The sequence below is a fragment of the Vipera ursinii genome, assembly GCF_947247035.1.
Source record: "Vipera ursinii genome assembly, chromosome: 4".
Taxonomy (NCBI): Eukaryota; Metazoa; Chordata; class Lepidosauria; order Squamata; family Viperidae; genus Vipera; species Vipera ursinii.
The window spans coordinates 120057968-120128829 of record NC_139514.1 but is presented as its reverse complement, the minus strand read 5'-3'; the positions used below and the strand labels follow the sequence as shown (position 1 = coordinate 120128829).

The 70862-nt window shown below is 44.4% G+C and overlaps 4 protein-coding genes across 8 annotated transcripts in view; 1 reads left to right on the top strand and 3 right to left on the bottom strand.

The window, feature by feature from the left end:
• Positions 1-2477, bottom strand: part of RBP3 (retinol binding protein 3) — a gene marked incomplete at both ends in the record, with an annotated part of 7117 nt that extends 4640 nt beyond the window's left edge. The window contains one exon of the mRNA XM_083361313.1: positions 1-2477. This exon is cut by the window's left edge and continues 538 nt beyond it. Coding sequence (XP_083217439.1) covers positions 1-2477 — 2477 coding nt within the window.
• Positions 2478-15743: 13266 nt separating this feature from the next.
• Positions 15744-18885, bottom strand: GDF2 (growth differentiation factor 2; the record flags this gene model as incomplete). Its single annotated transcript, XM_083361312.1, has 2 exons — positions 15744-16817; positions 18546-18885. The coding sequence occupies 2 exons, from the start codon at positions 18883-18885 to the stop codon at positions 15898-15900; spliced, it is 1260 nt and encodes a 419-aa protein (XP_083217438.1). The 3' UTR covers positions 15744-15897.
• Positions 18886-26078: 7193 nt separating this feature from the next.
• On the bottom strand, positions 26079-42658 carry PTPN20 (protein tyrosine phosphatase non-receptor type 20; the record flags this gene model as incomplete). Its single annotated transcript, XM_083361311.1, has 9 exons — positions 26079-27844; positions 29730-29792; positions 31007-31222; positions 31952-32280; positions 33409-33499; positions 34029-34177; positions 35319-35425; positions 36878-36925; positions 42552-42658. 9 exons carry the CDS (start codon positions 42656-42658, stop codon positions 27773-27775), a joined length of 1182 nt encoding a protein of 393 aa, XP_083217437.1. The 3' UTR covers positions 26079-27772.
• A 5258-nt stretch (positions 42659-47916) lies between these two features.
• MAPK8 (mitogen-activated protein kinase 8) lies at positions 47917-69361 on the top strand. Of its 5 annotated transcripts, none has more exons than XM_083362737.1 (12): positions 47917-48006; positions 48657-48818; positions 51085-51214; positions 52284-52342; positions 52451-52589; positions 54691-54856; positions 58186-58257; positions 59921-60103; positions 65683-65807; positions 66196-66259; positions 67245-67322; positions 68038-69361. In XM_083362737.1, the coding sequence occupies exons 2-12, from the start codon at positions 48697-48699 to the stop codon at positions 68181-68183; spliced, it is 1284 nt and encodes a 427-aa protein (XP_083218863.1). In that variant the 5' UTR covers positions 47917-48006; positions 48657-48696; the 3' UTR covers positions 68184-69361. The 5 variants fall into 5 exon arrangements, with proteins under 5 accessions (XP_083218863.1, XP_083218866.1, XP_083218865.1 ...); XM_083362740.1 differs by having other exon boundaries at positions 68033-69361; XM_083362739.1 differs by lacking the exon at positions 58186-58257 and adding an exon at positions 57761-57832.
• Positions 69362-70862: the final 1501 nt, after the last annotated feature.

Genomic DNA, 70862 nt, shown 5'->3' with positions numbered 1-70862 from the left:
TATATATCCTTCGCTGAGCCATATCGTTTGCCAGAGAGATGTGGCAAGGTCCACACTTCCGTGCTTTGAGTGGTGCTGCGGTCAAAGAGTGTGTAAAGGTGCTGCTGGGGCTCACTGTCAAAGAAATAGGAACAAAAGATGGGCACTGCAGTGGAATAACTGCCTGTGTTGTAGCGCATGTCAACAATCATAGCATCTGTGGTCACAAGCTTGTCCCAAATATGCAACAGTTGGGGTCCAATGGCCTTCACCGTCTCTGCTTCAGCCATCAAGTCAAAGCGCAAATACCCTACGTTGCCAGGCAAAATGTCTACCTTGAACAGATCCTCAATTATGTAGCGGATCTCCTCAGGGGTCAGAGTCTTATTGGGAAGCTGTTCTTGTAAGAAAGATTCCACATGGTTGTAAGATATATGCAACTGGTGATCCCCAGAAGCTTCTTGAAGGTCATTGGTCAACTGCAAGGCAAGCATTTCAAAATCCACTGCTGTGCGATAGCCTCCTTGAGCCAGCTTGGAGTTTAATATGCCTCTTGCCCGCGTGGCCACCTCTGGTATGGCGTAATGAGCTTCAAGCAACAGCCCAAGCTCCACAATCAGAGCTCCCATCTCTCTGTGGAATGCCAACACTTCTCGGGCTTTCTCCAGAGCTTCATCGGCCAGCACGATGGCATCAGGCACCACTTCGCCATCCAGCCAATATTCACCATGGTGATCAATGAAGGTGACAAATGGCACATTGATAAAGAGGCTGCAGCCGTCCTCTTCTTTTAACCTGAGTATGCAGAAGGGGTGCGAGTGGGCCAGGCTGCCGGCAGTAATTTCACCAATCAGAGTAGCCCGGCCCAGGGATTGCATCAGGTAGGCAAACTCCTCTGCCGTTGTAGCTGTGAGATAGCTGGTGAGTAAATAGATGCCACGCTGGGTCCCATAGGGCTTGCCTAGCAATTCAACTCTACTGTTGTAAATGTGGGTCTGGTTTGTGAGTCTGTTATAGGTGGTAAACAAATGCACAGGACCAGCAGAGGGATTTTGGAAGTAAGATAATAGTACTGGTACAGCATCTGAAAATGGACCACCGTGGTTGTAGCGCAGGTCAATGATCAAATAATCTGTTGCCTGCAAAGGTTCCCAGACTTGACTGATGATGTAGGGCTCCAGCTTGATCAGCACTCCAGCATCGGGAAATTGATCAAAACGCAGGTAACCTACATTTTCAGATAGCACCGACACTTGAAAAACAGCAGCCAGGATTTGTTTGAGTTGTTCGCCATCCGGCAGCTCTGTGTTCATGTCCATGGGCTCTTCAGCTTCCATAACTGTAGCTTCACCAGTTGTGGTAGTCCACAAGAAAAGTCGTGGGTCTTTGGATATGCTTTGCAATTCTGTATTTAGTTTGAAAGCGAGATCTGTTTCTGACAGGATGGCTGAATAATCAAATGCAGAGAGTTGCTGAAGTAAAGCTGGAACCTGTTCAACTATTGAGTAATTGTTCTGCAAGATGTGCATCAAGTGACTGATGCTGTCAGGAATCGCTTTGCGAAAGGACAGAATCGCCAGAGCATCACCCAGGGCTCGCTCCGCTGGAACGGCGATGCTTGGCATCACCCCACTTAGTTCCCAGCTCTGGCCACCGCCACTTAAGGGGCTCACGGAACATGACACAGGAACAGTCATGTAGAACTGGGAAGCCCCAATCTGCAATTTCCGGAGGTCCAAGGAGCCTCCTGCTGTCCTTTCACCCACTATGATGGCTCTGTGCATTTGCTGGAGGATATAAGCCACATCTTCGGCCACCCCAGAGGTATGTTTACTGGTCAGCAAAATGATTTCCTTGTTCTTACCGTATCTCATGCCCAGCACTTTCGGAAAGGTCCAGATTTCCACAGTGCTATTAGAAGGCCGGTTGTAGACAGTGTCCACGTGCAGCAGTTTGTCCTCATCATACAAATAGGAGATAACAAATGGAAGGCCCGATATCTTCCCTCCAGTGGTGTAACGCAGATCTAAGACCAGAGCTGATGTCTCCATCAAGGGCTTCCACATCTTTTCTACCAGGAAAGCACCAATTTGCTGCACAATGTTCTCCCCGATGATGTAATCTATTCTTAAGTAGCCTACATTGTCACCCAGCACTTCAGATTTGACTGTGTGCTGGATAACCTCTAAAAGTGCTTCTAATGGTAGAGAAGCATCCACTTCTTTCTCAGGGACTGAAGCAGCCAAAGCCTCGTAAGATACTACCAGCCGTGGATCATTCAAAGTTCCTTGAAGTCCAGCTGTCAGAGCTGTTGCCAAGATTTTAGGATCTGAGATATCCAAAGTCTCCCCACTCTTGATGGCTTGTTCAATGGCTTCCTGCATCCCCACCAGATTTTCTGGAAAACAATAATTATCCAACAGAATCTTGGCCATATCCAGTACAAGGATGGAATGTGAGACACTCTCAACATGGATGCTACCAAATATAAGTGCCATTCCAAACAATACATTTCTTCTTATTATTTTCATGCTGTTAGAAAAGTGCAGATGAATTCAAAATGATTTACAGACTGTGAGAAATGCAGGTTCTTCCTACTTGGTCTCAGAAGTGAATATTAAATCAGAGAGACAGAATATGCATTTTAGCTGACACTAATCTTTAAATCTAGTTCTAAGTCTTTAATCTTATTAAATTGGAGGACATGTATCAGGGTGCAGCTTTGTTCTGTAGTACAGCAATCACCTTATGAAACCACTGCAACAGCCTTCTGTAAAGAAATTGTGATTTGGCCACTTATTATGTTTTCATAATGCTGCAGTTCACTAATTTCTGAATCAGATGTTGTCTACTAGAATCTGGATCAGACTGTACTTGATTTTAAATAACTCGAGTAACTGGATACAGTAAACAAAAAATAAATACAATTAGGTTGTTGGAACGTTTCAGTAAGCTGTTGAAATCTGACTTCTATATTAAAATGAATGTGTTGTTAGCAGTTTAAAATAATTAACAATGTTTATGTTCCACTGACATAAAAGAGCCCTTGTAGTGCCTTGTTTAGTAATGCTGGTAGCCGCAACAACAAAAAGAATGTTCAGACCGATATTGTCTAAAATGAAAACATTCTGTATAGGACATTCATCTTTGTCACTGAAATTCTCTTCATTTGTGACAATTGTAAACCATCTTAACACATCTTTATAAGAGTGGAGGTTCGTTCTGTGAGTTTATGAGTTGGTTTTCAAATGTTTCATTACCAGACTAGGTAACATCTTCAGCAGAATTTAGGGAATGTCAGTATGGGTTTTCTTCTGCTTATAAGGGGTTATAAATATAAGAAAAAAGGTTCTTGTATTAAAATGTGAAGATGGCTCTGTGTGTAGAACAAGACAGGAAATGTTAGAAATAATTGGAAAATTCTATTCAGAGCTATACAAAGATCAAAATTACTCAAAAGAGGAAATGCCAGATATCCTAGTGGATATCAAGTGCCATAAAATCAGTGAAAAATGAAAAATCTTCAGTGTTACGTTTGAAATGCTGAAAGCTGGTGGTCACACTTTACACAAGATACTGGCAAAACTATACTCAAGATGCCTCAGAGAAGAAAAAATATCCAAATGCTTGGGAAAATGCTGAAGTGATTCTAATATACAAGAAAGAGGCCCAAGATGATTTAAAGAATTATTGCCCAATAAGACTTCTTTTAGTCATGTACAAGGTTTTCATCAAGATAATAGCAAAAAGAATATTGAGAACATTAAATGATGTATTGCCATAGGAGTGGGCAGGGATCAGAAGTGGCTGCAGCACAATAGATCACATACAGGTTAGTCAGCAACTCATTGAAAGGCACAAGTACAACATGTCTCTGTGCATGGCTTTCATTGGCTATAAAAAGCATTTGATTCAGTATTCCAGCAAGCAATATATTAATGCATTGCTCAGCCAGGGCATGGACACTGGTTACATAAACCTATTAAAATCAATATATGAAAAAAATTGGTGACAATTTGCCTTAATGACCTTAAAGTGGAAATCAACATAGAACGAGGTGTACAAGAAGGTGATACAATATCACCTATCCTTTTCTCAGCCTGCCTTGAGTATTTTGCAAACTAGACCGGGCAAAATATTGGAATAAAAATCAATGGCACCTATTTAAATCACAAGATTTGCAGATGATGTCGTTCTCTTCTCACAAGACCCAGAAGAGTTACAAAGACACATACCAAAGCTGCACAAAGCAGAAGAAACTTTGGCTTAAAAATAAACCTGAAAAAGAGCCAGGTTATGTTTCATAAATTCACCAAAGAAAGAAAAAAAATATATCTGGAGAAAAACTAGATGTAGTAGACCACTACATACACCTTAGCCCACGGATCTCAGTGGAAGATGATAGAATAAAGGAAATTGAATGGTGTGTTAAATGTGGTTGGCAGGCATTCGGCAAGCTAAGTGTAATTTTCAAGAACAACCTCCCCCCATGCCTGAAAAGTTTTTGATCAACGAATGCTGCCTGCTCTAACATATGCCAATGAACCATGGACGTGACCCTCACAAGCGGTACAAAAGTTACAGGTGGCGCAAAGAGCCATGGAAAGATACATGCTCGGCATTACAAGACAAGACAGAAAGATGGACGAGAGAACAAACTAAAGTATACAATGCCATCCAAGAGAGTAAAAGAACTGAAATGGTGGCATAGGAAGAAGAACCGAGGGCAGGTGGACCAAGGTGGTTCTGGAACGGAACCCAGTTGATCAAAAGCCTCCACGAAAGAGACCTAAAACAAGATGGAGCGATGACAGCAGCGAAACATGGTGGGCCCAACTGGCAAAAGGAAGCTCAGGACCATATTGGTTGGAAACATGCAGAAGAGGCCTTCATCCTGCAAAGGATAGACAATGGTGATGATAATGATAAAGTAGCAGAGCCTTGGTGGAGCAGTGGGCTAATGCCTCCTTAAGTAACACCAGCTGCCTGCAATTAGTGCAGGTTCGAGTCCCACCAGGCTCAAGGTTGACTCAGCCTTCCATCCTTCCGAGGTAGGTAAAATGAGGACCCAGATTGTTGGGGGCAATAAGCTTACTTTGTAATAATGCCGCTGGGGGGGGGACGAAAGCCCTGATAAGCAGGCATATACATAGAATGAAGGCTATTGCTAAGCACATTGATTTGTGCTTCTTAGATTGTAAGCTGCCCTGAGTCTTCGGAGAAGGACGGGATATAAATGGGACTAAAAAAAAAAGGAAAAACAACAACACCGACACACCCTAAACTCCGCTGAAGATGTTGCTCAGCCTGGTAACAAAACGATCGGAAGGACAAGCTCAGAAAACAAACCTCCACCTTCATCCTCCACCTGAGCTAAAGATATTCTCCGCTATCACAAAAATCTTTATAATTTCTTTCCATGTCTTATTATAGTTATTTTGAAATAACATACAATTTGTATTTGTCATAAAGATACCCAGATATTTTACTTTCAATCTTAAAACCCAGTTTATCCATCGATTCTGTTTGGTCTTCTGTTTTCTTTTTTTTTTAGAAGCCAATAAACAAACAAATAAATGAAAAGTTTGGTGAGATAAATGTCAGAAGAGCAGAGCTCAGGGCTTTGGTGATAAAAAAAACCCGTCCTGCTCTAAAGGCACAGAAGCCCTCACGGTGCTTAATCCTGGGGCGAAGAAAGACTCTGGGTGGGGCCTCTTCTTGGCCCAAGTGGTTTGCAATGGACCAGCCCTTCTTCACCTGCGCTTGTTCCGGGGACGTCATTCCCTCTCAGGCCAAAGCAGCACTAAAAAAAGACTAAGAAATAGCATTTTATGATTTAGCTGAAACCTCTTGTTATTCTCACTGCTCCTGGCTGTACTCTGCACTATCCCCAGAATGCTGCTAAATGCTGAGGTGACTTTGATCTTCGTAACTGTAATCAGTTAGGATTTACTTGTAATACCACCCCTGAACATATGGCTGCTGTTTCAAGAGAAATAGATCTTGACAGAATGAAACCATTGGAATTATTTCATTTGTCTTGGACTCTTTTCCTAGTGATAGAAAGAGGTAGAAAGAAGGAATCACAACCATTCTGGCTGGAGGGCCGTAGGTGGGTGTGGGAACGTGATTTGCTTTTAGGGAGATGTAACAGCACGAGAAGTCCTTTGCCTGTAACGCAAGAGAAAGAAATCCTAATTGACTCATCCCTCCATCTGCTGATTTCATGGCCCCAGTTAATCATGAAACGCTTACCCTAAGTACGGGAGCCAGTGGGAGCCCGCCTGAGCGGTTCCACCTAGGGAAAAAAGCAGCCCTGCCTCCTGGGGCTGCTGAATTGAGTCGGTGGGCACCACTGGGAGTTGGTGAAGGGAAAGCAAAATCCCCTTGCCTCGGGTTAGAGATGAGGATTGGGCAGAAAGTGTGCGGAGGGAAGGGCAATTGCGTTTCGAAAAATAAACAACCCCTGATCCATGCCTGCCCTTTGTGGAGGAACGCAGTTTCTGTGAGATGGTTTCACGAGGTCGATGGATCGTTAAGGTGCTTCCAAGTGAAAAGGCATCACACAGAGATGCAATCATATGAAGTTTATTCAATGATAGATTAAAGAGAAAGAATTACTTGGCATGAAGGCATTCATGCCTGCATGTGAGAGAGAACAAAAGAAAAGAAAGCAAGCTAGCGTAGCATAACTGGAACAGAACAAGAACTAGAAGCTAGGAGAAAGAGCAGCCCCTCGTGCAGAGGTATTTATGGGGGGTCTTGGTCCCTCCCTGACCATAAAACTCTCTCGCCAATGGGGCTGTAGGGGTCTGAGACCCTCGGCTCATCAGTGGAAGCAAAGAAGCCTCTTTGCCTCCATCTGATGACCCTTTTGGGTAACTGCCATGGCTGGCACTAAACATCTAACAGTTTCCCCTTTGGGGAATCCTGGGGGTCTTTTGTGGATCCCATTGTGAAGAAATTCCCGAGCGAGAAGGGGCCTCCTCTTCTCTTCGTGGCTCCTCCGGCCCCACCAGGATTCCGCTGGGTTGCTCAGCCTCCTGCCGAACATACGCCTTTCCTTGTCACTGAAGAACTGTATTCATTTTTTTATTTTACTTTTTTATAATTACCAACATATATTTGTATGTGTGTGTATATGTGGGTGTGTCTATCTAGTTATTTATGGACATAATAAAGATTGATTGATTGAGGAGTGCTGATTTTTAAATACAAATTTTCCATGATTATTCTCAACTATTTTAAGAGTAAGTTTAAAATTTACTTCTAAAATAAAAAATAGGTTGACTAATCGATCCTTTTTTCAGAATAAGAAGTGACGATTCAGGAAAGAAAAGTTATAGAACTACAGCTGGTCAAAAATGTAGCTATAATGGTTACTTTTCAACAAAAACAAACAAAAAGAGTTGAGAGAAGTGCACAACTCCACATTTGGGAAAGATCATGTGGGGAGTCAGCCCCTCCCCAAGAAGGAAATATTTGGGGGGATATTAAAAAGGCAGAATATTATATTTACCCAAAAGCAAGCAAGCCCAAGTCTCTCTGCCACAAGCAGAAGCCAGGTCTGTAGAAATGCAGATCTGATAATCCTTTCAGAAAGACTGGAGCCAGGAAGCTTGGAGCTGATGGGATTAGAAAGACAAAGATCCCTAGAACTAACAACACCTCACCCAAAAAAATCCAACACAGGACATAGCCATCAGCCCCAGCCCCAGGGAAGCAGGACATGACCTTTAGGACATAATAGGTTTAACCCACCACCTGTCAGAATCCATTTATATCCCATTCATAAAACTCTATCTGTATGTTCTAAAATCCCTCACTGGATTCTGCCATTCCCACGGAGGAGAAGAAAAGATGTTAATTGGCTATCCTTATCCATTTGTTGCAAGGGTGTTTATTTCAGCCTGCCTGGAGGCTGTCATTAGACCAGGGGAAGAACCTTTGCACTGAGAAGAACAAAGAAAGGGAGGGGGGGAGAGATCTGGTTTGTATCTCTGATTAGAATCTGAAAGGGAGGAAGGAAACCTTTATTGATCCGGGACTGACCAAATGGACTGAGGGGAAGGGGTTTCACTCGGGGACACTTTAAAAGTACCAACCTGTAACACAGTTTTCAGATCCTGTCTAGATTTCCCACTAGCCATCATGTTTTAGTAAAAGTTCCTTTTGGACAATTCTGTCTCCAAGAGTTTTTCTTTCCTAAGACGTGGATGGGGGTGGATCCTGACATTAGACAGGATCTGCAGTAAGAGTCAACCTGGAAGGAAAACCCTTACCGGGGGACTTTGCAAAAAATACAATGTCTAACGACAAAGCAAGGCAGGAGGAAAACCCCATGGAAAGGGAGTTTTCTCCCCAACCGAAACCGCACCAACGGTCGGAAGCTGAAGCATCAGATTCCTCCGGGGAAGAGGTGGCAAAGACGCATGACCGCAAACCGCAGTGGTTGATGGGCATTGGAAGGAAAAGTGAGTGGGAAAAGGCATTGAGGAAAGTGACCCTGAGGCAGGGCGGCCACCAACCTGAATGGAGGCAAGAGATGGAGAGCTCCCTGCGTGTCAGTGAAGAGGAGTGGGTCCTAGAGAGAGCTATTGACCTGATGAAGAAAACCCTTAGCTCACTAAGAGAGGAGAAAGCTGAGTACCGCAGCCGCAGCAACACCTGGGACCGCAACTGGAGAGACAGTGGGGAGGATCCGGTACCTGCAACACCGGGGCCATCCACTGGAACAGGAGTTGCTGCCTCAGAAATACCCCCCCCAGAACCACAGATGGGGATCAGGATGAGGTGCAATACCACCCGCAGTACAGACAACAATCCATTCAAAGACTTCCACCCCTGGAAGCAAAATTCAGGGGGGAGCCACCACGCTTAGGGTTTTTCCTAACCCAAGTCCTCAGCTATATGGAAGAATATGGATGGGACATCCCCAGTGACAAAGCCCACATCCGTATTGTACAATCCGCCCTGGACGGACCGGCTGCAGACTGGGTGGTGAACCTGCATGACTCAAATGCCCCAGAACTTAACGACTTCAACCGATTCATGTCATCCTTGAGGAGGCGGTTCAAGGATCCTTTGGCTGATCGTAAAGCCCGGGAGAGAATCAAAACAGTCAGGCAGGGCAGACGGCCGGTGGCTGAATATACCCAAGAATTCCGAGCCATTGCCAGCAAGCTGAACTGGCCAGAAGATATCCTCCTTAGCCATTTCAAAGATGGGCTAAACTACGACCTGTATGATGCTTGCCTGCCTCGAGGAGACCCACACCATCTCGATGACTGGTATGTCCTGGCAGAGGAGGCGGAGATAGACCTACTGAAGAGGCACCATTGGGGGAAACCATGGGCCCACCCACCAACCGAGCAAACACGTGAGGGAGAAAAACCACCGTCCACAGCTAAAAAATTAACAGGCTGTTTCAAATGCGGGAGAGAGGGTCACTGCGCCGCAGAATGCCGCTCAAAAGCCCCCCAGAATAAATCAGAGGCATCACCCTCCAAGAAACTAGGGAAGACCCAAGGCAACCCAAAAGAATCTTCCATGAAGGGGACAGAGGCTGTAGAGTCCACAACCCCTGCCAAGAACTGGGATTGGATTCTGGCCTACACCGCAGGGGTGGTGGACACCTCGGAAGACAGCTCAGAGGGAGAACTTTTGGTAAGTGGATCTGTTCCACCGATCCTTAAGACAGTGACTATATTAGCTTCCTCTATGCCTGAAGCCGTCAAAGTAAAAGCCCTAATAGACTCTGGTTGCACCTGCTGCCTCATCAGCCCGACGCTGGTGGGGAGATTGAGCATCCCAGTGAGGAGACTAAAACAACCAATCTCCTTTGGCCAGTTAGATGGGTCAATAGCAGGGGGGGCAGCTACCCTAGCCACTTTACCAATTCACCTATCCCTGGGGTCTCATGAGGAAGACATAATGTTTGTAGTGGCCCCAGGCATGGAATGCCCAATGATTTTAGGACTGGAATGGCTGAAGATATGGAACCCCCGGATAAATTGGAGGACAGCAGAACTCAACTTCCCAGAGGGGAAGCCTAGGAGCTTAAACCCCCAAAGCACCCCCTCAACCCAAAGAGAGGATTCAGCATCGGTGGGGGAAGAGAAGGGGTTACCAGAAATACCGGAGGAATACAGGGACCTTGCTGAAGTTTTCTGTGAGGAACGGGCAGATGAGCTTCCCCACCACCACCCCACAGACTGTGCTATAGAATTCAAACCCGGGGCAAAACTCCCAAAGCCCAGGATGTATGCCATGAGCCCAAAGGAAACGGCAGAGATGGAAAGATTCATAAAGAAAAACTTAGAAAGAGGATTTATGGAGCTTGCCAAACCCAAAGTGGCCGCCCCAGTCCTGCTCAGGGAGAAGAAGAACGGTTCTTTTCACTTGTGTGTGGATTATAGAAATTTGAACACAATTAGTGAATGTAATCTGTACCCCCTACCCCTAATGAAGGATATGCTATCCCACCTATCGAAAGGAAGGATTTTTACTAAACTAGACCTGAGGGAAGCATATTACTGCATTAGGATTAAGGAAGGAGATGAATGGAAGACTACATTCAATTGCCCAATGGGTTGCTACCAGTTCATAGTACTGCCATTTGGACTGCAAGGGGCCCCCACAGTATTTATGTAATTAATTAATGACGTGTTAAGATAGCACCTATATAAGGGGGTCCTGGTTTACCTAGATGATATCCTTATCTTCACTGAGACCAAAGAGGAACATATCAACCTAGTCAGAGCAGTCTTGAAAAAGTTGCGGGCTGCCCACCTATATGCTAAACTATCGAAATGTGAATTCCACCAGGAAAGAATAGACAATCTGGGGTATCGCATATCCCCAGAGGGCATCGAAATGGACCCTGGGAAAGTCAGGTCAGTATTAGAATGGGCACCCCCCCCCCCGCACACAGAAGCAATTGCAAAGTTTCCTGGGATTTGCAAATTTCTATCGCCAATTCATCCCTTCATTTGTCCAAATAGCCCTACCCCTCACAAACTTGTTGAAAATGAAGGGGGTGTGTGCTGCCACCATGTGGCTGTTCTTGGGAAATTATAATATGCTAATTGGGTCTGCCAGTACCTTCCCCTTTGTGATATATTTCCTATCCTGCTCATGATGCTGTACTAGGATCCACCCCTTCTGAGTTGGACTTCCTCCTTCTCTTTGTTCCCTTGTGTTCCATCCTCCATTGTAACATCTGAACACAAGCCATGCGGAGAGTAATCCTGTTACTGTCTTTTGACTATTCTGGATCGAAACACGCTGTGATCGTGATTTCATTCCTTGTTAAGACACTTGCGCTGTCTGTTTAAGCGAATTTAGTCACATTTAATGGCCCTTTCCAGATAGTGAACTCGTAAAGTACCTGGTTCATCTGAAATACCTTTATTTTGCATGTAGAAGAATATTACAGCAGAGAAGGTGTGGTCAGGTGAAGTCTGGACGGTACTTTAAGGTCAAAAGACAGTAACAGGCCAAGAGGCTGCAAGGGAAATCACCAGGACTGTTAAAACTGGTGGCGAACCCCTCAGCCCCATGGAAAGAAATAGCCATGGATTTTATAGTGGAACTACCAGAATGCAACGGGAACATGGTAGTCTGGACTGTCACAAATCTGTTCTCTAAACAAGTGCATTTCATACCTTGCCCAAAGATCCCTACCGCAAAAGTTCTAGCAAAACTTTTTGTACAGCATATTTACAGATTGCATGGGGCACCACAATGCATCGTATCTGATAGAGGGGTGCAATTTACGTCAGCATTTTGGAAAGAATTTTTATCCCTTTTAGGAACCACCCAAGGACTGACATCTAGTCATCACCCTCAATCGAACTGTCAATGTGAAAAGGCTAACTCAGTGCTTGAGCAATATTTAAGATGCTTTATTAATTTCCAGCAAACAAACTGGACGGACCTACTGCCTTTCGCAGAAGTGGCATATAATAATGCAGTCCACTCCAGCACAGGTTACACTCCTTTTCAAGTAGTTACCGGTCAAAGTTTCAACCCCATGCCAGAACTAACCCCAACCGAACCGGTAATTCCCGAACTGAAAGAGTGCTCAATTACAAAACATCTGGCCAATCATTAGGAAAGCTTTAGATGAAGTTAGACAAGCCTACAAGACACAGGCGGACAAAAAAAAGAGTAGATCCCATACCATTCAGGGTGGGAGAGATGGTATATTTATCCACAAAATACCTTAAATCACTACAACCCTGTAAAAAACTTGGACCAAAATATATTGGACCTTTTCCCATTAAAAGAATCATAAACCCAGTAACAGTTGAATTAGGACTACCTAAAAATCTTAGACAGATACACCTAATTTTCCACTGCAGTTTACTAAAAAGAGAACAACAGTCACCCCTACAAACAAAACCCACACCCCCACCTCCCATCATGGTGGAAGGAGAACAACACTTTGAGGTGAAGGAAATCCTAGATTTCAGGAAACACCATGGAGCAATTCAGTATCTAGTAGCTTGGAAACACCTCCCCTCCTCAGAAAATGAGTGGGTCAGTAAACACCATGTTAAAGCACCAAAGTTGCTTAAGAGGTTTCATACAGAATATCCGAACAAACCAGGCTAACATTTATGTTTTATTTCCTCTACAGATGGACCTATCTTTTTTTAAGGGGAGCAGATTGTCAGAATCCATTTATATCCCATTCATAAAACTCTATCTGTATTTTCTAAAATATTACATCCCTCACTGGATTCTGCCATTCCCACGGAGGAGAAGAAAAGATGTTAATTGGCCATCCCTATCCATTTGTTGCAAGGGTGTTCATTTCAGCCTGCCTGGAGGCTGTCATTAGACCAGGGGAAAAACCTTCAAACTGAGAAGAACAAAGAAAGAGAGGCGGGGAGAGATCTGGTTTGTATCTCCGATTAGAATCTGAAAGGGAAGAAGGAAACCTTAATTGATCCGGGACTGACCAAATGGACTGAGGGGAGGGGTTTTTACTCGGGGACACTTTAAAAGTACCAACCTGTAACACAGTTTTCAGATCCTGTCTAGATTTCCCACTAGCCATCATGTTTTAGTAAAAGTTCCTTTTGGACAATTCTGTCTCCAAGAGTTTTTCTTTCCTAAGATGTGGATGGGGGTGGATCCTGACACCACCACCAGAATACCAAAATGACACATTCAAAAGCTCAGGTCAAAGTTCATGCCACAAGAACAACTCCAAACACAAAAGCCCAAGAAGATATAAAAACCCACCACTCCCAGCTCCATGTGGTCAGCCACCCCAGAAACATGCTGCTGCCACTGAAGTTTCTGGCAACTAAATAAACAATAACCTTCTTTCTAAAGCAGTCTCCATTTTGTTTATTCCTGCCTTGGACTGGATCCTGATGAAGATTTTTCTTGGAACAATCATATTAATGTAATTTTAATGTACTATTTTGGATTCTTCTCAGTGATGTGGACAAGATGTATGAAGGGAACATCACTCTTTCCCCACTACATAAAAGAATGCTAGAGACTTCAAGCTGAAAAATGACAGGCTTACACTGGTGGAAAAGGTGGGGACACTCTCAATTCCAGATTTATGCTCAATTCCAGCACACTCCAGAAGTTATTGATTATTTGGACCCATTTTAATAGGGCTCCTGTATTGGCTGATATGTGACATTTTAAAGTATTGAACTTCTTTTACATTTATTTTACATTTTCTTGACTGTAAGAAGCCCAAAGTGTCATGGGGGATGGAAGGCAGGGCATCAAATGAAATTGAAATTAATAAATAAAAGAAGGACTTGAGCTTGCTCAGCTCTCCTGTTTCCGTCTATTGACACATTCACTCCCTTTCAGTGAGCGGGTAAAAAGGGAGAGTAAATGGGCCAGGAGGCTCCTTGGGCTCTCTGAGCTTAGCTTTTTTCCTTGCTATTTGCCAACCAGGGAACATCATCAGCATTGCTATTGTCACTAGCCCTCATGATGTTGCCAATGAAACGTCAATGGCAAGGAAACCAGCTGAGCTCTGAGAGCACCAAGGACCCCTCATGTCAGCCCTGAGCTGCAAATATTCTCCCTTTATTGGTAAACGGGCCTCTCGTGAGGGCCTCTCAAGGCAGTTTAACTGATGAGCCACAGGTTTATCTATGGAAAGGCTCAAAATATTCAGAAGGTCAAGGCTTTGTGGAGAATAGAGATAAAGGATTCTGTCCCTCTGCGAAAGTCATGTAGTTCTGTATATGATCACTCAAGTAGGTAGGTAAAAATAGAGGCCAGATGGACATGAGGAGATACTGGCTGCTTAGCCAAAGGGAAGCACCAGAAAGAAAGAGCTGAGATGGAGATCCCTTCCAGGATTACCTGACCTGCAAAAATCCAAGTGACTACTAGATAGCAGCAAAGAAATGCCGGATGCAAATAACTTGGCTGTCACACGGTGATGTCAGGTGTTTTGCAGCCCATCACGGTGGTGTGTCTTCTAGCAGCATGTTTGGGCCAACCTAGATTGGTAATGCTGATAACGTTGGGGCTCTCAAATATCTGTTCTTTAAATCCCACCTCTTAAGCTTTCCATGGCCTGGCTGTGTGTGTGAGAGGGATTCAGTGGATGGAATTGCCGCTTTCCGTACTCGTCTGGGCAGAGCAGAAGACCCTGATGGCCAGGGAGATCTTATACTTTTTTCAGATGGGACTTTAGATGATTAATAAAGGCCTTTTCTCCCCAACAAAGTTTATACGACTTCTCTTTCATTTCTGGAGACCACAAAAACTGTTCTGTGGAGCAAATCGCTCAGTTAACATGCATATTTGGTGCTGGTCCTTTAATGCTTCTTTTAGAAGTGCTCATATTTGAGGCAAATGTGACAAGTTACACTCATAAAGCTTCCATTTCTTTTGTTTATTTCTCTCCTTATGACAATGGACTAGCCCTTTCTCTAAAATAGTTATTTAGTGTTATTTTATTCATTTCTTTTGAGTTGTTTTAGGGACTCTGGGTGTTGGGTCCCTTCTTACCCAGCCCTGGCATCTTTGGGGCCTGGTTACTCCTATTCTTTGTACCTTTTTGACCCAACCAAAATTCATAGTTGAAAAATATGACATTTTACAGTGCTGAATCTCACAATCTAGAGAAGGTTTATTCCATGAAACAACAACTTGTCTGGAGTCCTATCCTAACTTCCTTCTTTTCTACCTACTTCTGGTGTCCTCTCTATGGCAGGTGGGTGAGGGTGGGGAATGTCACGGATGCCAGTCCTTCCAAAACTATGGTGAGTTTTAGAATAGAGATAACAAATTGGAGTCAATTTGGGATAAAGGAAGTGCCCAGAGTGCATTTCATGTATCAAAGTTGTTTCCATACTGCATATTGTACTTTAGTAATCTTTATTGTAGTCAGATTTCAATATTATTTTAAAACAATATTGTTTTTTCACTACTTGGAAAATAATTACACTATAGAAAAGTATTTCATAATGCTTTCCTTCTAAATAATTTCTCTATGATGGAAATGTGAAAAAAACACCCACCCTTTGGGGGTTGGAGAAAAAAACCTACAGTTCTGTAAACATACGTGATATTGGCACAATAGTCAAAAGATCTCCTGCAACCACGCATGCGGTCATCAGTGGTTCATCTCCTGGAAATAGCTCCTGCAGTCAATAAGACCCCACAAATATTTACAGTACAGTTGATGGACACAGATAGAGGGTTTTTTTAATGATATTTTCCTAAAAAATACAGTAAGTATATAAAGGAAATATTGCAGGGGGAGAAAGAGCTATGTAGGTAAGATAGATTCGGTCTAGAAATTAATGATGCCATTCTTAGTCACTGATTTACAACAAGTGCCATTCTATGAGAAATTCAGGGAGAAAGGGCTGCACTCACAACTTTATGTTTAAATTATGAATGCGAGGTCCTCTCGTACTACCGGCAGCCACATTCGGCTACTTTCATCCCTTCGTATTCGTATTTCAGGGTGGGGGTTCCGGCCTCATCTTTATAAAGCATGGAGATTGCCTCCAGCTTCGTGGGAACACAACAGGCCTTGACAGCTTTCTTGGGGTTTTTGTAATGGACCAAGGTCTGGACAATTGCATGCTTGGTTGGGGTGACATTGTCAGTCAGAGGATAGAAGCAGCCCCCTTTACACTGAAAAGCCTCGTAATCTGGAGGAGCAATGATCCAGTTCCAGCCAATTTCTTTAAAATTCACATGGAGGGTTGTTTTCCGGCAATGGTTTTGCTCAGTACTTCGCTTGCTTCTTGAGAGGGAGTGGTGGGTCCCGTGGACAGGCCAAAAATTCCGCCTGTGGGCAGCGTGGTCCTTCGCTAAACTCTTCAGCACATCCTCCTGTTCATGTGCCACCATTTCCTGGAGCTCTGCGTGGTTTGCTTTGACCCTCTTGCCGTGATCATTAGAAAACACTATCAGGGAGGGCAGATGGTTTGAGTCAGGAGCCACACTGATGTTCAGATGCCCACAGTTGAAATCACTCGGATCATAGCTCTTCATGGCGGTTTCCAGCTGGTTGACAGTCCTGGTCTTTTCTGCCTTGACCCACTTTTTCACAGTGCTGGACACATCAAATGTCACCCAGCCACATCCCTGGATTTCTCTGGAGGCGAGGAAGTTCTTTACACTCTCTGCTTCCTCCCAGTTATCTCCTTCATGGAAGTCATAAATTACTACTTTCCCATAAACATGAGGAAAGCACTCGGCCTCTTTCTGACATGCCATGTGGATCCTCAGCTCAGCTTTAGTGACTTCTTCATGCCCTGGGATGGAAACGTTGAAGAGCAAGAGGTATTTCTGATTTATTTCCAGTGAAGAGAGAGAAGAAATATCTGATGGAGAAAATGATAAACACTGTTATAATGATAATTGACTTTCTGTAGCACAGAAAGGAATGTGAACCTGAATATTAGGAAATATGTCCAATGCTGAAACTTCAACATTTCATTACCAATATTACTAAAATGCTAATATGAAACAAAGTAAAGCAATTAAATTATGCCTATGCAAGTGAATGGTAAATATATATATATATGCACACATTTATAGACACATATATAGACACACACATACAGTATGGTAAATTGATCGTATCGGCTATGCTTTAACTCATTATTATTATTTATTTATTTTATTAATTTTATTTGTATACTGCCCTTCTCCCGAAGGACTCATAATAGAGCTAGTTTAACTATTATGGAAAAGCATATTCAGACAGATTCAACACCATCTGGATGGGCTCAGACTTGGCTTTCCTTGGTTCTAAGACAACACTGAACATTTCACTAGACTTGCTCTGTCTAAAAAGAGATTTGCACTGTTTTGGTTAAATGATTAGTATCAACTGGGAAAGTTATCAGCCTAAAAATCTGCTGTAGGCAAAAGGAACAGATTAAAGAGGGTAGACTTTTTATTTAAAAAAAATCCTCTTAAAGGCTTCTTAGAAACTTTAGAACCTTATATGGGCTCCAGATCTATGTTTATCAAAAGAGATTGGAGGCATTAGCTGGTTTCTTTGCCTAAATGTGTGAGTGTTGAGTTTTGTATTTTTGTTGATGATGTGTTCGATATTTGATCTGTGACTTTTAGTTGGTGGGTCACAAGGAGGGGGCAATTATCTAAGGGGGAATGGGAGATTTGCCAACTTTTTCATCTTCCATATAATCTTACTTATATGTTTATTATATTTTTAAACCCCCTGTAACACTTGGATGGCTCTGTGTTAACTGATCGGTTAATTAACTGCCTTTCAGAAGAGTTCCATGTTGACCAACCTTTGGTGATGAGCAGGGTTGGGACTTCTTCCACGAAGCCAAACAAATTAGGAAGTAAGCACATAATTAATGGCGCTTTCTTCTCTGTTGGGGAGATGGGCTCTCAAACCCTGCTTGCCTTTGTCCTAGGTTTTAGGTCAATTGACCTGTTTCTGAATCTCCTCTGAAACAGCAGTTACAACCAAATAGTACCATCCTAACATTTGTTCTAGCTTTTTTTTTATAGAAATTTAGTACTTAAAGTCCTCTTCCATCTGGAGCAAAGCTGAAAACCTTTTACTCCACCTAGCAACATTGAAAAGGAGGCGGCTGATTTACGTATAGTTGAACCAGACTAAAGAGAAAGATCCTGAAGCATCGGGTCATGATCAAAGCTGGACAATTTTGGCTCAGGAGAACATGGAGTTCAGGAGGAAATGAAATGGCATGAGTTTTCTTTTGATTTCGGGACCTCCAAAACACACACACACACACACTGACAAATGTTCATGGTTCCTGAGATTTTTAGAATACCCAGAGATTATTCAGAGTTGCACTGTATGCTTTAGCAGATACCTGCACCTTAAAGGAACTATAGAAGTACTAACATTGGTCTGAGAAACTGATGCAAATTACATTGATAATTTATTTGTGCTTTCAATTTTCTTTTTTAAAATGTCCTTCTTTATATCTTACATTATAAAACAAAACAAGTGGAGAATATAAAAAAACCTTGTTCCAATGGAATTTGGGATCCCAATTGTCACCTTAAAGAACTCTAGCTTACCCATTGAAAACTACTCATACCTTCAGGTCTGAAGCTGCGCACAACGTTGGCAATGGGACTGGAGGACTTGTCCTGGCTGTATCTGTTATATAAATCAATCATGAACTGGGGTGGTTCCTCTTTGAGCTTTTCTTGTGAAGGTATTGCCGATAAGTTCAAGTTCCTTAAAAAATCAGCTTTCAGGTTCTCCAGAAAAGCCTCAAAGTCGAAATGGGCCTCTCCCTCCATATTTCCAAGTTCACCAGAAGATTTGTGAGAATTCTCCTTTGTGAGTAAGCTGGGTTGGTTTCCCATGAGGCTTCCACTTTGCAGGACAACGAGGATGGTGTACAGAAGAGTCCAGGCACCAAAATATAACATGTTGTTAAGTTTCCAGGGCTGGGGGAAAACAAATGATCCAGAACAGCAAAGTTTTGTCTGATGAAGTCTAAAGAACATGCAGTGAATTAAAAAAAAGTCCTGTCACTTTCTAAAGCTGTGTTTCTGCTGTGTGTGGTGTTTTTTCCCCCCAGCCCCTTGTGAATCCTCAGATTGGTTGTGCACTTGCCCTTATCTCAGCCATTGATGTTCCAGTTGAGCCTCTTATCTATTGAGGCTCTCCACTAATGAAGATTCTATAAACATCAGGCAAGCACAGATGGCTTGTGGCATCCAGGAAAGAATCTATGTTTGTTTTGGGGTCATCATTGCCTAATTATGTTCCTTTATCGTTTCCTTGCCAGCAACAATACATATTTTAAGATTCTTCAGGGCAGGCATATGGTAGACTGTTTCCTGAGTTCCCACACCAGGCAAAACCAGGATGAGAATGGACAAGAACTCATTTTGATTAGCCTTCATGTACACGTCACCCAGGTTGAAGGTTTCTGTGTTTGCTGTTACAAGATGCAACAATCTCGTCATTATGCAAATATCTGAATTTTTTCCCATTATGTTCCCACTGCAATTGCTTTTACACCAAAGGCTCTCTGCTGCCTTTTCAGCCTTCCTTCCATAATCAGAACTGTGAGCGCCCAGACAGTTAACCCAGTGACAGCCTCCCATACCCCAACAATCTGAGCTGAAATATGGACGGCCTTTCAAATATCTCCTCCTTCTCCCATTTTGCACCATGCGCATGGGCCCCTTTGCACAATCACAGGCAACGTTGCATGCATTTCCTTGGCGTGGGGCCCCAGGACACACAAATGCTTTGAGGAAGGATGCTGTTCTTGTGGGTTCTCCAAAACAAAAAGGTCTTCTGGGTCATTTACATCTGTGCTCAAGAACGCTTGAATCTTTTCTGAGGCAGGTCTTCTATGTGTAGTGGATTTTTCAGTGTCTGACAAACCATGGAAAACCGGTATGTTAAAAAGAAAAAAAAACATTTTGGGCAAAATCAGGATAGAGACAAATAGCAGCAACTTTTGTCCACTGTCCTTTGCCTTGCTCTCAAGTTTACTTGTGGGGAGGGCCTGTGCTGGCCCTTCCTTGGCTGGGCCCCTGTGTTCCTCTGACCCTGCCACGAGCAGCAGGAGGAGAGACCTCCCAGTGGCCCTCAATATCCCACCTGGGTGGGTGAGTTCCAGAGGAACTGTCAGCACTCAGTGTTAACTTTAACAAAAGACAAAAGAGATGACGGGAGACAGGAAACTGGTTGATTGGGATGCTCGAGGTATGTGAGAAATATTGATTTTTATTTAACAGGGGTAAGGTCCATTAGACAGAGGAGGGCAATCCATGCCTGCAGATGTTGTTCCTTCCTTTGATTTGTTTTCTGGGATGAACAGAGAAGGTGATCAGACCAGACCCAAAAGTGTAATTTACAAAACTATAAATTACAGTTATTTTGGTTTTAACAAATAGCAACATATTGCTTTCCCCCAATAATTCAAGGATTATTAATTGCCTACCACCTAAAATTAAACCCAGCACACACTGCCATATGTTTCATTTTGTAAAGCAATACACTTGGTGAGATGGGCGCCATAGAAGTCTGATAATAAATAAATAAAAATAGACAATTTATTATAAGAATTACATTAAATGTTTGAACGGGTTGCCATTTCTTTTCCAAAAGGTCTTCACTCGTTTGACCTTTGAACATCCCTAGAAGAACAACTTGTTCTCTGACCTTTGCAAATTCTTGTGCGAGGGGCTCCTTTAGACCGCCTGTCGACCTCTGGGCCTGATTTTTGGTGTTGTTGTTGTTAGTTGCGAAGTCGTGTCCGACCCATCGCGACCCTATGGACACCGTTCCTCCAGGCCTTCCTGTCCTCTACCATCTTCTGGAGTCCATTTAAGCTCACGCCTACTGCTTCAGTGACTCCATCCGCCCACCTCCTTCTCTGTCGTCCCCTTCTTCTATTGCCCTCAATCTTTCCCAGCATTAGGCTCTTCTCCAGTGAGTCCTTCCTTCTCATTAGGTGGCCAAAGTATTTGAGTTTTAGCTTCAGGATCTGGCCTTCTAAAGAGCAGTCAGGGTTGATCTCCTCTAGGACTGAGAGCCAAATCTTCCCTCTACCTGCTTCGAGCAGCCAGTGGGAAAGAACACGAGGACGAAAGGAGACGAGGCGACGGGCAGACTGTGAGGCTTCCGTTCCACTAGTCTTTGATGACAGTCAGGGCTGATTTATCAACGCAGCTCAAGCAGGACAGCCCTGGTGCCTACCACGCTCATCTATTAATGAGTGAAAGTTAATCTGTGAGAACATTAATGAATACAAATTGCTCCCAAAGGCTGATGAGGCATTAGATTCCCTCTCAGCAATCCTGGTTCCTATTATCTTCCAAACAGAGATTCCTGTCAGGGCACTCAAGGATGGTCAGAGATGATGAAGACAAATGATCAGCTTTGGAGGAACATGCTTCCCTCAGTTAGCCTCCGAGGGACCTTAGTGTGGAGGATGGTTTCATCAGAGCCCCAGCTTCAGAAACTGTTGCAGCTGCTTGCAACAAATTATTTAAATTATCTAGTTATAAGGGAGATTTTTGCAGGAACCAGCCCTGTGTGTGAATTTATATTACGAACTCACAAATATTGCATTCTTTATGAGACCTCAAGAAAGCTAATTATGATTTTTGGGAGGGGAGGGGAGGGGAGGGGGGGCTGCCATAGCTTACAGTGCCTGAAATTTGTTCCATGAGGAGATACAACCACCCCAGCCCTGAGAGAAGGAGGGGGCTTCTCCCCTTTTCAGACAGAAGGAGAAGGGCCGCCTCAGCACACAACTGCACAGCCCTCCAAAGAGGGGAGGCTCACCCAAACACAGGCCTTCCTCTGGGGCTGGGGAATTTCAGAGGGAGGTGAGGTTACAGGTAGTCCTCCACTTACAGAAGTTCATTTAGTGACCGTTGAAGTTACAACGGCAGTGGGAAAAATGACTTATGACCGCTTTTCACACTTACGACCATTGCAGCATCCACATGGTCATGTGATCAAAATTTTGATGCTTGGCAACTGATTCATATTTATGACCGTTACATGTCCTGGGGTCATTTGTAACCTTCTGACAAGTAAAGTCAGATTCACAGAACAATTGTGTTACTAAATTAACAACTGCAGTGATTCATACAACTGTGGCAAAAAAAGGTGTAAAATGGAGCTAAACTCACTTAACAAATGTCTCACTTAACAACATAAATTTTGGGCTCAATTGTGGTCATAAGTCAAGAATTACCTGTAAAACATAAGCTATAATCGACATATTGATTCGTCAAAATGGTCCAATCCAGGCGCTCGATGGTCCCAGAATTTCCTCCCTCATCTCCGGGCCGTTCCGTTTAAGCCCCACCCGTTTTACCGAAGCCAGAGATGGCCTGGACGGGCGGCCTCATCCCTCGCTCTTCCTTCATCGTGGCTCAGGGAGCGGCTCGTTTCACCAGAGAATGGAGAACAGCCAAGTGCAGGAGGAGGTGCACCCCGTGTGAGGGAAGCCTGAATGGTTGGAGGCTCTCCGTTCCTCTAAACCTTCTTCCCCCTCTGCCGGGCTCATGGCTACAGAAGATGATTAAGGCCTCCACAGGCAATCAAACAAGGCAATTAAACCACAGAAAAGCGCTTTGTGGTTCTGGACAGCCACTGCAATTGTACGCTAGCCTGACATCTTCTATTTATGTGGAAATGGCAGCCTATTCAGCTGCATTTGAATAGCTGACGGTCTGGATCTATTTCAGTCGGTGCTTTACTTGGATTTTGGACTGCTTTAATCATTCGGGCAGGTGATTTATTCTGGCAAATAGATGGTGAGGAATCTGATCCTGTTCGACCTCCCAGATTCTTATTGGTTTCAGCCTCATGGACCTCGGCATCTTTCGGGACCACTTGTCAGTGATGGGCCAGGGGTCATAGCTGTGTGGCGGTTCTGCTGCTTCCTTCAGGGGGCACATAAAAGATGGTGCCGGAAGACTTCAAACAATGTAGGTGGTTGGCCCATTGTCAATTTCTCCTTTCTGATACTAGAATTGGATTTGCACAAACAGGATTTCAAGATCTCTGATAAGTAAACTGATTTTTTTAAAAAAGCTATTAAGAATGCTTGGAATAGTAACAGACTAGTCTTCTTTCAAGTTGTTTGTTCCTGTCATCTTTTGATGTCTTGCAAATTCGTATCTTTGTCCCCAAAGGCATTTCACCTCTACCAGAAACTGTAGGACGAAGTCATTCAGAATAGACCTCTGAGAACAAGCTCTGTCCAGCCCTACTACCTAACTCCACAGAAGCAGTTGAATGGGCTAGATGGGTGGGGACAAGCTGACATTAAATCCAAACAAGGTGGAGATTCTACTGGTGAATAGCAAAAGGACTTGGAGACTGAGATGAATCCAATTCTCTTCTGTTTCTCTGTAGGACTCCACTTTCCCCAAAATGCCTTTTCTTTTGTTGTTTAAAATGCTCAGATCATATTCTGACAGCATCTCTGTGCAACTATTGCCCAATGTCACAGTTCATAGCTACCACAGATAAAAAGGGCCCGCATGGGCCTGGCTTTCCTAGTCAACATGAGAAGGTCAAATGCTGTGACATGACCAGCCTCATCTTTCTCACTCCGTGGAGAATCAAGGAGTGGAGCTGCAGGAAACCGGTGGACGAGAGGAAGGCTATCCTGCAGCTCTGGTGCTGGTGCAAGGGGAGTCTGACGGGGTCCTCTCAGAGGGGCCCTGCCTCCTCTTCCACCGACTTCAAGCAGCAGAGCTGGACAGGTCCTCTCCTTGACGGCTGCTGATGCAGGCAATGTTGGCAGTGACAGTGCAATGATCTGAGTGAGGAAGGTAGCTTCCTACTCTGCATGTTAACGCATTTCTGAATGAAATGACTTGACATTCAGTGAAAAGCTATGAAAAGTCATGTATTAGTCAAAATGACAGAATCAGGACTTATTCAACAGAGCCCTTGTTTTCCACAGCTCCTTCCAGTCCCTCATCCTAGAGTTTATGCTGAAATGAGCACAGCTGACTGGGTGAGAAGAAATTTAATATTGTCTGGCAAGAACTGTCTCCCCAGGTGCTGTGACAGGGAAAGGCACGGAGTGCTCCCTGGGCCCAGCATCGCTTTGCGTTAACATCAAGAAGTGACAAATGGAAGAAAGCAAAGAACAGATGGTCGCATGTTTCTGCACTGCCATGGCATTGGCAGCAGCAGCAGCAGCGTAGGCCAACTTTAGCAGCAACTTGTCTGTTTAATCAGTGACATCACCAAAGTAAAGAAATCCCAGGTAATGCAGATGTCACCGGGTCATGACCTGACTTAGGTACGACGTGCACAGCCCCTCCCCTCGTGATGCTGAGGTCACCAGCATCGTCTCCAGGCTGAGTTCAAGGCAAACGGTTTTTAACTTAAGTTCTAGGTCTAACTTAAAGCTATTCAATTATTTCTTATCTTCAGATGCTCAACTGCATGATTGTAAAGGCGATTCCAACTCACACCACTTATTTATGTATTTATCAAATTTACTTGCTGCGCATCTTGCAGTTCAGGTGACTGAGCAGTTTCCTGTGTATGTTTAGAACTGAATGGTGTTGGTGGCCACAACCCAAGTGCAGAAGTATTCCCACATTCCAGAATGCTGGAGAATTTTTGTCACATACTTGACATGCTTCAAGATAGTGGAGTGAGTGCAGCCCTGTTGACAAGTGGGGGTTCCTGATCCCAGACAAGACTGAAATTGCATTAAGAGGAATGCGCTTCCCTGCTGCAGACTGCCAGAGAGACTCTGTTCCTGTTTTGTGAGGGGCACATTAAAAGCGTTAAGATCCTTTTTGGCATTTGAGCAGAGGGGAGGGCGTGTGAGAGTATGAATCTTGTGATTTCAGTATAAGAAGATGGGTAGTTAAGAAATGTGAAGTAATCTATCAATATCAATCGATCAATCAGATTAGTTCTATGTGCAAGCCATTTAATATCTCTGTAGAGTTTCTGTTTGGACACACAGCAGAAGTCCTAAACAGATTTTCACTGATAGTTATTTCAAAGTAAAATCTTTTGAAGCACTAAGAAAAATCTAAACATTGTCTCTGATAATTATCCTTTTTGAAATGAAATGCCATGTAAGCTGCAGGACTGCTTTTGTCCCTTTTCTAATAGTACCTGCTTTCACACAAGCACGGGGGAAGGGATGTGCTTTCCTCGAGGTACCTGGTGGCTCTCTGGGCAGAGGCTGGTGATGCGGGCTGAATCTGCCAGAGGAGATAAATGTACTGAACAAAATATTGTTGGAGCTGCTCCTGTTTGCTTCCGCATATGCACAGAGGGGAAACCAGATGGTTGATGCTGGTTGTGTCTATTATTTGATGGGTTAACACCCGGGTCCCCCATCGTTGCAACCCACTTTTCCCTAGTGGATCATGCTGTACCCCCACCCCCCCACCCCTCTGGTGCTGAATTGCTTCTGAATCACAGATAAAGGACCCTGATTCTTGATATGCAGCAATTGAGAACTGGGGGTTGCCAAAGACTTTCTGTGCCCCCTCATATTAAAATGGGTGAACAGGAAGGATTTCTTTTTCCTTCTGAACAAAAAGTGCCCACGCCCCATCAGTGATGCTCAGGGAAAAGTTAGCACTCAGCTGTAGGTCAGCCACAGATAAAATGGTACACAAGGAAATAGTGACACCTGCTGGTTTGTAATGTTGCAGAGAACTTGAGAACGTGTACTTTGCTTCCACCAACAAAAATGATTCATTGCTATCTAATTGGGTGAGGAGAGCCAGTTTGGTGTAGTGATTTAGGCACTGGGCTAGAAAGCGGGAGATGGTGAGTTCTAATCCCGCCTTGGGCACAAAGCCAGTTGGGTGACTTTGGGCCAATCACTCACTCTCAGCCCTAGGAAGGTGGCAATGGCAAAACCACTTCTGGAAAATCTTGCCAAGAAAACTGCAGGGGCTTTTCCAGGCACTCTCTGAGGATTGGATGATTGAACAGAATAGAAAGAATATTTAAATGTGGTACTGTTCAAAAAGGATTAAGGTTAGGGGAACCTTTTTCGTGAGTATTTGTTTAACAACCACTTCATTCAACAACTAAGATTCCAGCCCCAATCATGGTCATTAAGCAAGGACTACCTGCAAATGGCTGCAAGGGTTTTTTTAATTTAATTTTGAGCTCAAGACAAAGCTTTAATAATTTAACAATAAGGCTTCAATTGTGGGGTTTATTGTATTTGCTGACTGCCCAAAGGCAGTAATTAAAATGTATTCATTCATTATACAATTTTAAGTATTATATTCAATTCCAATATAGCACAAGAAGTTGAAATTCTGTGAACCAAGAAAAAACAAATATATGTTGCATGGAAAAAAACATAAAACATACATACACAGTACAGAAGGAAAACACAGCACAACTGAACAATAACTTTTTAAAGGTTACAGCATGAACTCGTTACAATAATCACCTAAAGAAAAATCGTGCTTTATTTCCTACCAATGAAAATATGGATCCTTTCATAGTTGTACTGGTGGACGTGATCCTGAGACCAACTGAGTAATGTGATAACTCTTTCAGTGCTTCCATTTGTGGTGTTCACATCACGCAAGAGCGTCATAAAAAAGAAAAAAAAGGTTTATGATTGCCTTTTACAGTGGCATCTAAACATGTCAGAATTGTAAATTATTCAGCCAAAGTAGGTACAGTATTTTTATCTAAGCAATTTATTGCTTCTGAAAATGCTACCATCGCTGCAATGGGTATTAACAATCCTGATTTTTCTTCTCGTGTATGATAGTTCCCATGTATGATAATATCACAAGACTTTGTCGTGCGGGTGAACAAAAGCAGACTCAGAATGGTACCTAAGCAGTAATAATTGCATGTGTATATAAGGTTATATTTTGCTGCTCAAAGATTTAAAGCCATATGGGTTACTCAGATGTCCTATTAATTTATAAAGAGTAGCATAAAATATTTTTACTTGCTATATACCCTAATCAGCTGCCCATCTAGAACCATTTCCAAGGAGTGAAATTATACTTTTAGCATTCTTCAAAATACGTTTCAAAATACTGTTAACGTATGAAAAGAGCTTTGAAACTGAAAGACATTAAGTTTTCATGAAAGAAAGAAGAATTCCTTGAATCAAATCAAGTTGTTCCTCCACTTCTTCCTTTATACCTAAGTAAAATATTGATCTAGGAAGCTTAGCTTCAAAACACGGCTAGAAAAGGAAATAAACCAGTGCATAGGTGGTTAGGACAGTATTTAAAAGCCTCCATTATACTCTGGAATTGAAACAAGCTTTCTTCTGAGTTTTTCTTCTCTCTCCTCCTATCCTGGTGCAACTCGTATTCTAACGCTAACATTTATCCACACTGCGGATTTCAGAAGTCTTGCTTTTATCATTGAAGCCAGAGTGCTTGGGTGGGTTCTCATCACCTTCCTTGAAGATTTTAAGAATCTTTAAATGGTGGACGCAGAGCTCTCTTCTCTGGTGGTGGAAAAGAAAGAGAGCTCATGTGGCCTCAGAGCCCCATAAAGACACACACACACACAAAACCCTTTCAGCTGCCACTCAGATCCAAGGGAAACTACCATATGTGTGTTTGATGCAACTGAGGCTCCCCATGGCAGAGGCTGAATTCAGTCACAAGCAGCCTTGTTTACACAGCTAGTGCTCTGTCTACACTGACTTTCCTATGTTGGACAGATGTCTTTAGAGTTCGTGTTTTCAGGCACTGAAGTGGAATGCAACCCAATGTTTACAGTGCTTCTCTTCACATCTCGAGTTGCAATTAATAAGATGAGTCTGAAGTATTTGATAACTGCAGGCTGTCCTTACTGGGAATCCCTACTTTGGATGTTCTTCAGAGCTTCAAGAGCTATTTCATAGCAAAACATGTACTGCTCCTAGGTGAGGAGGAGAAGAAGAAAACAGCCAGTTACTTTCCCAGCAGAGGCTGAAGGAAATAGGTAAGTCTATCAGGTTTCAGCACGTCCATGCAAATTCAGAATGAAGTAGAGTTATTTGATATCTGTCATGGTCAAAACAGTGAGAAAGTGATAGTACGTTAACGACATGCAGTGCTGGTGTTCTAATAAACAAGAACAAAGCAGCCTACTTTGTCCAATTTTACTTTGCTGCTTGTCTATATCTGAATGTCTGTTCCTGTTCTTCCATATGAGCATTTCCCTCTATAGGATCGTACACCTGTGTTATTCATTCTGAGTCTTCCCAAGCTGTTCTCCTAAACCTGTTGGAGGGAATGGACCACTTGGCTTCCCTCCCTCCAGACAACAGCTTTGCTTGCTATGACATCTTGGCAGCTCACTGGAGGAACATCTTCACTTAAGCAGGTAAGCAACAGATAGTAGTGTGGGGGGGGGAAGGGGAAGGGGGGCTGGGAATCAAGTCCAGAGCTGCTGCAGGAAGACCAAAGGGAATCTGCTCCGGCCCCAAAGGAAGGCAGAGGTCAGTTTGAATCATCACACCTCTAAAGGAGGAAGGTGCCAAGAAGAGCAAGTTATAGTTAGTTTAGTTATAGTTTATTTGATTTATATACCGCCCTTCTCCTTGGTAGGGACTCAGGGCGGTTCACAGGGCATATATCAAAAAGAGAATACAAAAATTAAAAAAGGAATTAAACCCATGCCCAATAAAACAGTGGTGCAAATTAAAAACAATTAAAAACCCATAATCCCCCATCAGGCCAGACCAGCTAATTCGAACAGGTGGGTCTTCAGGCCCCGACGGAAAGTTCGGAGGTCTGGTGCCATCCGGAGCTCCACCGGCAGTTGATTCCATAATGCCGGAGCCCCCACAGAGAAGGCCCTCCCCCTGGGGGCCACCAGTCGACATTCCCTGACTGGCGGCACCCTGAGGAGGCCCTCTCTGTGGGAACGCACAGGGCGGAGGGGAGTCGATGCCGGCAGCAGGTGGTCCCCGAGGTATCCCGGACCCATGCCATGTAGGGCCTTAAAGGTCGTAACCAATACCTTGAACCTCACCCGAAAGACAACTGGTAACCAATGCAGCTCGCGGAGCAAAGGTGTAACATGGGAGTACCGGGAAACTCCCAAGACAACTCTCGCGGCCGCATTCTGTACCAGTTGGAGCCTCCGAGTGGTCTTCAAGGGAAGCCCCATGTAGAGAGCATTACAGTAGTCAAGGCGAGAGGTCACGAGCGCATGAGTGACCGTACACAGGGCATCCCGGTTCAGATAGGGCCGCAACTGGCGCACCAGGCGAACCTGGGCGAAAGCCCCCCTAGTCACGGCCACTATATGCTCTTCCAAAGTAAGCCGTGAATCTAGGAGGACTCCCAAGTTGCGAGCCCTATCCACGGGGGGTAAGAGCTCACCCCCCATAGAAAGAGGTGGAACATTTGGAATGTCCCGGGATGCCGGAATGCACAGCCACTCAGTCTTGCAAGAAGGGGAGGGGGGCTTCACCATCTCACCTAGGCCTTCCAAAGGACGTTTGGACATCTCAGAAAGCTAAAAGCAAGTCAAAGTAAGAGAGAAATCTGGCGGAAGGAGGACACATTCTCCTTCTGTCCTCCTGTCTGATCTCACGCTATGAAGCAGGCCGGCTTTGCATCCCATATCTGCTTGAATGTGGGGGGGGGGAACAGGGGAATTCATTCTGATGGATTGAACTGGACCGAGGCTCCTCCTGGCAACCTAGCACAAATCTGGCATAAACTGGCCTATCCTTCCCCAGCATAAAATAATGCAACATTTTGTATGCTTAACCTGACTTTGCGTGCGCAAAGAAAGAGTCGGTGTTGCTAACCTTGGTTTGGATCATTCCGAAGCGCTGATTTCTCATGTGGGTCACTATCTGCTTGATGTCAAACTGCAGCACGAGGGGGGAAAAAGCTATCTGTTACTGGACATGGCACTGAGCATCTAATTATAATTCTTAACATTAACGCAGCAATTTCTAATATGCAGCAATTTTCTGTTACAAGGACAAAGTTTTGCAAAGAGGGGCTACACTTCTACTATTACAGACCTCCAGGTCCCTGGTTGGTGACGGTCCCTGGGATTCTGGCCTCTTCGGGGGGACTGTGGGAGCCATTCACACCCCTTTAAGCAAACTTTAAGGACACATTTCTGCTCCTGAAGCTCCCCAAAGGAGATGAACTTTTTAACTCTGCCACCCTCGGGATGCCCTGGAGCTGCACAGATGCAGCCCCATTTAGCACGATTTATAAGCCCTTCCAACAACAGGCAGGTAAGGCGGTGGCAGAAAATAATAATAAAATGAGAGAAATAAAAAAATCATGGTATTAATAAATAAATGTTGAATGTAAAACAAAAATAATGGGATAGAAGAGAATAATTAATAATGGAACCAAACGCACAATTTAAAGACTAATTTTGACAGCTATTCTGAAATTGCACGAGGGACCGCAATATAAAGTGTAGGGAGCGATCACAGTCCACACGCTGGGAATTAAAGCAGGAGATATTCCTGACTTTCCTTTTTAAAGAGCTTTTTTGCAATGTGGCTCTAAATGCTTTAGAAATGCAGAGTTCAGAACCAGAAGCGGGCATTGGATTCAGATGAAATGGTGACTCTTGCTGTTTCTATTTTGGAATCCTTAAAATAAACATTTTAATCACATACAGTTCATATGAGCCAGGAAAAATAGTTTCTACAGGACAGGAACAGCCCTTGGACTGGAGGGACAGAACGGCAGAGCAGAGAGCAGCTTTGCCGGCAGCCTGGAGGGCTTTTTCTTATCCACGTTATTAATTTATTATCCAGCAGGAGAAAATCTACTGAGAAACCTATGAACTGGTCATTTCTCAACCAATCAAGTTCACAGCTGAACTGGTATATCTGGAGCTTAGTCTGGGAGAAACAAAATTAGAAGGTAAAACAGATTCCCTTTCCGCTTGCATTTGAAAAGGCCGGTCACTTGAAGGATTGTGGAGATTGTGTGTTTCTAGGCAGGTCTGTTACATTTTATGCTGCTGAAACTTTAAGAAGGAAACCTTCTTCTAATTTCCTCTCATTCTTTGCAACAGGACAAACACAAACATGCTCGCTTTGACACTTACACACAAATCCTTTTCTATGTAAATCAACACAATATCCACGCAAAGCAGCACCCCGCTTCTTCCGATCCCAGCGCTGCAGTGAGCAATGAGTGGGCCTGAGTGGTGGGTTTTTCTCATGTAGCGAACAAATTTGATCAGGTGCTGTAACGATTTGGGAGTCCCGTGGTCTGGCCAGTTTGTAAACTGGAGGTGCTGCACAAGGCGCCTTTCCTGGGTCTGCAACAGAAAGATACACGGACATATGAAGCACTCTTAAAGCAATTCCTAGAACCAGAGTCAGAAAGGGTCTTATGGGTCGTCTGAAGAAACCTCGGCTCAGGGCAGGCTCCTGGCAGGTGACCCTTTAGCCCGCCAGCTGGGGAGAAGCCTCCGTGTTGCACAGCAGCCTTTTCCACCTCCTGGGAGCCCCAGCACTGGAAAGGTCCCCCTGCTCACTAGGAGCTCTTTTGCCGCTGAGGACATAGGTGGTGGTACAGACGGACCTAGGAGGCAGCATTGCAGGCTAATTCATTGCTCACTGCCAGCAGTTTGATCCTGACCGGCCCAAGGTTGACTCAGCTCCCACCCTTGCAAGGTGGGTAAACTGAGGACCCAGATTATTGGGGAGGGGCAGAAAACAGGCTGACTCAGTAAGCTGCTTAGAGAGGGCTGTAAAGCACTGGGAAGCAGTGTATAAGCCTATTGCTATTGCTAGGAATGCCATTTTGGGCACAGACTGTACACGCTGACAAGCAGAGCACGATTTTGTTAGAGATGAGCTACAAAGCGAAATTACAAATGTTTTGTTTTGTGCAAGATTAGATGCATTTCTAACGGAAGATTGATGCCTAAAATGTTTTTTATCATTGGCTGCCACGACATAAACAAATCTAGCCTAGATTATTAACTGAAAAACCAAATGCTGCTTTGCCAGTTGTTGCATTTATTGTGTTAGGGTTGCCTTGCCTCTTTGTTGATTATTTCTATGATTCTAATGACAAAATAATCCAGGATTTGGTAGTTGAGTAGTTGCAGCCGAAAGCGAAGTAAATCCAAAGAATTTGGCTCAGGCCAATATCGATGGCATTTGGATACTCCATGTTCTTGTTCTCTTGTAATCATAGCAATGATGTTGGAGTTATTTTCCCAAACCATTTGCCAGAAGTCGCTGGTGGTAGAAAGCAGCGGACCCTGAGTGGAGATGTAGCAGAGCTCTTCTGTGCCCACTGGCACACGGATGTAGCTGGCGTTGATGTAGCCCTTCGCCTCCCCAATGGGTACGCGGGTGGCATCGTCTAGAAAGGGAGGGAGGGAGGGAGCAATGGAGGGGAAAAAGCAACTCCAATGGGCTTTTTGATTATTCAGTCACCAAGATATTGATACAGAAGCATTGACAGAGAAATACAGTATATCTGTTTAGATTTATACATTATATAGTGCTATTTTTTTCTGTTTTTCCTATTTTGCTAGTTGTCCTGAAAATAATACTATTCAGGAACAGACTGTAAAAATTCTGAAGAAATAAAACACTCCCTCCCTCCCTCCCTCCTCTCTCTCTCTCTCTCTCTCTCTCTCTCTCTCTGTGTGTGTGTGTGTGTGTATGTGTGTGTGTGTGTGTGTGTGGTGGGGGGACAAACTAAGATGTTATAAAAATAAGCAACCAATTTGATTATAAACCTTCTGGCTACTGACATGCAGTGATGCTTAAAAAAGTTTGTGAATCCTTTAAAATTTCAATATTCCTGCATAAATATGACCTAAAATGTGATCCTAAAACTAGACAACCAATAAAAAATGAGATAGTTGTCCATTTATCCTTTTGAGGAAAATGATCCAAAGTTGCATATATTTGTGGCTATGTAGGGAACTGGCCGGGTGTGTGTGTCTAAAATGGCAGCCACCAAGCCCTCTCTGTGGACCCTTCACAGCCACCGTTCCGGCCGCATATCCACAGAGGCTGAATGGACGGCTGCGCATTGGGAGAAAGAGCCGGAGTTCCCCCAGTTAGAATGGTCCAAACACTAAATATGGGCCAGGGGGTCTCATTTAACTTGGCCTCGGATTGATGTTCCCCCGCCCTGTCACCGAGGTGCCGCAATATTATATTCCCAAGGGAAGCCAAGGGCAGACTGTGTTGCCTCTTGTGGCGGTGTCAGCGCCATGCCACGGCTGCCCACTGCGGCCAGACTGGTCCCTCTGTGCAGCTTTTGCGGAGCCCCTGGAAATGGAGCTGTCCAAGCCGCCTTTCACCAACATCCACCTCCTGCAAGCCTTGTGGATCTTACTCTCCTGAACTGGTTTTTGCTTTGAGATTTGGATAGTATGTTTTTTTTCCATCCTGTTGGTTTTATTATAAGCTTCAAAGACATGTGAGATTTCACTGGGATGAAAATAGCATAAAGAAACAAAGAAATATTTCTTACATGGGAGAATATCCCGGTATCTGTTCTTTTCCCGGTTTTCTGGTGCTTTGGCAACCTGGCAGTCATCCAGGGGCTTCAGGTGTTCTAAACTCTAACACAAAGATAAAGTCAGGTATATGATTTTTTTAAAACAAGCCTTTGCTTACTTTAGTTAAAGTACTGGTTGAAATGAGTTAAGATATAATGAATTTGCTTAGCATACTACAGTATATAAAACCAGTGACTTATTCAATATATTGCAATTAACAAAATATACTTTAATTTAGCTCCCTTTAAAACTTTTGATTGGCCGATGCTCCTTTCTGAGTACAAACGTGGTGATAAAATCTAACTTTGTCTTTGTGTAATATGTAAACTGACCACTAGAAATTGACAAAGACACTGTGATTTCCCCCCCCCCCCCAGTAACCTTTACTTTCAGGTATGTGGTCTTTACAGGTTCAAAACCAACTTAAACATACAATGAGAGTCATCTCCATTTTGTAGAATCTGATGGGAAGGGAAACCACAGCAATGAAATTGAGGAATTTGTATGCAAAATGGGACCCCAAAGTTCATTTCCTGGAAACCATTTCTGCCAGGACTATAATGCCTTTGGATATAAGGTAAAGAGAACTCACCAAAAACTCTTTCAGGATCTCCTGTTCTTCAATTTGTCTTTGAATCTCCTGGATTAGTTGTCTGGCATTATGTCGCAGGCCACATTTTGACCGTAATGGCTTGATTAGCGCCAGTTGGGTCAACTCCTCTTCATTGACAACTGATGGCCCTTCAGATGATTAGAAAATAATTACGTTTCCAGCTGAAGAGATTGAACAAGCCATAGAGCTCTATCCAGAGCATTTAACTTCACCCTCCGTTCACCCGTTGCCCAGCAGATTAAAACCTCCAAGGACTGCTGGAGGAAGAAGGGGCAGGCGAGCATCTTCTGGCTGGGTGGCTGAGACCTGAGAGCCCAAGGCCTCCCTTCCTGCCTCCATTCGCTTGTTCAGTTTCTATGGATGCCCGTCTCAGTCAATGAGTCTGGGCCGCTGACAGTTCATAAAATATATTACAATTAAAAATAAAAAATGAACAATAAAAAGAGCAAAGCCAATAAGACAACATTAGAAACATCCAAGCGAGAGAGAGTACGAAGCCCTGCGGCACCCGTAAGGGGCAGGCATGGACTGGGATCTCTCGCTCCCTCTTAACCTTGGGAAAGGAGACAAACCAGCGCAGCGCTGCTCTGCCTGGCTCCAGATCCCACAGGTGCCCCCACAATGGACACCGAGAAGAGCTAGGGTGGATGCACTACTCCCACCCAAAGTGCGAATGTTTCTGTGAGTGCCTGAGACCGGATTGAAAAGGGTCCAGATAATCCATTTCAACCAGGAACCTCTGCAGCTGCCAGGTAGCCTCCTTTGGCAGCAGTACAGACCAAAACTAATTCAGACAAGCAGACATTAAAATATTAGACTTGTGAATGATGAAAAAAATATTGTATCCCTCCCTCTCTCTCTCTCTCCCTCCCCACTCTCTCCCTCCCTCCTCCCTCTCTCTCTCCCTCCCCCCTCCCTCCCTCCCCCTCCCTCTCCCTCCCTCCCTCTCTCTCTCTCCCTCCCTCTCCCACTCTATCTCTCCCTCCCCCTCCCCATCTCCCTCCCTCCCCTCCCTCCCTCCCCCCTCTCCCTCCCCCCTCCCCTCTCTCTCCCTCTTTCTCTCTCAAATAAATTCAGATCTGTAGATGGCAAGTTGGCCAAACAACTTCCTTATGGTCCTAGGGAAAAGCCTGATTTAAAGAAGGATTTATCTTTATCTACTCATTATAATCCAAAATACACTTTCTACATGATTGAGACCACACAGAAGAGGGTTTATCCTTCAATGCAATAGCATTAAAAGGTCAATAGGAGGCAGATACTAGATACCTTGGGGCAATGTGGTCAACCTCTGGACTTCATCTTCATCACTGTTGTAACCGTCTGTTCCTAGAGTTTCCTGCCTTCTTTGTGTTTTAGAGTAAACTCTCTGAGGGCTTTAGAATAACGTTATTCATCTAAGAATTGCAGGTAGACACTTAACATGCTTATACTCAAGTCCCTGGAATGAAAGTAACTCCAAGCAAGCATTAGCTTCCCCCCCTCGTTTACCAGAGAGAATCTCTCAGAAGGAAGAAGGTGACAGAGAATTCATTGGTGGGTTAAGAAATAGGCCTGGGAGGGACAGTCAGGAGGACTCTGCAGCCCAAGTGCCCCTGGTTCATGAATGCTCGAGGCAAAACAATGCCGGGTGGATCAGCTTGTATGCTGGGCGACCGTCTTCAGGACACAAAAGAGCTTCCATTCATGAGGGCCACTTGAGGTCCTCAGTTTAAGTACAGGGTCCACCTTAAAACAGTTCTTGCATATCGTTTCGAGGCTTTCCCTGATTCGCTAAGATAAGTAACTAAAGAGCTATAGGCAGTCCTTGCTTAGTGACCCCAATTGGGACAGGTTTTTTTTTAATCCCATTTATATCCCGCCCTTCTCCGAAGACTCAGGGTGGCTTACAATCTAAGAAGCACAAATCAGTGTGCTTAGCAGTAGCCTTCATTCTATGTATATGCCTGCTTATTAGGGCTTTCGCCCCCCCAAGTGGCATTATTACAAAGTCAGCTTATTGCCCCCAACAATCTGGGTCCTCATTTTACCTACGTCGGAAGGATGGAAGGCTGAGTCAACCTTGAGCCTGGTGGGACTCGAACCTGCACTAATTGCAGGCAGCTGGTGTTACTTAAGGAGGCATTAGCCGACTGCTCCACCAAGGCCCGTTAGTTGTAGGGTAGAGGAACTTGCTCTCTTGAAATCCCTCTCCAATCTCTCCACTTTGCAAGGACAGGTGTGTGTGTGTGGTGGTGGGGGGAGGGTGACGCAACAGAGAGATCGCCTAATGAAATTGCTTGCCTTTTTCCTCGATTGAAGAGGAGATTTCAAGACAGGACAGTCAGGTGTTTGCACTGTGCCCCTTCGGTTCCCAGCCCCACTTGCCAGTGCAGCTGCATTGTTTTTGATGTGTAAAAGAGCAAGCAGCTTTCTCTTTTGTAATCCCTCTGCTCTGCAAGCGGGGCGGGGAAGAAAGGGAAAAACCCCCACAGGTCAAGCACAGAACAACAGATACTGACTGCAATGGTGGTTGCATGAATGAGTACACTGTGAAGGTCATACATGGTCATAAATGGGATGTATCTTTACAGCTTCAACTTAACTTCCAACCATCACTGAACTCATGGTTGTTAAATGAGGGCCACCTGTATAGTGATGATTCTTCAGTTTGAACTTCTTGAAGCCTTCTCCTTAAGGGCTTCATACAGACGTTAAGAAGAAGCCCAGTGACAGGGCTGATCTTTGTGTCCCTCCCACACAAGGCCATCGCAGGACCAATTCCTCCATGCAGTGAAGGATGACAGGGTCCCACAGTCATGCCAAGAAACAGCCGAAGGAGAACCCACCTGGCTGCAGAGGTTTGCACGGGCATGAGCAGGGGTGGACCTCTTTGCCTGTGAAAGGAAAGACAAAGCTAAGAGAAAATCTCTGTTTTCTTCTACATGTTTAAAAGGGAGCCTTCTTAAAAGGAAAGACAAACCCTGCAGAGCGTCTGTATTGGTGGGCTATCAGAATCTCATGGCCAAAGATGATGATGATGATGATGATGATGTTGGAAGGGACCTTGGAGGTCATCTAGTCCAACCCCCTGCTCAGGCAGGAAACCCTATACCATTTCAGGCAAATGGCTGGCCAGTCTCTTCTTAAAAACCTCCAGTGTTGGAGCATTCACCACTTCTGGAGGCAGGTTGTTCCACTAGTTAATTGTTCTAACTGTCAGGAAGTTTCTCCTTAGTTCTAGGTTGCTTCTCTCCTTGACTAGTTTCCATCCATTGCTTCTTGTCCTGCTTTCAGGTGCTTTGGAGAATAGCTTGACTCCCTCTTCTTTGGGGCAGCCCCTGAGATATTGGAACACTGCTATCATGTCACCCCTCACCCTTCTCTTCATTAAACTACACATACCCAATTCCAGCAACCGTTCCCTATATGTTTTAGCCTCCAGTCCCCCAATCATCTTTGTTGCTCTTCTCTGTACCCTTTCTAGAGTCTCGACATCTTTTTTACATCGAGGTGACCAAAACTGGATGCAGTATTCCAGGTGTGGCGTTACCAAAGCATTGAAAAGTGGTATTAGTACTTCACTTAATCTTGATTCTATCCCTCTGTTAATGCAGCCTAGCACTGTGTTGGCTTTTTTGGCAGCTGCAGCACACTGCTGGCTCATATTGAAGTGATTGTCTACTAGGACTCTGAGATCCCTCTCACAGTTACTACTATTGGTACCACCTATACTATACCTGTGCATTTGATTTTTCCTGCCTAAATGTAGAACCTTACTTTTTTCACAATTGAATTTCATTTTGTTAGATAGAGCCCATTGTTCGAGTCTGTCCAGATCCTCCTGTATTTTAAGCCTACCTTCTGGAGTATTGGCTAATCCTGCCAGCTTGGTGTTGTCTGCAAATTTGATGAGTTCCCCATCTATCCCCTCATCCAAATCATTAATGAAGATGTTGAAGAGCACTGGGCCGAGAACAGAGCGCTGGGGCACCCCACTACACACTTCCTTCCATGTAGATGCAGTTCCATTGAGGACCACACGTTGAGTACGGCCTGTCAGCCAGCTATGAATCCATCTGGTGGTGATGCTATCTAACCCACATTTTTCTATCTTATCAAGTAGTAGGTTGTGATCTACTTTATCAAATGCCTTACTGAAGTCCAAGTAAATTATATCTACAGCATTCCTCTGGTCCACTAATTTTGTCACTTGGTCAAAGAATGCAATAAGATTTGTCTGCCATGATCTGTTTTTGACAAACCCATGTTGACTTTTAGTGATTACTTTGTTTGCATCAAGGTGTTTGCTGATTTGTTCTTTGATTATCTTTTCCAGAATCTTCCCAGGTATTGAGGTCAGACTGATAGGTCTGTAGTTTCCTGGATCTATTTTTCCACCTTTTTTGAAGATGGGAACTACATCAGCTCTCTTTCAGTCCTCTGGTAGTTCCTCAATGCTCCAGGATCTTTGAAAAATATAGTTCAGTGGTTCTGACATCACATCTGCCAGTTCCTTGAGAACTTTGGGGTATAATCCATCTGGTCCTGGTGATTTGAACTCGTCTAGGCTGGACAGGTGCTCACTTACCATTTTCTTGCCTATCTTAACTTGCGTATCTATTCTGTTTTTTATGGCACTGTTTTTGGTAGGTTGGACTGTTTTTTCCCTTCGTGTAAAGACAGATGCAAAAAACGAGTTAAATAGTTCTGCTTTCTCCCTGTTGATTGTCACCTTCTTGCCACTTTCCCCCACTAATGGACCAATCATTTCTTTAACTTTTTCTTGTTTTTTATATGTTGAAAGAAGCTTTTTTGTTATTTTTGACTTTGGTCGCAAGCCTTAGTTCATTTTGAGCCTTAGCTTCCCTCACTTCATCTTTGCAGGCACGGGCTATTTGCTGATATTCTGACTTAGTTATGTGCCCCTCTTTCCAATTCTTATACTTGTCCTTTTTATCTTTCAATTTATCAGAGAGTTCTTTATGCAGCCATGCTGGTTTCTTTTGAGAGCTGTTATTTTTCTTCTTTGTTGGTATTGTACTAGACTGGGGCTTTATTATCTCACTTTTCAAAATTTCCCAAGCTTCTTGAGTTGTTTTCCCCTTTAGGATTCTCATCCATGGAATTCTTCCCAAGGTCTCTCTAAGTTTATTGAAATTTTAAAGAGAGACTCTTTTAAAGTCCAAGACTCTAGTTTGACTGTGTTCTATTGCTTCTGCTTCCAGAATGTTGAATTCCAATATTGCATGATCACTTCCCCCCAAGGTTCCTGTGGCTTCGACATTTTCTATCATTTCATCTCTGTTTGTGAGAATTAAATCCAATATGGCTAATCCCCTAGTTCCCTTCTCTACTTTTGGGGAGAGAAAGTTGTCTGCTAGGTTTGTCAGGAATCTGTTTGTCTCCCAGTTGATATCAGGGTAATTAAAGTCCCCCATTACTATTGTGATGTGCTTCTTACATACCTTAGTTAGCTGACTAGCAAAAAGTTCATCTATTTCCTCTGCTTGGTTGGGTGGCCTATAGTATACACCTATGGCAATGTCATTTCCCCCCCTTTTATATTGACCCAAATGCATTCAAGTTTACAGTTTTTGTCATTGTTGTGCTCTATTTCTGTAGAGATAAAGTTATTTCTTATATATAGAGCAACTCCACCTCCTCTTTTGTTTAGTCTGTTTCTTTTAAATAGTTTAAATCCCTCTAGCTGTGTGTTCCATTTGTGGGTTTCATGCCACCATGTTTCTGTAATGGCAACAATATCATATCCGCCCTCATTTACCTGAATTTCTAGTTCATCCTGCTTACTGTTCATACTCTGTGCATTGGTATATAGACATTTCAGCCCTTTATGACTGACCCTGTGTTTACTTGCTACATAACTTGTGTGGTGCCTTCCCCTATTTTCTTAGATTGCCGGGGAAAGTGATGTTCTGTATCAATTAACTCACTGTCCCCATTGTTTAGTTTAAATGTTCCTCCGGAAAAGCTATGAATTTATTGCCAAGTACCTCAGTCCCTTTCTTGGATGGATGCAAACCGTCTCTTTTGTACATTTTTTCATTGGACCAGCTACAGACATCGTGTAACCAAAGCCTTCTCCTTTACACCACTCCTTTAGCCACATATTAAATTCTGCTATACACTGGCCTTTTCCATTTTGCTCCCTATACACTGGTAAAACCTCTGAAAAAGTAAGCCTACAGCCTATTCTGCTAAGTTCCTGCCCCAAGCTCTGGAAATCATTCTGCACAGAGAGTACATCTTTTTGGGACAGATCGTTAGTGCCAAGATGTACAGTAGCCTCTACATAACTGTCCTTGCTGGCATTCTTGATTATTTTAGAAATACGCTTCTTGTCCCTACTGGCAGTAGCACCTGGAAGACACCTGACCTCTTTTGAAACCTCTGTGTCCTTTCCCAAATTTACATCCCTTATAGTTACATTGCTTACAGTCTTAAAGTAATCTTGATGAGCTTTAACCTCCTACCTGTCAGAAATGTTTTCAGAATTCCCAGGCCAATCCTCTTTGATTGCAGAGGCGGCTTGAACATCTGTTTCCTTAAAATGAATTATCTTTAAACAGGGCAAATTAACACAATCAGTATATATTCATAAGGGGGATACTTGTAACTTTTCAACCAGCTAGCAAAATCTTTAGATTATTTTTAATTATAGTTTTATACTTGACTCCAGTTTTTCCTTACAAAATATCCATGAAGGACAGAGAGGTTAATGCTGGAACTGTGTTGAATATTTTGGAATATTTGCAGTGGTGGGATTCAGCCAGTTCACAACACTTCAGCAGAACCGGTAGCTAATTTTTTGTTGCCCAGGCCCAAAATGGAATTCTAGAAGTGGCATCCACACAGACAACCAGTTTTTCACATATTTGAATCCTACCACTGAATATTTGGAACATACAGTAATGAAAAACAAAAGCTGTGTTGATTTTTTTTAGATGCAGAGAAAGCTTTTGACAATTTGAATTAGACGTTTCTGTTTAAAATTTCATGAATTTTGGAGAGAATTTTACAAAATGGGTGAAATCGATTTATACTTCACAGTCAGCTTAAATAATTGTTAACAGAAGCCACTCTAAGGAATCTTGAGCTTCAATTCTATACAAGAAGTTTAGAATACAGTAAAATGTATAAGACTGCATGGATAGGATGCAATAAGATCCAGCAGCTTGCAGTTAAATCATGGGGTATAGTTTAATTACTACTAAACATAGCAAAAGAATGCACATCCACATTTTGAAAGTATGCAAATATAAACAGCAAAATTTAACATATAAATTTTATGCATGTCTTGTAGTGCTTCTACAGCTGACTTTGTTTGGCTCTATGAACAGTTTTTACCTAGTATAAACTATCTAAAACCATTCCAACATTGTGGTATAAATGAGTACTTTTGTCTCTCTTTTCCTACCTATGAAAGCTTTCTATCTGCCAAGGGGCGCTGCCTAGGGAAATTGACCTGATGGTTAGATTTTACAGTTTCAAGATCACCTCCCCCTTGCTCCAAATTTCCATTTTTTTAAAAAAGAAACCTGGAATGATTCCCTTATCCTTGAAATCTGCGCTCCTGCTGCTATGTTCCCACACCGTCTTTGGACGCCTACTATCCAGCAATATTGCAGACCCATAAACATCCCAGGTAGTGGAAAACTGCAGTTCCATTCCTGCCTCACCTGATGGCTGTACGGTTGACTGGTATCGTCCTGGTTTTGATTGGCTTTTTCAAGGTTTTGGCCGATTCCTTCCTGGTCTTGACTGGATCCTTCCATGTGATGGCTTGCTGCACTTCTCACATTCCCAGGCCACCCTATTCATCTGAACAAAAGGATCAATATGAGGCACTCTGAGTGAAAGAAGAGAGGCTACGAGAGCTGACTAAGCAAAGCTGGAAGGGTGTGAAGACCTCTCTCCTTCAAGCGATCTGAACGGAGCCGGCACAAGGGACGGGAACAGAGTCCACCAAGAAAACCCATCAGCAGGCTGAGCAAAACACAAACGGCCCGCTCTCGAGAGGGACGCAGCTCCAGCCCACGGGAGCCCAAGCAGGCATGGACACGAGGGAGGGCTAATGGGGAATTCAGAGGGAGGTCACTTTCCTATCCTGGCTCAGGATGATGGCAGCTGTACTCTTGCCCATCTGTAGAGCTGGGGAAACTCCTCTAGAAGACGAAAGTCTGCTTAGCATAAAAGACATTTTTCACTCATGAGAAAAGTAAAAAAAAATCATATTGATTTGGTGTACCAAACTATTGACAGCGTAGGTGAAATGAACCGAGTAAAGAATTATATCCTGTTCCTTTACTTGTTTAGGCCGTTAATAGTTTAACTTATAATTCATTCATGCTCTCTGTATTTCTGGCTATTACACTTTCAAAACTTGGCCGGGAATTTTTCTCTCCAAGGCAATGCACATCGACACCACGAACCTTCAGGCATTTAATTTGGATCCAAACAAGAGAACAAAAACCAACCCTCAACACACTACAGCACAAGTACCCGTGGGGCGCCCAGGTGCTCCAAGCCTCTGCCAGCTTCACCTTGGGACCGGCTTTCCAACTGCCACACCGGGAGGTGGAACTCTGGGCCTCCCTCTGTGACGTCATCCAGGTTCTGGTGGCTGCACTTTGCTTTCCACGACTTTGGAAACTGCCAAGCGCACTTTTGCTACAATTCTGTATTCAAAGATTGGCTCTTTACTGGAAAGTCAAAACCTCCTTTTTTCCGTGAGAGAGAGAGAGAGAGAGAGAGAGAGAGAGAGAGAGAGAGAGAGAGAGAGAGAGAGAGAGAAAACACAGATATTAAGTGAAAGGCTTTACAATGGGGGTGGGGGGGCAATAACAAAATAAGCTGAAAGCCACTTTAAGAACAAGCATGGTGAATTAAAACCTGAATTAGCAAAGTTCCAAAAGCTTTCTAAATATTGAGGGGTGCAGTTAATAACACTAAATATTGCTTGGGCAGCCATGCCAGAGAACAGATGCCGATGGGCCTTCCAGTGGTTTGGATGAAGTGCCGAGTGATTCGCAGTAGTCTTTCAAGGCCTGGTTCTCTTCAATGTATTTATGACATTTTTAATTAGTTATTTTTATTGCTTTTAAATAAAAAACACTTTAACAAAAGTGAAGGAAATACAAAGAGGAGAAAACATTGTATGATGAATCATTTTAACAGTAAACAACTACAATTCTATTACTCAGGTACATATATATTTTAAATATATATATAACAATCATATTTAAAGCTACAGTATCTTGTATAAATGAGTCCCATATTTCACCAGTTATATAAACTACGTCTATAGGAAATTTTATTATTTGTCGATTTATTTATATTCTGAGGGAATTCCACTTCACATATTTGGAAAATATTTTCAGAAAACAAATTCTTTGTTTAAAAAATGTCTATGAGATTCTTCAATTCAGAAAATATCTTTACAGAAAATGCAATTACCAATTAATGAGGCAGGATTTGTTTTCCATATTTAAAATGATATAATCTTGCTTACGTATTGTCAAGTATTAAATACTAGAAAACATAAATTTGGTTTAATTTTTGGATTTGGGGAATTTTGGAATATGCATATATAGCATGTTTGGTTGGATGGGCAATATTAGGATGTAAAAATATTAAAACTCTGGAAACAATTATCTCAGAAAGTTATAAATATAATGCAAAATAAAAGATTCAACCTTTTTTCCCATGCTAAATTTATTTATGGGGAAACACAACTTTAAAAATTGGGAAATAGTGGTATGAAAAAATTAGATGGAAGCAGGGGTAGTGTCTTTGAACCGATACATTGTGGAAATGTTTTTTTTTAACATATGCTAAGAGACAAATACCATCTATCAGATGTAACCTGGTGGCAATATATACAGCTACATTTGCTAACAACATTGTTTGGACCAACATATTTAAGAATGACTTGAATGAGGACTCAGAAAATAAGATGATCACACCTGCAGATAACACAAAAGGTAGTAAATAGTAAGCAGGATTTAGTGGGATCTTGACAAGTATGAAGAACGGGCAGAAACCAGGAAGACGAACTTCAGTAAGGAGAAATACAGAGCTGTCCAAGGGGACCATAGCAAGGAGTGGTACATGTGAAAAGATCTTGGGTGTTTTGCTAGATCATAAGCTGAACCAACCCACAATGTAAGATAGCTACAGAAAGAGGAATTGCAATCCTAAACTATATTTATGTATACATTTATGAAAAAAATTGTTGTAGCCAACTGACAGATAGTGACTCTGGGTGGCTCGCAACATTGTACCCACAGAAATACAGTGTCAAAATCAAGAGAAGCCAATTTTATCCTGAATTCCATTGAGGTCACACACAGAATACTGTACAAAAGCTCAGGCTTCAAATCCAGGATCTCCACCAGTAGATCAGCGCCACGCCTGCTCGCTGACCTAGCCTCACAGCCACCAGGCTTCCCTTTCAACAGGACCACCCCTGCCTGCGTGAGATAGTGACAACTGGCGACAGCATGGCCACTGGCGGCACTGGCAATCTCTCCCCCTCCTGTCATCCCTTCCTGAGTGCGAAGGGAGGAAAGAAGGGACAATAATAAGAGGGAGGGTCTGGGGGAAGTCCTGCCTTAGCACTTGGCCACGGCCAGCTCTGCTTCCCTTTTGCCATCCCCTTGTCCCCTCCTCCTGACTCTTCTGGTGGTCTCCCATCCTTTTACTGAGGATGCTTTGGTTACAAAGCCGGGTCTCCTGGCAGGAAGAGGGAGCGGGCTTCCCTCTGACCCAGACATTTTGCCCTCCCACACATACCACGAGCAACCTGGCCAAGGAGAGCGAGCCAAGCTGCAGCCTCAGGGATAAGGTAAGCCCAGTCAGGCGTCCCCTTGGGTCGCCTGCCCTCCACCCCTCAGGGCTCTGGGCAGCGTGCACAGCGGGGGGGGGGGTGGTCCTCCACATGGCCTGAGAGCAGAGGAACCACCACCGAATAAATTAAAACCGGTACTTTTTTTTTACGGTAACACTTTATTTGATTGTGGAATAAAATACAAAAATACAAAAGCAGTAGGGCACAGTGGGGAGGAAGGGAAAAAAAGCGAGGGGGAGAAGGGGAAAAGGCACCGGCTTCCGACTTCCTCTGTTGCAGTAGAACGAAGCATTAACGTCGAACTTCAACTTTTACGTTTTCCATAATATAAACTAGCAACAAATGAATCTAACCAGTAAAACCCCAAATGCACCCCCCCTTTTTTCAGCCATCAAGTTTTTGACCCCTCGCTAAGCCCTGGGGCTACTGGAATGTCGTCTGGTGTCCTCAAAGCGTCGCTATCCGTGAAAAGGCTGAGAAGGCCTGATCTAGCGCAACCCCCTGCCCGAGCAGGAGACCCGGTACCGCTTCAGACGGGCGGCTCTTCTCAAACCCCTCCGGCCACGGCGCACCCGCAACTTCCCTTCCCCGGGTGGGTCGTCCTCCCTGCCAGGAAGCCTCTCCCGAAGTCCAGGTTGCTCCTCTCCTCCGCCCCCCCTCTCTTCTCCTGCCTTCCGCTGCCTCGGAGAACAGGTTGGGCCCCCCCTCCGGCTTTCTGGCAGCCCCTCCAGCGCCGGAGCTCGGCCATCACGGGGCCCCCTCCCTCCCTCCCTCCCCGCTCCCCCCCTTTTTTCTCCCCACCAGACCGGCTCCTCCCCCCCCGCCCCCCCCGGAGAACACCTTCGTGGCTCTTCTCTGCACTCCCCCCCCTCCCCCGAAGTCTCTTTCTGCCACGGGGTGCCCAGAAGCGGAGGCCGCGTTCCGCCAAACGGGGCCTTTAGAAAGCGCTTCAGCGGCTCTCGGCTCGTCCTCCTCGTGTGGAGGGCGCGACGACCATGGCCACGGAGCCGCCGCCCACTCGGCCCGGCTGGGCTTGGAGGGAGCCCCCCTCCGCCTCCCCCTCCCCCCGCAGCTGCTCTTCTCTGGGGCGGGGCTTCGCCTCCTCCTCCTTCTTCCCGGGGGGGGCTGACCGACTCCTTCCCCTCCACCCACGCCGCAGGCGGAAGCGGAAGCGGGGCGGGCGGGCGGGCGAGAGGCTGCCGCCGGGGGGGGGCGCCCGAAGGGGCGGCGCGGCGGAAGGGGCGGGGCCGCGGGCTCGCGCTCTAGGCGCCCGGGCGGGGTGGAGGAGGAGGAGGAGGAGGAGGAAGAGGCGGGGCGTGCGGGGGGCGGGGTCGCTTCCGCGGAGAGGAGAGGCGGCGGCCAGAGAGGCCGCATCGGCGGCGGCTGCTCGCTCTTCCCTTCCCTTCCCTCCCTTCCCGGGCGGCGAGCGCTGCGCCTGAGCGCCCTGGGGCTGCCGGGCCCGTGGCAGGAGCGCAAGGCCGAGCGAGGCGGGAGCTCCGCCTGTCTGAAGTGCAGGTGAGGAGCGGCGCGGCTTCGGTCCCTCCCCGCGGCCGGTCTGCCTGCGCCGCGCCCGGGTGGGAGCCCTGCCGCCCCTTGCGCCGGAGCGGCCTCGCGGGACCCCCACCCCGGTCCCCCTTCGCCCCCTGGAAGGGGCGGCCGGGCGCAGAGCGGCGCTGAGCCGGACGGGGATCTGGTTTCCCGGGCGGGCGGGAGGTCCCGAGGGGCCCGGCGGGCTGGGAGCAGCGGACGGCCCCTCGGCGCGCTCCGCTTTGGAGAAGGACGGTTATTTTTGGTCAGCTTTCGAAGCAAAAAAACAAAAACAAAATCCACGCAATAAAATGGTGGAGATGCAGATTTAATTCTCTCTTGGGCCTCTTGGCCTAAAACAAGAAACGATCGGTGGATGCAATCATTTCCACTCTTTATTTGGTCATTAAGGCGACCCGTGAACGGCAGAGCCGAGAGCCTGGCTTGCCTGCAGCTTGCAGCGAGAATCACGTTAAATGCACGGAGGCTGCCTGACCCGGTTCTCACGGCCTCCCCGGGGCTTCCCTGCCGAAAGGAGCCGCTCCCTCCTCCTCCCCCCCCCATAAGCCCCCTTCCCCTCGAGCACTGGTGATGTTGCCTAGTTTGGGTCATGAAAGGTCTGCAAGGAAAGAGCCAGGCTCAGTCCTCCTCCTCCTCCTCCCTCCCTGTCCTCCTCCCAATCCTTTTACCACAAAGCGCCAGCCTCCCGTTGCCCGGCGTGGCGTAAATGTGCAGTGGTACACTCGGTCCCTTTAGTTCTCACCTGAAGGTGACAATTATTTTTATTTTATTTATTTTAATTCCATTTATATCCCGCCCTTCTCCGAAGACTCAGGGCGGCTTACAAGCTTATCAGTAAAGGAAGTCAAATTTTCTAAAATGTTTAAATTTGACATGTAAATAAATAAATACCACATTGAAATTGATATTGAGGAGAACGCCACAAGGATAAATCCTGGGTCCTCTGTTTTCCAATACTTATATTGTTAAGATGAGTTAAAGATTTATCAGCTATGCAAATGATACGGAATTGTGCGGCTTAGCTTGTACTGTAAAGAACAGAAGCCAGATTCAAAATAATCTTGATGGGTGAGACAAGTGAGCTGAAAGTAACTGATTTCTGTGTCCTTTGCAGTTCCCTCCAGGTTTTGTGTACAAATCAAATGCACAGGCATAGAATGAAGCGTGCCTGCCTCGCTAATACTATTTGTGAAAAAGATCTCAGAATAGAAGCTGATTGCAAACTGAATATGAATGAGCACTTGGAAGATCAGAGTATTTTGGGGCTGCCCAGTAGAAATTTGGGAGTCCTGGGCATCACATCTTCAGGGGTTGAAGCCATTTGGGAGGAGGGCCGTAAAAGGGACCGTGAAGAGAAATGGAAGGAATTAGAAAAACAGCTTTTCAGAGAGAAGGCTGGTTGGAGTTGATAGCACTCATTAAATATCTGAATGGAGTTGTCATGTTGAAGAAGGCTGAGACTTATTTTTATCGTTTCAGAATGCAGGACTTGGAATAATGGATTTAAGCTACAGGAAGGTGGATTCAGGTTGAATTTTAGAAAAAAAAGAATCACTAATGGTAAGAGCCGTCCAGCCAATTAAGGAATTTGGTAGGTTCCTTTCCTCTCACTGTTTCTACCCGACAAAAAACAAATTATGTCTGTCAGGGATGCCTTAATTTGGATTCCCACTCTGAGCATGGCGTTAGGCTTAATGGCCTCTTCCAGCATGATATAATTTTAACAGGTGATGTGGGCCAAGGGGCTTTTGAAGATGCTTGAACACGTTTAGTAGCATGTGGGTTCCCCCTCCTTTTTTTGTTGGTTTGCTAAGCAATTTGGGGTTAGCTGCCTCTGATTAGGGTAGAACTGGGAGGTAGCCTCTTGTTTTTTTCTGCACTGTTGCTTTGTGGGACTGTCACAGATGATCAGATGCAAAATCAGCCTGCATACATGACTCCATGAATGTAGGAATGACAGGTTGGGCTTGTAGAATCATTCGTATGAATGTGAAATTTAACTCGGATTGCCTTAGAAATGAAAGCCAAATTGTCTTGGAGTTGAACAGAAAATAATTCTGCTCGTTACTTAATATAAAGTGTGAAGTATGTACCTGAAGTTCCTAAATATTATTTAGTAGCATTTTTCTTTCATTTATGAGGTAAAGGAAAGCATGATAATGTGCCATTTTATGCGAGTCTGGAAAATGTTGATTTATGTCTTGCTGCAGGTTGGTGTCTTTTAGCTTAAGCTCCTCAGCTGGAGGCATCATGAGCAGAAGCAAGCCTGAAAACAACTTCTACAGTGTTGAAATTGGAGATTCTACTTTCACTGTATTAAAGCGATACCAGAACTTGAAGCCGATTGGTTCAGGTGCACAGGGGATAGTATGGTAAGGCATTTTCCTCAGTGAAAGAATCTCTTTTTATTGAAGAAGAGAAAGTAATCAAAGATGGAGCAGTGTCGATTTCCTTCCTAGGAAGTAGTGGTCTCTGGGACCAACTCCCCATTTGCCTTAAAGGTGTCCTGCTTTTATTCTGGCTTTCAGCCAACATTCTGCCCCGTTTGGCCCTCTTCTTGGACCAGACATCATCCCTGCTCCCGGCAGAGTGAAACAGTCTTTTCCCACCTCCTGGGCTTTTGCCACCTAGTGTTCCCTGGGACAGAAGAATTCCCCCTCCCCTCGGTACCCCTCAGTTTTCCCACCAGACAAAAGACTCCCAGCATCTTCTTGGGTAGAAGCAGAGTGTCAGGTGGGAAGCCTGTTTTCTGACAGGTGGGATCACTGGTCAGGTGGCCTGATCTGTGTTTCAGCAGGGGCTGCTCGTAGGCCTCTGTGGACTCGGGAAAAGAGGGGAGATTCTTTCATGCCAAGGTTCCCCCCCCATGAAGTTGCTCTTGATTCCAGCTGGTGTTTCAAGAGGATGGTACATTCTGTTAAATTCTTAAAGTTTTTGGTGGGGGGAAGAGGTAGATGGCGGCAGCTGTGTTGAATTGAAGCCATTGAGGGTTGAGGAAGAGACGGGCTCTATTCTCTGGAAAAATCAGAAGCATTTACCGTGTTTTCTGGCGTATAAGACGACCCCCTACATTTCCTGTTAAATTATAGGGTTTGGGCTATACTCGCCGTATAAGACTACCCCTCTTCCAACGCACACCAAATAAAAATTAAAAAACATCAGATTTGATTTTAATATGGTAATTTTAATTCAAATGCTTATGACATGCAGGTACTTAAGTAGGAAAACTGTCACTTATAAACATAAGGCTGTTTGTCATCAAACATGTAAACATAAAACAGTGCAAGTGGATTAAACTTAATAATAATAATATAATAATAATAATAATAATAATAATAATAATAATAATAATAATAATAAGTTGGAAGGGACCTTGGAGGTCATCTAGTCCAACCCCCTGCTAAGGCAGGAAACCCTATACCATTTCAGACAAATGGCTGTCCAGTCTCTTCTTAAAAACTTCCAGTGTTGGAGCATTCACCACTTCTGGAGGCAGGTTGTTCCACTGGTTAATTGTTCTAACTGTCAGGAAGTTTCTCCTTAGTTCTAGGTTGCTTCTCTCCTTGACTAGTTTCCATCCATTGATTCTTGTCCTGCTTTCAGGTGCTTTGGAGAATAGCTTGGCTCCCTCTTCTTTGGGGCAGCCCCTGAGATATTGGATCACTGCTATCATGTCACCCCTTACCCTTCTCTTCGTTAAACTACACATACCCAATTCCAGCAACCGGTTCCTATTTTCCTAATTCACTTTTTCACTTTTCCTAATTCACTCTAAAGCTTTCCCTGCGCAGAGCCTTAAGTAACACCAGCTGCCTGCAATTAGTGCAGGTTCTCATTCCACCAGGCTCAAGGCTGTTCCATCCTTCCGAGGTAGGTAAAATGAGGACTCAGATTGTTGGGAGCAATAAGCTGACTTTGTAATAATGCTGCTTGGGGGGGGATGAAAGCTCTAATAAACAGGCATATACACAGAATGAAGGCTATTGCTAAGCACATTGATTTGTGCTTTAAATTGTAAGCCACCCTGAGTCTTCGGAGAAGGGTGGGATATAAATGGGATTTTAAAAAAAGACCAAATGGGAGATCCGCTCCAGGTTTTCCAGCCAGCCCGCCCAGTTCCTGAGTCAAATGTGTCCTTAGAGCTAAGCTGCTGCTCTGGCTACGCATTCCCCACCTGCCTACAGCTGCTCTTCAACTTTAGAAGGAAAGAAGCCCAGACCCCAGCCTGTAAAAAATCACAGACTGCAGCTTCTACTCCAATTGGTCCCACTTTCCCTGTGCAGACAAAATGGGAGATCCGCTCCAGGTTTTCCAGCCAGCCCTGTCCCTAAAGTTTCAGCAGTTAAGACGACCCTAGGGTAATCCCATAGAGACCCTATCCCTGTCACTCACTCCTCTGGAGGAGAACAAAAATATTAATAGCTTATATTGTAGTAAATGTAGAATTTACTCTGCTAGATCTGGCTCCAGATTTCTGCTTGGGTTCATAAGAAAAGTCTATGCTTCAGGTCTTGTGTATCCTCTTACTGAATTCTGACATCTCACCTAAACTGAAATCACATACTGCTAATATAATTTTGATAAGGAGCTTTTGAATCCATTTCTGGTGGGACTGTGGCAGCTCTCTTTTATCCACAGTGCAGCTTATGATGCTCTTCTTGAAAGAAATGTTGCAATCAAGAAACTCAGTCGACCGTTTCAGAATCAAACACATGCTAAAAGAGCCTATCGAGAATTGGTCCTCATGAAGTGTGTCAACCACAAAAATGTAAGTCTGTTTGTGCAGACTTAAAAGATGATATCATAGTTGTCCTTTAGGATGTGATCCTTTTGCTTTCTTTACCATTCAAGGGTAAAGATAAATTAAGAAGACCAAACCACAAGGTATTAACTTTTACAGGGAAGGATTGGATTTGTAATTTGAATTGATTTATTGAAAATCTGTCCTGGCTTTTGTTGTTGTTGTTGTTGTTGAAGGCTAAAGTCGTTCCATCAGGTCTCCCCTCATTTTATTCCCATGCCGTCCTTAGTAGGATGGGCTGAGAGAAAGCGATTGAGCTGAAGTCTCTGGGAAGGAGGGTCGTGAGTCTTGGGTCTCCAGCCCCAGAACTGCCATGGCTCAATTGTTCACTAGCTGAGAAAAGATGGGCGGTTTTTGAACCTTTTCTTTTGGCTTCAAATATGGCCAGAGTGAAGGATTTCTCAGCCCTGAACTTCCTGATTTTCTAGAAAAACAAATAACTGGAATCCTGCTCAAGAGAAGCCATTTTATTTTGCATGGAGAAAATCCTAGACTACCTAAGGATACTTTCCAAGGATCATGTCTCTTTTGTCTGAATTTTCTGGGTGGATATTATATAGCTGTGTAGATTTATATATACCTGGCATTAAGTTAAATTGAGAGTCAGTCGAACAAATTTCTCTTAGTTCTTTATGTTTTAGAAATTGTGCATAGTTAAGGAAGAGAGAGAGGCCTTGGATTTGCCTGCATAATCCAGTTGCTCTTTTAGATATTATTTTTCTCACAATAACACCTGCCATCTGAGTTGTTTTCTTGTTTGTTTATTCAAGTTAATTTTGCACTAATTCTACTCAAGAAGGATTTTCTCTCTTCCCATTGTAGACCACCAAATTCTAAATCTGGGCATTTTTCAATAATAAGGATAAAATTGATTGGTATTGTAACCTAGGTGTAAATAAGAAAACAGTGTAGAGATTTTAGTGCTCTTAAGACTTAAGTTGATCAGATTTTCCAGCTTTGCAGCTTATTTTACTTTTTATATAAATGATAATCAAAAACTGTGTGCTTATTATTGTACCTTTTTTCTTCTTCGTAGATAATTGGTCTGTTAAACGTGTTCACCCCACAGAAATCACTGGAAGAATTCCAAGATGTGTAAGTATGAATTTCAGGAAGCCTGTGTTAGCCGTAATAACACACAGCTGAGGATAGGGTGAAATGTTCTGCGTTGATTCCGTTGCCTGTTCTGTCTCCCCTCCAAAGTTACATTGTGATGGAGCTCATGGACGCCAATCTCTGCCAAGTGATCCAGATGGAGCTTGACCACGAACGGATGTCCTACCTGCTGTACCAGATGCTGTGCGGCATCAAGCACCTTCACTCCGCTGGAATCATACACAGGGTGGGTGAGACCGCTCTGGCCTTTCACGGGCCCTGTAATTTTTCTCCATTAAGCTATACCTGAAAGGCCACCTGTGCCAGCTTTACAAGCTTCCTCTCAAATATAACGCCTGACTACTATTTGTGTCATTTGCTCTTAATTGGTGATTCGTAAACCATCATCTTGGTACAACTTAAGTCTGGGCATGGTAAATGACCGCATTCTAAGATGGATGCTTTTTAATTAATCACTAAATGTTCTGGATTTAAGGGTGACTCTGCTGTGAAAAAAGCACTTTGTATTAAAGATGTCCAAGAATTCTACTGTTTGTGCAGTTCCCTGAAGGAGGTGGTGTGTAGCCAACCAGAGATGTTTTTTTTTAATTGAAAAGTTTTACAATACATTTTTGAATACAACCCTCCCCTCCCCAACTTCCCAGAGCTAAATACAGGGTATAAAAATACAAACAAACATAATCTAAAATATGCAAACAACAATAAAATATTAAATTCTATCGGTACCTTAACTCTTAGTAAAATAACTACAAGCTAGTTATACATCATATAAATCCGCTACTTATTCAAATGCTAAGTGAAACTTTTTAGTCCCATATTCTGAATATAATCAATCCATCTCCTCCACTCCACAATGTATCTCTGTTGCGATTGGTCTTTCAAATACGCTGAGATCTTTGCCATTTCCGCCAAGTTAGAAACTTTTAAAGTCCATTCTTCTATAGTCGGCAGTTCTTCCTTCTTCCAATATTGCGCTACTAAAAGTCTCGCTGCCGTAATTAAATTCAACATCAACTTAGTATCTACAACGGTGGTATCTGTAATAATACCCAATAAAAACAGTTGCGGAGAGAACTTTATCCTTTTCTTAAATATTTTTTGCATGTTCCACCAAATTTTAATCCAAAAAGCTTTAACCTTTTTACAAGTCCACCATATATGAAAATACATTGCATACCTATAAAACATTTTATAAAAATTCTCTCTTAAATTTTGGGCCTGTGTAAATAATATAATTTGAAATTAGGCATTTTAAGACCACCTCTTTCACGCGTATCTTGCATTATCTTAAATTTAACTCGTGGCTTTTTCCCTGCCCAAACAAATTTATTAACTCCTTTTTGCCATTCTTCCAAGTTTAAATCCTTTTTAAGTATAGGTATCATTTGAAAAAAAATAAAATTTTTGGCAAAACATTCATTTTCACTGCTGCGATTCTTCCCAGTAAAGATAATTGTAATTTTTCCAACTATCTAATTCTTTTTGTACTTTTCTCCATAACTTTTCATAATTATTTTTATATAACTTCACATTTGAGGCTGACAAATATATCCCCAAGTATTTAACCCTTTTAACTATTTCAAATCCCGTTAGCTCTTCTAAAACAGCCTTTTGTAATACTGTCATATTTTTAGACAGTATTTTAGTTTTTTGTATATTAATCTTAAATCCAGAAACTTTCCCATATTGCATTATTATCTCCATCAATTCTACAACTGAATAATCGGGCTGAGTTATTGTAAAAACCAGAGATGTTATTGGAAAAGATCCGATGAAGCATTTGGAATGAGAGGATCAGGGAATGCTAGGGCTTTGCACCGTAAAGAGATTTGATTGGAAATTCTGAGAAGGATCCTGGAAAAAAGGCAAAAAAATTACCAGGTATAATGGAATGTATGGATTACTTTGGGGGAGGAGTCTGGAGGAGAGGCTACTTAGGAAACAATCGGACAAGGTGGGCAGGAGGCCCAAATTAGCTCAAGTGTGTTGAATTTATTTCCTGAAGAATAGGAAAGGACGGCTCCCTGCAGTTGCTTTGTAAGTGGTTCCATGACTAATCCCTGTTCCTTATTAAATGAACAGTGCAAATGGTGTTACATCTTGTCCAGGAAGGTCCATGGCCAGCAGTGGCCCTTCCTGTAAATTTCAGAGCTGTGTATTTTCCCTCTGACAGCCAAAAGATGAATATATGTAATAACTTACAGAAGTTATGGTGCTATTTTCATAGATGATGCCGAGCGCAGTCATAGTTGTTGAGCTAATTTCTCTTTTGTATCCTGCTTGATATTCCTTGGAGGTCTCCTATTTCATATCTTTTCTCTTCAAAGGATTTAAAACCTAGCAATATTGTAGTGAAAGCTGACTGCACGCTGAAGATCCTAGATTTTGGCCTGGCCAGAACAGCTGGGACCAGCTTTATGATGACTCCTTACGTCGTGACGCGCTACTACAGAGCACCCGAAGTCATTCTTGGAATGGGGTACAAAGAAAACGGTTAGCAGTTTTACATTTTGGTTCCTAGAAAATGTCTTTTAAAATTCCATTCCATGGGTCTCTCTCATCTTTTCATGTGCCTCATTTTATGTTTTGTTTAGCTGTTGAAACCTAATGCATTATCAAAAGGTGCTGTGTGTTTAGTCTCAGGGTTCCGTGTTGGAAACATCTTAGGAAATGTTAGGTTGAGGGTGTCGGGACACAGCGCTTAGTTTCTTGCACAGAACATATTCTTCAAATGGGAAAAGTAACTTCTACAAAGTGGCTAAAATTAAGCTTGAACTGTGTACAGGAAGTCTTTGCTTAACAAGAGGAACTGGGCCTGCCACGTCTGTGGCTACCTGACGTCTTAAAGCGCGCTGCCACGTGACAGTGCCACTCAGTGCCGGCTCACGTCCCGGTTGCCATCATTGAGCAGCTCCTCTGACGTCACGAAGGCGTGAGGGCTGCCCCGGGGGGGTGGTGGTGGTGGGGCTGCTGCAGGCGGGTGAGGTCAGTTACCACTCCTGCTTGCTGCGCTTGGTTAGGAGCCAGGGTTGTCGGCACTAGTTAACACTGCCCATTTTGAAATAAAGGATAGAAGGAAACCTCTGTATCCGTTATTTTGTTGGCCCCTCGCATAGGACATAAATAGAATATTTCATGTGCTGCCTTTGAGCTTTCCCCACTTTCACAGCTACAAAACACCTACTTTTGACAGTGCCATTGTTGTGGGTTGAAAGCTGTGATGTTGAAGGAATGAGGAGAAGATGCCTATGTATACTAAGACTCATAAAAGGATATTATTCATGGTGAAGTTGTATGCTAATTCACATTGTTTACAGACAGTGTTGGAGGTGAGCTTTGAAAGAAATGAATTATTGCACGTAATGATCGGTCGTGTTTATTAAAAACTTATATTAGAGGAAGGTTTGCTTTGCTTCAAACTCTAAGTAAATAATATTTCAACACTCCATATAGCCCATTCAAGTTTTTGATATTTATCTATACATTTATGATTACTCATATCAATAATGTAAAACTTTAAATATCAATTCTAGAAGAAGAAATCATAGGTATTTTATTTTAAACAAACCTACCTTACTCTTGAAAGCAAAATGTTCAAGATAGCTTCCAAAACACCATTTAAATAGTATATATGCAGAGAGAAGAAGAAAAAAAAGAGACAGGCTATCGGTGGCAGAAGGGGCTCCTCACACAGTTGATCTGGCAGAGGTTGGACCCCGGGCTCTTGACTCTTGCCTAACGATGAGAATAGTTGAGTAGCTTTACTCATTGTCCCTATAGGCATCCGGTGGAGCCCTTTTGAATGCTTCCTGAGGGTCAGTATATATGGTTTACTCTGCTAAGCGCGGTTTCATAAGCCAGAGAGAGGTGCGAGGTCAAGTGGGTCGTCTTCTCTGTGATTAAGTGCTACCACCTCTTCCCAACAGCCCTCCCTTCATCCCTAAGCTGATTTCGATAACACCCACTGCAGTGTTGTCCTTGGTCAGCTCCACGGATTGAGGATTGAAGGCACTTAGTTTGAGGCAGGTTGCAAGAGAGGCCATCGGAAGGGTTAAGGCTCTCCCTGGCACTCCATTCATCTCCTTTCTCTGCAGTTTTCTTCTTATTACTGGACTGAAAGGGAATTTTCTTTCCATGAAATGTAGTGTAGCAATACTTCCAATAGGTAAGTAAGCTATAATATATTAGAACAATATGTTAAAAGGGCTGGGAGAAAAGAAGGAGAGAAGGGAAGCTGCAGATGCCTCTGGATCCCTGTGGTCGATCCCCCCCCCCCCAGCTAAGCAGGCAGGGATCTGGTCACTTGAATGGGGGAAAGGCCAGGGATTCCCAGGGCTGGGATTCTAGATTAGAAAGTCGAAGAAGGAAGGGCAAACTATTTTAGGTTTTGTTGCCAAGAAATTCTGTGGACCTCAGGAGCCACGCTTGCTCGAGGCAATTGCTCGCAGTCTTTCCACACAAGACACTTGTGTGTATGTGTGTGTAAACCAAGAGCACTTTTGAACAATCTTCTGAACAGGAACATCTAACAAGGTCACATATATTACCTCAGCATGGATAATTGTTGCTTATCTCAGTGCAAGAAAAATGAAAGCAAAATTTCCTTCAGCTCAATTTCTGGGTCCAGGCAGGCTGTTGTCTTGGCCCAGGGTGGAAGTGGCTCACTCTGGCCTCCTCCTGCTCCAGCCCTGGGAGGGGGGCAGGGGGGGCAGGTGTCCCCCTGATGTGCTGACCTTACCTGACCTGACCCAGCTTAGCTTCTGGGCCCAGACCCAGCCAGCTCTGCCACCGGAGGAGCCTATTAGTACTGTGGAAGGTACCGTCCTTTGCTTCCGATAGCAAGACTGGATGGAAAAATAGGCTCCTAGCGCATTCTCTCCAGGAAAGCGGGGGGGGGGGGGAGCATACCCACACTGCCACCTCTCTGGAAAAAATGATCTCTTTTCCTCATAAAACCTCAGTTTTTCACACTAATTTAGTTTATTAATTTTTAAGCAGCCTATTATTGATTCTTGTTGCTAATAAAATTTGTGCTTCCGTATTAGCTTTGTTAAATAATTCAATTTCTTACTATTTATCTTTTATTTGAGCTAGATTACAATGCAAGAATTCTGAAAGTGTTAGAATTTATTCTAAAATGTACCCTATGCAAAAAGGGACCAGTGCAAGAAGACGTTATCCCACCGCAGTCTCTCCTTCTGTTTTTCTTGCACAGAAGATGTTTTTGCCGTGGGAGTCACATGTATGTTCCGAAAATACATTCACGCCTCGATCTCGTGATTCCTTTTCCCCTTTCGTTAACGCTTTCTTTGCCATAAGATGCAGTCGTGTCCTGCTGCTTCTTTTGATTTTTAGTGACAGTTTGCTCTGCTTCTTCTTTTTGTGCTACAAACATAGTGGATTTATGGTCTGTTGGGTGCATTATGGGAGAAATGGTTTGCCACAAAATCCTCTTTCCAGGAAGGGACTGTATCCTTGTGCTTCTGCAGCGGGATTAATTTTTAGTAATTAATTTCTTCCGGTAGATTTCTTCTCTCTCTCTTTTTAATGTTCCTTCTTGGGATATAAGTTTGACACAGTATTTCTTTCTGAAAGCCCTAATCTTTATTTCTGATAAATATAAAAATTAGAAATTGATTCCGTTAAGGCTGCATCTAGCAGTAGGAAATAGTCTCCACTGGGTTGGTGGCGCATTTTTATCCATTTATGTTCCTCCCGCGTCCCTCTTCGTTTTCCCTGGCCGTTTTGTTTGTGTGCTTCCTTCTCAAACCCCCCTTTCTGTTTCCTTCCAGTCAGTTAATGTCATTGCATTTTGATTTCAGTTGACATTTGGTCAGTGGGGTGCATCATGGGAGAAATGATCAAAGGTGGTGTTTTATTTCCTGGCACAGATCGTATCCTTCCTGGGGCCTTGAACAGAAATCTGAGCAGACGGATCTTCTCCGCCGTTTTTTTCTTTTTAACACACACACACACACACACACACACACACACACACGCATTAGATACGTTAATGGTCTGATAAGTTTTTATTGACAAACACTTTTTCATACAGTTTGGTACGAAAAATTGTCTTTTATTAAGAGTTCAGTCAGCCAAGAATACGTTGTCTGAATTTGATCTTAAACGGTATCAGTGGACTTACAGAGTAATCCGTTTTTGTCCTTCAGCCCTAACCCCCAACCCTAACCAAGTCTGTGGCTTTCTTTTCTAATAATGTTGCCACCCAACATTTTGCTAGTATTGTGTGTGGAAACAGGTTTGATCGTTCCTCTTCCAAATGTGGGAGGGGGGCCGCTCCAAGTATAGGTCCCTCAGAGGCTTCCCCCTGGGTTTTTATTTCCCCTTACTGTTTGACACACCTGTTAGCAGCTGTTTTAATCATTATTTTTAATAGATGCATGTATTTTAATATTCACCTCTGGATGTCAGTGTCACAAACTAAATTACTACCTCTCTACTCCAGGAAACTCTTCAGCTTAAACTGACGTGCAAAAGTTGATACAGTTTCAATGGACTGTATCAGATACACCGTTTTACAATTGGAGTAGAGACTATTAATCTTGGCAATGGATGTGGGAAGTTTCTATGCTTGCTTCTCATTCAGCAAGGACACTTCACCTTTAGCACAATACACACACTGTGTACAACAAATGTCATGTCCCTCCACAGTGCAGCGTACAGGGTAGCAAGGGACATTTATCTTTCTTTCCCGAAACACCTCTTGGCTAAGGGAAAAGGACAAATTTTATATAGAGAGAAAAGACATATATTAACATCAGCAGAATTTCTTCCAGATAGTTATTAAATGTTTTAGTTGGGAACTTTATAGAAACATAGTTAAGTTGCATAAGGTATGTCAGGCAAATGGAAAACTGATCTTCAATTTTTAGGCGGGGCTGTCCTATTCCAGGCAGAAGCCCTGCAGTTAGCACGTGGGCGTGCATGGTCACCTCCTGCCCTTCACGAGGAACTGTGATGCTGCAAAAGCAGAGTTCATTCATTGGGACACCTCATGCCTAGGACAGAACGTTTGTGTTGAAATCTTCCAAGTTCTCTGGCCCGCCCAAACCTCATCACCAACCTTCTCGACCCCTTGTTTTAACTATGAGCACAACAAACCAGGAAAAAGGTGTACTGAATCAACCAGCTCAGAATTTGCCAGCACCGTTAAAATTAATTTTTTTTAAAAAAAATGGAACACTTTCAGTAAAGACACAACCTCATCTAATTTTTTTCTGTTTTTGTTCATTAAAATGGGAGACCACTTTAGAGTTGATATGGGTGAGGAATGGATGAGTTTCTTATTTTCCAATTGCAAACATTTATTTTTGAGTTGTTCATATATGACTTTTCTACATTTCTATATCCCAAACATGAATTTACTCATCTTCTGTCGAGAGGATCTGTTCTTGTAGATTAGCAACACTAAAGAGTGGAACTCTAAAATTCTTTTTTCTTGTTCTTCTCACCACTTTTTCTGAGTGACTGGTAGTTTTAACATAACTTTTGTTTTAAACACCAAATACATAGATTTTCTTAGCTTCATGATTTCAGATATCGATCAGTGGAATAAAGTTATTGAACAACTAGGGACACCCTGTCCTGAATTTATGAAGAAGCTGCAACCAACAGTGAGGACATACGTGGAGAATAGGCCTAAATATGCTGGCTATAGTTTTGAAAAACTCTTTCCAGATGTTCTCTTTCCAGTTGATTCTGACCACAATAAACTGAAAGGTAAGATACCATTAAATTTTTCTCCTGCAAATGTTGAAATGTTATCTTAGGAATATTAAAAGTAAAAGATGCATTGGATTGCAGGTTTCTATGAGTAGAATCTTAATTTGCCTTAGCATTGGGATCGCATCTAATTTGTTAATCGTTCTCATTCTCCTAAAAATAACTAGCTCACCTAAAGATCTTTTATATGTTTTATGTGACTATTCCCAGTATCACCTTTGTTGGCAAATGAGTTTCTGGTTTATAAAAAAAGAAAACGCTTTCCTCATGTTCACATTATTTTATTATTACGTGTCACTACAAATATACCAGAAGTACATATACCTCTACGTAGAGCTGGTGGTCTGATTCCTGTTTCATTGGTATCACGAATGCCAAAATTTATCCTGGCCAACTTAAAAGTATTTTTCCCTTGGCCGTGGACAGCCGTTAGAACAGTAGGCAGGAATTGCCCAGTCAGACCACTTTTTCAGTTCCCCAAGACCTGTGAAGCTACTCATTGTCTTCAGGAACAGCTTTTCCATGTCGCTTCGTGAGATTTCAGGTATCTCCTGCTTTCCATTCGTGGAGCAAAATCCGCTCAACCAAGAACTGGCCCTTCAGATGGGCCCGGGTGGCAGCAAAATGCCTCCAGGGAGCCAGTGGGCCCAAACAGCTGGGGCAGGGGCTTGAGCCCCGTCGTAGGGAGCCAAAACTGCCCGTTAGGGAGGGGGGGGGAGAGAGATTGGGAGAGACCCCATTCTCTGCCAAGAGAATCGCTGCCTTCTGCGTGCCAACAAGGCCTGAGTTTTGGCCGGAGAGGGGGCTTTGAAGCAAGAAGGCAACGCCCCAGGTCTTCTGGGCAGGAGCCCACCTCCGAGGCAGGGCCCCTGCTTGCACCTGAGCAGCTTAAGGGAGCGGTAGCTAACTCAACACTGTGCCTAAAGACAGCCACACCCACCACCCACGGAAAGTAGTTGTAAAGCTGATGGGGGGGTGGTGGTGGAGAGAATACTTCTTGCTCCCGGTTGCACTGAGTCCCGCTGCATTATGCGCGCCTGGCTGGCGTTTCAGCGCTCCTGACTTCCTGTTGCAGAAATGGCGTGGCACATCGTCAGGCTGTCATTTCCTGTTTGAAGACGAGCTTATAGACTGCCTGGAAATAACCGTGGTGCCACAATCATATTTTCATATTTAATGGAAACTGGGCAGTGAAAATACTTATAGAATCTCATTTAGACACTTTGTATTCATTTGGATTCAGTCACAGAGAGAAATTTGCTTTATCTTTCCCTCCGCCCTTGAGTGAGATGAACTCTGATGCGAACAGGATTAGATGCTCTTGGGGTGGGGGGGTGGGGGGGTGGGTCCCTGACCGGGATGGGCCTTTTCCTGCTTCAGTCGATGTAGGTTGTGGCCAGTCGGTTCTCCTTGGTCAGCGGAGGTGTGAGTCTACAGGACGAGAGAGGATTGTCTTTATTTTGCCTGAGAAGGCAGAGCCAACAATGTGCCATGTGAGAAAAGGAAGACGCCACCCCGGTTCGTGCCAGAGTTTTCCTGGGTTTCTTTGGAACAGCTGCCACAAAAGCAGCCCTGCTCCGGTCTCTCCACCGCTCTGGCCGCCCGTGGGGCTAGAGCGAGGGGCTTCTCCGTTGAGATTGATCGGCCTGGGGCCAACAGAAAGATCACTCGGGCGAGGTGCCTGGCGAGGGCCCTGCCCGTGGAGGAGATGGCCAGTCGCCAGCTGGCTTCCGAGGGGGGAGGAGGAGGAGGAGGAGCTGAGTAAGCTGCCCTTCCTCCCATCTCCCTTCAGGCAGATCATCCTGGGATGAGGGGTGTGTGTGTGTGTGGGGGGGGTTAAAGGCCCTTTGCAGCAGCAGCAGCAGCCCCAGCTGTTTTTGATGCTGCTTTGACAAGTCCTGCCAGCTAGAAGAGAAGGCAGGGCTGCCCTTGAAAGCGGAGGGCAGCATGTCCCACAAATTGTTGTTATGCTTGGCCACACACGGTGGTCAGCGGGATGTTTGGCCTGGACTTGGTGTTTTTATTCCCCTACCGAGTCCCGGGGCAGTAGGCAGAGGTGGCTGTTTGATGGCCGCCAAGGGATGGGTGCAGGACGTGAGCTGCTCCACACCAAGCTGCCTTTCGCCATTGACTGATGGGGATTTTGCCAGTGCTGATGGGGTTCGGGGTGTGTGTGTTCCAGATACTCTGGGATTGCACCCGTTGCCGTCGGTGCCACCTTTGCCTTCTTTTCCCCACACTCATTCCACTTCTTCTCTGCGGTTCTTTCTCCCCTATTCTGCTGTCTCTGGGCACCGCCATGTCCACCAGGCCGACTTCTTTTGCCTTCCCTACTGACAGTTGTTACACTTGGGGTGTTATGTGACGAGTGCTTGTCTCAGTTCTCAAGGCCCGGAGAACTTCGCCTTCTTCATTTTCAGTATTACTTTCTCTGCTTTGTGGCCCCACCAGTTCTTGCTTGTAAGGAAATGGTGTCTCTTACAACTGTTCCAATGCACCATTGTCGCCACTTGGTCAGCTGCTGTTTGTAATCAGTCTGTGCGATCTTCTTGCAGCAGCTAACCAAGCGATAGACTTTTCCCCCCAGCTCTTTTGCAGATGTGGCACTTGCCCTCTGTGGCTGTCTTCTTTCTGTGCATTTCTTCTTCTTGAGGCTTGGTCTTGTGCAGCCAGAATTGGCCCCTCTGTCTCTTTCTTCAAACTTTCTGCTCTTAGCCAATGCCAGGGTGTTTTTTTTTTAATGCACTGTCCATGTGATGCTTTTTCTTTCTATGTCTCTGTTCCTTTCTTTATTTGGTCTTCCTTGTAGGCCAGCTTGGTCTCTTCGGTACTCAGTCTTCAGGTGGATGCAGAGGGGAAAACCACATGAACCGGCCTGATCAACTGGTTAACTGCTCTTAGCATCCTAAATTTCTCTTAATATTATACCTGAATCTTATTATTTCCCCAAGTTGCATCCCACTGTCTCTCTTTTCTGGTTTCTCTTTTGTTTGCTAAATATACTCAGTTCCTTTAACTGCTCCACATAGGAGTTAATGGCCAGCCCCTTGTCGTCTTAGAACATAGAATAATAGGGTTCAAAGGAACCTCGGAGGTCTTCTAGTCCAACCCCCTGCCCACCATGGCAGAAGACCCTAAATCAGGGGTAGGCAAACCTGGCTCTTTTGTGACTCGTGGACTTCAACTCCCAGAATTCCTGAGCCAGCCACGCTGAGGGGAAAGGGAGAGGTTTCCATGCTGAGCCATGCCAGTTCAGGAATTCTGGGAGTTGAAGTCCACGAGTCATAAAAGAGCCAAGGATGCCTACCCCTGCCCTAAACCATTCCAGAGAAATGGCCATCCGGTCTCTCCTTCAAAACCTCCCAATGCCCACAATCCCCAGGATGGTTCTCTGAATTTGCTCCAGCTTGTCGATAAGGTTATTTTCAATGGCAAAACTGGACGCAATATTCCAAATGGGACCTGTTCAGAACAGAGTGGGACAATTGCCTCTATAGGATGTTAATACATCCTAAAATAGCATTTTTCCCCAGCAAAATGTCCTTTTAGCAAAAAAGTTACAAGGTTGTAGTGGCATGACATGTTTGCAACTAATTCATGCTTCCATCAAAACTAGAAAGCTGAAAAAACAAAATTAATTTTTATCAGTTGCCTATTCTATTCTTAGTTCAGCTTTTAGAAGATTAAAAAAATGGAACGATAAGTAGAAATACACGTAAACATGATTAGATTGGAGAGAGCTAGTTCTTTCTACTTATACTATGGCAGTTTGCAAGCGTGCCCGTCTCCCAGTTCCTCTCAAATATAAGACTCTTAACCGGCTTCTAACTTGCTTCTTTTTAGAACTTTCTGAAAACTTTCTTTTTCCGGTTACACAATTTTAGCCGTATTCATCCACATCCTCTTATACCTAATGGTTTCTTTCTTGCCCACGATCCATTTCTTGGGATTCACTTCCTGGAAATCAGGATGGATCCACAAACCCCACAGCGTTTGCTTCCGCAAGCTTTGGATCCTATTGGTCCTACTTCACTTCCTCCTCCTGCACGGCTTCCTCTTCTGCCCAGGGCCTTCACCCTCCAGATCCCGTTTTTTCCAGCACACGGCTTTCCTGACTTCCTCCAGTGAGGAACCCAAGGCACACACCTTCAGCTCTCTTTCACACTGAAATCCTAGCTTCAGAGCCTGGCCAATAAATGAAAGAATGAAAGAAATGGTGTAGGGTTTATCGCCACCATCACCCCCCCAGCATAAAAGGTTGGATTCATGGCCAGACAGAACGTACGCTGTCTTGCGTGAGCTGGCTCTACCCGGTAAATTTGGGGACATCCTTTTATTGAGTCTTGATGGACCACACAGGCTTTGGCTGGTGCTGTTTTAGGGAACCTTTATGGGGACAAGAGGAAACCCATTTTGGAGCTGCTTTCCTATCCGAAGCTCCATTTCTCCACTGATCAAGAGCAGGACCATGGCGTTATGCTGAGCGGAACTACAAATCCCCCCCCCTCTTTTGGGTGAGGGACATTTGGTTGCTCCGAGTGTGTGTGTGTGTGTGTGTGTGGGGGGGATTTAGAGAGGTTCTCCTGAAGCTAGCCAGCCATAAATCCTCTCGGCCCCAGCTTTGGTTGCAAGGTTGTTTTGTGATAGTCTGTTATAGCTGAAATCCAGTTCTTTGACGGAGGAGTTTCCTTCTCTTGCGGAGAAGCTAAGTTCTGATGTTGTTGGCCCTGTTTTCTTGAGGAGGAGAGAAGTGAATTCTTTCCTGCCCTATCAGGTCCACCCTTAGATGACCAGAAGGATTCCTCATGGTAAGTTCAAATTTCAGTTTCCCCTTTTAATTGTACCAACTACAGGGCTCTGCTAACAGATTACAGAGCTAATAGGCAAATACTGTGGGGTCTTGCGTCTTTAATAATGTCATTTTTTATTATTTAAAGTCTCATTATCAGAAGTTTGTCACCAATTTAAAATTGTAGATCATGAGGACCCTTTGAGAGCTGTATGCAACGAAATTTCATTTTGATGTATGCATCATCATCATCATGTCCCTCCTTGATCTGGTCTTCACACCTGGAACTTCAGTGCAGGTTCAGCCCTCAGTGACGTTCGCTGGTGGGAAATTCTGCCCGAACGGGGTGGGTGGGGGGCTTATTTTGGCCCCCCTGGCCATGAGCCCCGGCAGCAGCCAGAGAGACAGGCAGCAGCAGCAGCAGCAGAGGCAGCTCTGCTTTGCCTCCAGCTGAGAGGAAGCAAAGCAGGGGCTACTTCTGATGCTGGGCACCCAGGAAGAGCAGAGTCTAGTTGCCAGGTTTTTTGGTTTGTTTTTTTTTTTACCAACGTTGAACAGGAATGGGATTCGTTTTTCCCCCTCTCCTCTGGACACCTCCAGGAGCTCCTTGTTCTCTCTGGAGGCTGGCTGACTTCTTCTCTGAATCAGCCTTCCTTAAATGAGCCATTCATAAAAAAATGGATTACAGCTCCTACTGACTGGTGTAATCGGTCTGGGTTTTATCCTATTTTATGTATCCCTTTCCAAAATGTTTAAATATATTCTTTACTAAACTTTGCTCTTGCAGCTAGCCAGGCAAGAGATTTGTTGTCCAAAATGCTGGTGATCGATGCCTCAAGAAGAATTTCAGTGGATGAAGCTCTGCAGCACCCCTACATTAACGTCTGGTACGATCCCTCGGAAGCCGAAGCCGTAAGTCCTGGTCTCTGGAGTCTGGACTTTGTGCACGGAAGGAGAGCGGAAGCGGAAGGCAGGGTGTGGCAGAGAGCCCCGGCTGACGGGGCCCTGCAGGGCGGAAACTCAAACCGTACCGTTTCTGGGGAACGGGTGGGGGTCCTGCGGGTGGGATTTGGCTATAAAAGAGCAACGGAAGAGCCAAATTTTATGTGTTTGCTTGCTTTAAAAAAAAACCTCGCTCTTTTTAAATAATAGCTGATTGAATGGCATACAACTACACCTTGGTGCCTGTCCCTTGAGCCAGTGAATGAGCTGGGCTTGCTGCGTACCTGTTATTAAACTGGGCGTATCTGTTATTTTGTCCGCACTGTTTCCTTTAGCTAAGTTCTTCTTCTGTTCCTAGCCTCCTCCAAAGATACCAGACAGGCAATTAGATGAAAGAGAGCACACGGTGGAAGAATGGAAAGGTGAGATAAGGGTTTTTCGTGATCAGCGTAAGCCGATGCCAGTAGAGATGGAAAGAAGGAGGGTCGGGAGGAGCGCTGAATTTTGGTGTTTTGAACATCCACCAGTGACCTATAGACAGAGGCAACAGTGACAAGAGTGGGGGGGGGAGGATGCTGGATGGATGGAGGGTTTCTCGGGGCTACTACAAGGTTGAGAAAGGGGGGGGGGGTGTAGCACCATCGTGGCTTTCCGTGGGAGGGCCCTCCCTGGCCTTCCGCTCTCTGGCTGTCCACACCGGAGGGAACCCACGTCTTGTTTCCTTGCTATCCGGGTTAGGTGTCCGTTGGAAAAAAGACTGAACATAAAAAGTCATAATCATTTTATTTATGACCAGAAAGCCTGAACAGCAGTAATAACTGGCCTCTTTTGAAAGTAACGTGAAACCAGATCAGCTTCCTAGGCTGCAAAGTGTCCCAAACACAGGTGGGAGAAACGGTTCGAAAATTGGGAGAAATGGAGGCAAACTCCAGGGGGGAAATGAGAAACCAGCCACTACAAGTCATGTGCTTGTGGAACGGCTGGCCCCAGGTAGATTGGCCACGTTGGCCGGGCAATGGCCTTTCCCGGTGAACGGGTTGACTTTCTGAAAGGAAATTCTGTAGGTGCTCTGTGGATTGTCTCGGACTGAAACATTAATCTGTACAATTGTAAAAAGCCTGAAAAAATATTAATTATCATATTTTGCACGTGCCAGGAAGCTTCTGTTCTGTATATGTCCTATATTTCCTACCTTAGTCCCACTCATTCCCGGTTTTTAAAGGAGAACGGAATCAGAGCAGGAAGCACGGGCATTGTGTGGCTTGTCTGATACTTGCCCTTTGTGGCTTTGCTGCTCGATAAGCGGAGTTCTGTCTTGCAGAACCTGGGTCTCTTTTTACAGATGAAATTGCTTCTCTAGCTTGCTTGACATGCTCTGCAGATAACACTTCACCTGCTGATTTGCAGAACTGATTTACAAAGAAGTTGTGGATCTGGAGGAGAGGACCAAGAACGGAGTCATACGTGGGCAGCCACCTCCTCTAGGTTAGTTGCTGTAGGTGTTCTTTGGTTAGTGCCACCCCTAAGGGGGGAAAAGGCTGTTTTTACGTAGCCTTAGTTCACATATGCAGTGCCTTGTCTGAATGTTAAGATTATGCCTGCTCTTATTCATATGTAGATAGCTACAGATCGTTTTGTATGTGTAAATTTCCATATTGACGTTGGGAATCAGAGTAATTATATGCCATGGGAATGCACACTTTTCCTCTGCAAGAAGGTTGGCAATAGTATTTACACATGGGAGAAAAAGCAACTTGGCGCAGCGTGAATCACCCTTGTGCAGCTGTTTGGCTTGTACTCATTGGTCCTCAGAAACCCTCTAGGTCTGTTTCCATTCCCCAGGCGGGAAATGTTATTTCCACTCTTGTTGTCGACAAGTTGGGAAGTGTCATCGTCTCTGATCATTTCTGCCCATCTGGTACGATCTAGTGAAATACCGTTGCGATTAGACCAGGGCCGAGAGTGGCCCAAAGTCACTCCCCTGGCTTTGTGGCTTAGGCAGAACTGGAACGCGTGGCCTGCTGGTTTCACCAGCGCCATCAGACAAGCTCTCAGGGTAGGCCTTTAGGACAGGGCTGAACTGAATTGGGCAGGTTTTCCCCCCGACCACGGGAACAAGATGGCAGGCAACCAGGAAGCAGCTAGAGGAGGAGAGATCTCCCCGTGACTGAAGGGGGTGCTTGTGTTTCTCATAGCACAGGTGTAGCCACGGTCAGCGGCCCTCGGCCTCCATCTTCATCCCCATCAGTCTGTGATGCGTCTTCACTGTCCACCGACCGGACTCTGGCCTCTAACACCGACAGCAGCCTGGAAGCCGCAGCGAGCCCCTTAAGTTGCTGTAGATGACGACGAGTGGACGCAGGAGAGGAACGCCTAGTCACAAGAATCAGTGGTATTATTTCGGGGTGTTTTTAAAAGTAATTGTGGGATTAATTTTCAGAGTGCTAATTTTAAAGTAAAATAGTAAATCACGATGCTATTCTGTAATTAATTGTACAGTATGGAACTTAATTTTTATTGTTTTAAAATTGCATGCTTTACTACTGTGATTTTTGACTTTATTTTTTCAGGATGCATTTATAAGATAGGTTTATTAAATGTAATATTGCTATTCAGTTTGCTATATCACAGCTTCTTTCAAGGTCGTCTAGATTTTTCCCCCCAGAGAATCTGTATCAGCAGAGGCATTTTTCAGCTCCAAAACTTAATCTTTTATTTCCAATTGTTGTTACTCGTGGGATATCTAATTATAGGCTATACAATATTGCCTGGATAAGGTCTTTGAACAAAAATGTTTCTGTAAGTGTTTACCCAGGAAAGGCTGTCTGAGCTGGCTGTCTTCAACGGACGCTGTCCATCCATTGGCCCATACGGGAGGGGGGCCACGGCAGCGGTTCCAGGGGTAAGGCGGCTGAATGCTCTTGGCAAACCTCAAAGTTGCCATCGGCCTGGCTCACCTCCCTTGCACAAGGCCTTTAAAATAATCCCCCGTTTGCACCTGGAGTGTGTTCGCTTCTCCATTCATTTGTTGCATTCAGATTAGTACCAATTCTAGAAACAAAAATGTTTTTTTCCCTCCTCTTTGACGGTTTTCTTCTCAACCTGTAGCGGATACTTCTGGATCTGTGGTATAAGTATTATGTAAGTGTACTGTGTACGCTCCAGGGGGTTCAACCTGTGCAACCTTTTGTGACATTGGGTATTAGAACAACCCAACAGAAATCACAAAAGACATGAGGACTGCACTGAGATCATGTTTTGGTTAATTTCCTTCCAAGAAAAAAAAAGTGTAGAAATGCTGAATATAATTAAAAATGGTTCTGCTTTTTGCTGAAATGAGTTTCAATACATATCTTTGAATATGTATTTCATTTTATTCCTCAGATTCAAATTCTGAGTTCATTGTGAATTTAAAATTGTGAATTTAAAAATGCAGAGTTTTAAGAATTAAGCTTGTACTATCTGCACTGTGTAGATAGAAGTCATTTCTGTTTGTTTTTATTTATTAAATTTGTATGCTGCCAGTTTCACTGAGTCTTGGCAGGTTGCAGTAACTGAAACGTCCATGGTTTGCGTAATTCTACAAACAACAAAACAAACCCGGCAAATGTAACACTGAAACAGCCGTGACAAGCCATAACAGACGCAGTGCAGGCTGGCAAACTGACACCTCGCAGACACAAAACAATGTTATTATACCTCAGTCCAGGGACAGTCACGCCACGTCCACAGATCTCAGTGACAAAAGCAAGACTGAATTTGGCCCCCGAGGGCATTGGGAACAATTCCAATCTTAATGTTTTCTGGGAAGCTGTCCCTTTGGGGGCAGCCTGCGTGAGGCTCTACCCTTCGTTTGGGCCTTTGGGTGAAAACGTTTGTTCCTGGCTTCAGCCACCCTCCCTTCCATCCTCATGGAACAGTGGAGTTTCCCCTGAGGGAGGGAGGGAGGGAGGGGGCACATAGGTTCCGGTCGACTGGCCCTTAGGGCTGCCCTCCAAAGCCAGCAGACGGCCGCAAGCCCTCGCCTAGTGCCGCTTCCGGGGTGGCCTTCAGAGGCAGATCTGTGTAGAGCAGGGGTGTCAAACTCAATTTCATTGAGGGCCGCATCAGCATTACGGTTGCCCTCAGGGGGCCGGGTGGGTATGGCCAGGGTGGGCGTGGCCTACTGGGTGGGCGTGGCTAGAGTGCGTATGGCCTACTGGGTGGGCATGGCCAGCTCTACATCGTTGGCATCAAGGGTGCCTATGGGGGCCTGGGCAGGAGTGGGACAGATCTGAGGGTCTCTGGCAGAAGGAGGGTCTCTGGGCCGGGGCCAAGGCAGTGGGGGCCATTCCCTCACTGTTTCCAGGATGGCTTCGCGGGCCACATGAAACCACTTCGCGGGCCGGATCCGGCCCCTGGGCCTTGTGTTTGACATGTCTGGTGTAGAGCAGTCGGAGTCGTTTGTACAAGTGGAGATGATGATGATGATGATGAAGGCACACGGTCCTCACCCTCTGGGCACGGTCCCAACTGGGGCACAGGAGCCCAAAGCCTTCCTGCCCAGCCACGCTTTATGCGTCCAGCAGCCGCCGTGTGTCCAGGGAAACCCCAGTTCATGGACCTGCTTTCTTAAGGGACAGTGCTGGGCCAACCAAGAACTGTCTGAATAGCAGGTCTGAAGTTGAACCCAGGCAACAAGCAAGATGTCATGTTGAAAAACGGGAAAGGGGGTCTGGATTCCCTCCACGCAAGCAGCCTGTCGCATCTTCCCTTTGAAGTCACCACCCACAAAGGATTCTATCCTCAACATTTGTAAAACATCTGGAAAAGGAAAGCTGCTGTGCCATGATGGATGGGACTGAACGCTGGAGGACGGGAAGCGGGGGAGGCACCAAACCCGCCATCCGGGTCTCGCAGAAGGTCCCCGAGTAGCACAGCCAGCGCTCTTACCCCAAATAAGAACCTGATCGAAAAGCCTCCAGGTAATCCACTTCTTCCAGGGTGCTCTGTGATTGTCTCCGGTTGTTGCTGGATTAAGAGAGG

What these genes read in the sequence shown, in the direction of transcription:
- MAPK8 (XM_083362737.1), top strand. Translation starts at nt 48,697, where the DNA reads ATGAGCAGAAGCAAGCCTGAAAACAACTTCTACAGTGTTGAAATTGGA. An exon ending in CTGGAAGAATTCCAAGATGT is followed by an intron (nt 52,343 to 52,450) that starts GTAAGTATGAAT and finishes TCCCCTCCAAAG; the next exon opens with TTACATTGTGATGGAGCTCA. An exon ending in ATCCCTCGGAAGCCGAAGCC is followed by an intron (nt 65,808 to 66,195) that starts GTAAGTCCTGGT and finishes TTCTGTTCCTAG; the next exon opens with CCTCCTCCAAAGATACCAGA.